The sequence below is a fragment of the Salvelinus namaycush genome, chromosome 15 (assembly GCF_016432855.1).
Source record: "Salvelinus namaycush isolate Seneca chromosome 15, SaNama_1.0, whole genome shotgun sequence".
Classification (NCBI taxonomy): domain Eukaryota; kingdom Metazoa; phylum Chordata; class Actinopteri; order Salmoniformes; family Salmonidae; genus Salvelinus; species Salvelinus namaycush.
Window position 1 is genome coordinate 25,083,656 of NC_052321.1, and position 72,089 is coordinate 25,155,744.

Genomic DNA, 72,089 nt, shown 5'->3' on the forward strand with positions numbered 1-72,089 from the left:
CCTATCACAAACCACCATCCTATATCATCACCACTTAAATACTAGTCTGGTTCAGTAATGCTTGTTTGAAGTCATTAGTCTTCTACAGCAGTCTATCTGTTTTAGTGACATTGTGCTGTTTTCCTCAGGATGAGATCCATGCCCATGAGGAGAACATTGAGCATTTCCACAAGAAGTCCATTGAGATCCAAGAGCTTCTTCAAACCCAAGAGGCCCCACTGGAGCTACAGGTGAGTTAACTAGCATAACTATTTCCAGAATACAGGTAGCCCTATTTCATAGTATTTACTGTAAACATTATACATGTTATTGGAAAGGGTGAAATTTAGCATTGACATCTAGAATGGCAATAATTTTCAACTTAACTGACCCACCCTCCCCAACACACCCCATGTCATGTGACCCCCCCCCCCCCCCCCTCGCCTCAGGTGATGGAGACCCAGCTGAGGAAGAAGATGGATCAGGTGGACGAGCTATTCTCCGACAGCACCGATGTCTTCCAGGAGCTGATCGCTGTAAAGAGACACCTGGCAGAGAAGGTGACAGAGTGCCAATCTGCCCTGCACACCATCCAGTCCTCTCTGGGCACGCTCAGTATGCCAGGAGACCAGTCCCAGATGCAGGTACTGTACATCCTCCTCGTACTGTACAACGTTCATTAAACTAAACTCATCTGGCAACTAAATGACAAAACGCACCTGTCATTGTTTATACTATGTGAAATGTATCATTCATATGAATAGTTCAGATGACTATTTTTAATGACACAAACAAACTCCTATCCAGATAAAACATATCTACCCACATAGACCAGAATATAACCTGACTGGTCCCCGTGTTGATATTGAACATGATTTCTGTCATGGTGTAGGATCTGTGTGAGCAGCTACAGGCCCAGGAGGAGCAGGCAGGGTCAGTGCTGAAGGAGGTGGGTCTCATGTCCAGTGTGGCCAGCCCCCAGGTGCTACAGACCCTGTCTATAGACTGCACCAGGCTCAGAGAGAACATCTCACACACCAAATACATGATCCACCAGAAACAGGAGGAGGGAGAAAAGGGCCTCATCAAGGTCATCAAAAGTAAGGATTTATTGTTAATTGGTTGTTGCTTTCATTTAAACTTAGTTTAAGACCGGGGTTCTCAAACTGTTTTGGGTCCGGGGACCCCTTTTGTGATAACACATTTATCAGGGACCCCCTCATAATCCGAACACAACTTGAGTGTGAAAAAATAGCCTACAAGGAGTTTCACTATGACTTCTGCAGTGCATAGCTGGACAAACTAAGTCTCGAGGTTAGGGAAAGAACATTTAAAAGGCCTGCCTCTTGGCATCTGAGAAGTTTTGCAGTTTTCAAACAAATGTCCTGCCATTCTACACATTGTGTCATGGGGCAGAGAGGTTGTTGTTGTTGTTGCAGATTTAAAGCTAATATCCTCTAATTCTACACATTTTTCCATGAGGCAAAGACAAAATGCTGTGTTTTCAAGCGTAAATTACAGTGCATTTAGGAATAGTATTGAGTTAAAAAAATACTGTGTACTGAGTACTGAGTACTGTGTATACCAATATCCCTGTGAGCCTCCAAGATCCATGTTGCCCAGGGTTAAGAATATCAATTGTAGATTAATAATATTATATTGTATTACACATTAATGGATCCCTTGGCCAAAAGTCCTTTAATCTGTTGTTAGTAATATTTATAAAAAATCTAGTTTCATTCAGTGGTTACTTGGTTTAGTCAGGTATCAGTTCCCCCTAATTTGTTCAATACTTCTCTCATCATTTTCCCTTCTTCAGATGAGAGCCATTTGTTTGAAGAGTGGTTCCAGGACCTGCAGTTGTCTGTGAACGAGTGCTTTGAGAACCCAGTGTGTAAACAGGACGTGGAGGCCTCCATGAAAAGACTGGCTGTGAGTAGCAGGCTGGATATCACATCTTACAGAATCATCTGACAATGTAAATGGACATAAGGGGAGGATGAGTTTTGGTCTTGATCACATCTTTTGATCTGTAATCACATGGGTGAACACAGTGTTGGTCGGGATTGACTGAATTTTCTCTATTGAACCTCTATTTCACTTAGAATATCATAGTACTTTCTTGACATGACTGATACATTGCTTGAAACCCCAGCATCAGCTCTGTCTGAGTTATAATGTCTCTTTGTTTTTCTACCAGTGTTTCCTGGTGTCTAAGGATGGTGAGAAGCGTCTGGGTCAGGTGAGAGAGCACCTGGAGAGAGGCAGAGAGCAGGTTCCGCCAGAGCAGCTGGCCCACCTGAAAAGCTGGCTGGGGGAGCAGGAGAAGGAGCTGGCCACATTCAGAACCCATTGCCAGGGCAGACAGAGCCAGCTGGACACTGTCCTCAGAACCCTCAACAGGTAATCACTATTACCACTAAATACTATACACTCCTATTCCTAACAGTGTTACTATACATCATTACTACTATACACTGCTGTACGCACTGTTACTACTAGATGGCACCACAATGATACTGAAGGGAGGATGTAAGCAATCGGTCATTTGACGATGGGTCATTATCAGTCGCATGTGTCATTTTAGTCAACATGGTGTCTTTCTTGTGTTCTTCAGTCTACAGCAGGAACATGAATGTTTCCATGGCTGGCTTCAGGCCTGGGAACACAAGTCAGTGGAAGGAGAACAAGTCAACAACTTTCTCAAAGATCTCCACAAAGAAAGGTGAATTGAGTTATTGCAGACTTGCTCGAGGGGTAATGTAGAGCAGTGATGTAGTGGTGTGATGTAGTGGTGATACATTGTCTTCTCTGTGATCCAGTGAGAGAGTGGAGGCCCTCAGTGAGCTGTGTTCGTCGGTGCGGAGGCAGGGTCTGAGAGGGGACAGCCTGCTGACTGACACTGACGACCTCATGCAGCGCTACCGGAGCCTGGAGGCCAGACTGCAGCAGCAGGCCGAGACCCAGAGAGTCCTGGAGGAGACCAGTAGGAGGTTTGATACCCAGACTGACAGCACCAGGACCTGGGTTAGAGACCAGCAACAACGACAGCATCACCAGATCCAGAAAGAGGAGAGAATACACACAGCACAGGTATGTCAATAGGAGATGATGGAAAACTTCATAAAAAAATATTAAGAGGATTCCCTTAAGATGTTCATGTGTTTTACTCTCCAGGTCATTCTCAGTTCGAGACCTGAGGGAGACTCTAAGCTGCAGGACTTGAGAAGACGAGGTCAAAGTCTGTGTGAACATCAGGACCTGGAGGAGAGCAGGAGACGAGAGGTTCAGCAGACAGTCAGAGACATGGAGGAGGAGTGGAGGAGAGTCCTGCAGACTGCTGAGGAAACTCTTACCAAAGCTGAGATGCAGAGTGCTATCGAAGGCCAGCTGAGAGTGTTTGACTCCCAGACAGAAAGTACCAGGACCTGGGTCAGAGACCAGCAGCAACAACTCCACTCTCTGGGCAACCAGGCCAAGACTGAGGACCAAAGACACACAGCACAGGTCAGTCTCCAGCTGCTACAGACACGTATGGTACACTGTCTGGGTGACAAACAGTGGCAGTTAGTTTAGGGTCAACGTAAGAGTCATGGCATGGGCCCTGGTTTGGGATACAGTTTTGAATATGCCTTTGGCCAGTAGTCAATTAGACATGCTTAATGTACTTATTAAAAAATATGTGTTTCTTTTCAGACCATCCTGAGCTGCAGACCTGAGGGAGACTCTAAGCTGCAGGACTTGAGGAGACGAAGTCAGAGTCTGTGTGAACATCAGGACCTGGAGGAGAGCAGGAGACGAGAGGTTCAGCAGACAGTCAGAGACATGGAGGAGGAGTGGAGGAGAGTCCTGCAGACTGCTGAGGAAACTCTTACCAAAGCTGAGATGCAGAGTGCTATCGAAGGCCAGCTGAGAGACTTGGAAACCCAGAAGGAGAACTCCAGGGCCTGGATCAAAGGCCAACATCAACGCTTACTTTCTTTGGGCAGCCAGGCCAAGACAGAGAACAGAATACAAACTGCACAGGTCAGTCTACAGTTAATGGTAGACATGGTTAGTGTTTGGGTCTGGGCTACAGCAGGGCAAAGACTAGGACTTGAGCTTAGGCTCGAGTTTTGAACTAAGGTTGTTATAAATATTTATTTTCGTGTCAAATTGCCAATTGGTAACCCATCCCTTCTGGGATTAATTGACACATTAACAAGCATTACAATAATTCAATGATAATTCTTCTTCCGGTGTTCTCTGCATTGCTCATCGAATACAGAGTGAAAAAAATGTTAAAGTAAAAATCAATACAAAATAGTAAATAAGGTTATCCAAACTGTAATTATACATACATATACACATACATACATACACACACTATCGTTCAAAAGTTTGGGGTCACTTAGAAATGTCATTGTTTATGTAAGAAAAGCAATTTTTTTGACTATTAAAATAACATTAAATTGATCAGAAATACAGTGTAGACATTGTTAATGTTGTAAATGATTATTGTAGCTGGAAACGGCAGATTTTTAATGGAACTCTGCCTAGAAGGCCAGCATCCCGGAGTAGCCTCTTCACTGTTGATGTTGAGACTGGTGTTTTGGGGTACTATTTAATGAAGCTGCCAGTTGAGGACGTGAGGCATCTGTTTCTCAAACTAGACACTCTAATGTACTTGTCCTTTTGCACAGTTGTGCACCGGGGCCTCCCCCTCCTTTTTCTATTCTGGTTAGAGCCAGTTTGCGCTGTTCTGTGAAGGGAGTAGTACACAGCATTGTACCAGATCTTCAGTTTCTTGGCAATTTCTCGCATGGAATAGCCTTAATTTCTCAGAACAAGAATAGACTGACGAGTTTCAGAAGAAAGGGCTTTGTTTCTGGCCATTTTGAGCCAGAAACAAAGAGTATATCTGGTGTATCTGTTGTGCTTTCTGGAATAAAAGCAAGCATATATCTTGACAGAAATGGCAATAGAGGATACAATGAGTTTCAGTCTCTATTTCTTCGAGGTCACAATAGTGGAATAGTCTTTCCTCTTTCATTTCACCACAATACCGACCTGTTTCAATACGCAGAGCCAATATCCCTGATCTTATCTGTTTCAATACGCAGAGACAATATCCCTGATCTTACCTGTTTCAATACACAGAGACAATATCCCTGATCTTACCTGTTTCAATACGCAGAGGCAATATCCCTGATCTTCCCTGTGTACATATCGATCTCTTGCTTTTAGGTAGGTTATATATAATATATCTCTCACACAGATTCACCCTTAATCAAACAAAATGTTCTCATTTTGGGTTCATGATTAATCGTCTCCACCCATTTTTTTTCATATTGCTTCAACAGTTGTTTTTTAATCATTTCTATGTCTCCCTTAATTTGGGTTTCATACAGATGTTCACAGTCAGACTGTTGAAAAAGGTCAGACATTTCCATTGCCCAGGCTCCCCCTATGGATAGTATTTTTTTGTGCTAAGTCTCTCACTATGGATAGTATTTTTTTTGTGCTAATTCTCCACCAATGGATAGTATTTTTTGTGCTAAATCTCCCACTATGGATAGTATTTTTTGTGCTAAATCTCCCACTATGGATAGTATTTTTTTGTGCTAAGTCTCCCACTATGGATGAGTATTTTTGTGCTAAGTCTCCCACTATGGATAGTATTTTTGTGCTAAGTCTATCCCTATGGATAGTATTTTTTGTGCTAATTCTCCCCCAATGGATAGTATTTTTTGTGCTAAGTCTGTCACGATCGTTTGAATGATTGGACCAAGGCGCAGCGTGCGTAGAGTTCCACATAATATTTTAATAAATGAAAATCACCAAAACAAAATACAGACAGAAACAAAACGTGAAGCAAATGCAGGACTAACAGGCACTACACAAAAACAAGATCCCACGAACAACAGGTGGGAAAAGGCTGCCTAAATATGATCCCCAATCAGAGACAACGATAGACAGCTGCCTCTGATTGGGAACCATACCAGGCCAACAAAGAAATAGAAAACATAGATTGCCCACCCTAGTCACACCCTGACCTAACCAAATAGAGAATTAAAAGGATCTCGAAGGTCAGAGCGTGAACAAGTCTCCCACTATGGATAGTATTTTTTGTGCTAAGTCTCTCACTATGGATAGTATTTTTTGTGCTAAGTCTCTCACTATGGATAGTATTTTTTGTGCTAAGTCTCTCACTATGGATAGTATTTTTTGTGCTAAGTCTCTCACTATGGATAGTATTTTTTGTGCTAAGTCTCTCACTATGGATAGTATTTTTTGTGCTAAGTCTCACTATGGATAGTATTTTTTGTGCTAAGTCTCTCACTATGGATAGTATTTTTTGTGCTAAGTCTCTCACTATGGATAGTATTTTTTTGTGCTAAGTCTCACTATGGATAGTATTTTTTGTGCTAAGTCTCTCACTATGGATAGTATTTTTTGTGATAAGTCTCTCACTATGGATAGTATTTTTTGTGCTAAATCTCTCACTATGGATAGTATTTTTTGTGCTAAGTCTCCTGCTATGGATAGTATTTTTTGTGCTAAATCTCCCCCTATAGATGAGTATTTTTTGTGCTAAGTCTAAGTCCATAATGCTTACTATACTAACTTAGTCTTTACCTTGTGTTTGTGTCTGTTACCAGGCCGTCCTGAGTTCCAGAACTGAGGGAGACTCTAAGCTACAGGACTTGAGGAGACAAGGTCAAAGTCTGTGTGAACATCAGGACCTGGAGGAGAGCAGGAGACGAGATGTTCAGCAGACAGTCAGAGACATGGAAGAGGAGTGGAGGAGAGTCCTACAGGCTGCAAAAGAGGCGCTGGATCGGGCTGAGGTACTAGAAAAAGAGCTGAGAGCTTTTGAAACCTGGAAGGAAGGCACTCGGGTCTGGGTGAAAGACCAGAAACAACAGCTACACTCTCAGAGCAGCCAGACCAAGACTGAGGAGAGACTACATACCGCACAGGTCTGTGTTCAGCTGGAAGTGCTTATAAATCCTTCGAAGATATGGACTTATTGTTGTTGTCAGCATTCGTTCTGAATTTACAATTCATGGCTCTTCCATCAGAGTCTTACTTGGCATAAAAACATGGATTTGGCTTTTGGTCTTTCTCTAAACTGCCTAATTCAGTTTTGACTTAGTACCTGTGTCTTTGTCTTCAGGCTGTCCTGAGTTCCAGACCTGAGGGAGAATCTAAGCTGCAGGACTTGAGAAGACGATGTCAAAGTCTGTGTGAACATCAGGACCTGGAGGAGAGCAGGAGACGAGAGGTTCAGCAGACAGTCAGAGACATGGAGGAGGAGTGGAGGAGAGTCCTGCAGACTGCTGAGGAAACTCGTACCAAAGCTGAGATGCAGAGTGCTATCGAAGGCCAGCTGAGAGTGTTTGACTCCCAGACAGAAAGTACCAGGACCTGGGTCAGAGACCAGCAGCAGCAACTCCACTCTCTGGGCAACCAGGCCAAGACTGAGGACCAAAGACACACAGCACAGGTCAGTCTCCAGCTGCTACAGACACGTATGGTACACTGTCTGGGTGACAAACAGTGGCAGTTAGTTTAGGGTCAACGTAAGAGTCATGGCATGGGCCCTGGTTTGGGATACAGTTTTGGATATGCCTTTGGCCAGTAGTCAATTAGACATGCTTAATGTACTTATTAAAAAATATGTGTTTCTTTTCAGACCATCCTGAGCTGCAGACCTGAGGGAGACTCTAAGCTGCAGGACTTGAGGAGACGAAGTCAGAGTCTGTGTGAACATCAGGACCTGGAGGAGAGCAGGAGACGAGAGGTTCAGCAGACAGTCAGAGACATGGAGGAGGAGTGGAGGAGAGTCCTGCAGACTGCTGAGGAAACTTTTACCAAAGCTGAGATGCAGAGTGCTATCGAAGGCCAGCTGAGAGACTTGGAAACCCAGAAGGAGAACTCCAGGGCCTGGATCAAAGGCCAACATCAACGCTTACTTTCTTTGGGCAGCCAGGCCAAGACAGAGAACAGAATACAAACTGCACAGGTCAGTCTACAGTTAATGGTAGACATGGTTAGTGTTTGGGTCTGGGCTACAGCAGGGCAAAGACTAGGACTTGAGCTTAGGCTCAGTTTTGAACTAAGGTTGTTATGAATGAATGAATAAATGCCATTTTACTTTCGTGTCAAATCGCCAATTGGCAACCCATCCCTTCTGGGATTAATTGACACATTAACAAGCATTACAATAATTCACTGTGGTAATTCAATGATAATTATTCTTCCGGTGTTCTCTGCATTGCTCATCGAATACAGAGTGGGGGAAAAAATGTAGTAAAAATCAATACAAAATAGTAAATAAGGTTATCCAAACTGTAATTATACATACATACATATACACTGCTCAAAAAAATAAAGGGAACACTTAAACAACACAATGTAACTCCAAGTCAATCACACTTCTGTGAAATCAAACTGTCCACTTAGGAAGCAACACTGATTGACAATAAATTTCACATGCTGTTGTGCAAATGGAATAGACAAAAGGTGGAAATTATAGGCAATTAGCAAGACACCCCCAATAAAGGAGTCGTTCTGCAGGTGGTGACCACAGACCACTTCTCAGTTCCTATGCTTCCTGGCTGTTGTTTTGGTCACTTTTGAATGCTGGCGGTGCTTTCACTCTAGTGGTAGCATGAGACGGAGTCTACAACCCACACAAGTGGCTCAGGTAGTGCAGCTCATCCAGGATGGCACATCAATGCGAGCTGTGGCAAGAAGGTTTGCTGTGTCTGTCAGCGTAGTGCCCAGAGCATGGAGGCGCTACCAGGAGACAGGCCAGTACATCAGGAGACGTGGAGGAGGCCGTAGGAGGGCAACAACCCAGCAGCAGGACCGCTACCTCCGCCTTTGTGCAAGGAGGAGCACTGCCAGAGCCCTGCAAAATGACCTCCAGCAGGCCACAAATGTGCATGTGTCTGCTCAAACGGTCAGAAACAGACTCCATGAGGGTGGTATGAGGGCCCGACGTCCACAGGTGGGGGTTGTGCTTACAGCCCAACACCGTGCAGGACGTTTGGCATTTGCCAGAGAACACCAAGATTGGCAAATTCGCCACTGGCCCCCTGTGCTCTTCACAGATGAAAGCAGGTTCACACTGAGCACATGAGCACATGTGACAGACGTGACAGAGTCTGGAGACGCCGTGGAGAACGTTCTGCTGCCTGCAACATCCTCCAGCATGACAGGTTTGGCGGTGGGTCAGTCATGGTGTGGGGTGGCATTTCTTTGTGGGGCCGCACAGCCCTCCATGTGCTCGCCAGAGGTAGCCTGACTGCCATTAGGTACCGAGATGAGATCCTCAGACCCCCTGTGAGACCATATGCTGACACATGCACATTTGTGGCCTGCTGGAGGTCATTTTGCAGGGCTCTGGCAGTGCTCCTCCTTGCACAAAGGCGGAGGTAGCGGTCCTGCTGCTGGGTTGTTGCCCTCCTACGGCCTCCTCCACGTCTCCTGATGTACTGGCCTGTCTCCTGGTAGCGCCTCCATGCTCTGGACACTACGCTGACAGACACAGCAAACCTTCTTGCCACAGCTCGCATTGATGTGCCATCCTGGATGAGCTGCACTACCTGAGCCACTTGTGTGGGTTGTAGACTCCGTCTCATGCTACCACTAGAGTGAAAGCACCGCCAGCATTCAAAAGTGACCAAAACATCAGCCAGGAAGCATAGGAACTGAGAAGTGGTCTGTGGTCACCACCTGCAGAACCACTCCTTTATTGGGGGTGTTTTGCTAATTGCCTATAATTTCCACCTTTTGTCTATTCCATTTGCACAACAGCATGTGAAATTTATTGTCAATCAGTGTTGCTTCCTAAGTGGACAGTTTGATTTCACAGAAGTGTGATTGACTTGGAGTTACATTGTGTTGTTTAAGTGTTCCCTTTGTTTTTTTGAGCAGTGTATATACATACATACACACTGTATATATACACACATACATACATACATACATAACATATACAGATAAATAAATACAGGAAAATGAAACAGAAGACATTTGAACCCAGTCTGGCACAAAGAGAAGATTCATATGGGAGAGACAAACCTATACAAAATCTATACACACGTACCATTTACCACATAGACACTAAATAATTTTACAATTTAATTATGGGTAGCCCTTTTTCTTTTATTTCAGGCTTTATCTAAATATTCCGCAAATGGAAATACACAATGGACAAAAAAACATTTCAGTTTCTCCTCATCGCTCAGCCACATAATGCCAGGGTGTATCTGGTGTGCTTTCTGGAATAAAAGCAAGCGTATATCTTGGTAGAAAGGGCAATAGAGGATACAATGAGTTTCAGTCTCTATTTCTTCGAGGTCACAATACTTGAATAGTCTTTCCTCTTTCATTTCACCACAATACCGACCTGTTTCAATACACAGAGCCAATATCCCTGATCTTATCTGTTTCAATACGCAGAGACAATATCCCTGATCTTATCTGTTTCAATACGCAGAGACAATATCCCTGATCTGACCTGTTTCAGTACGGAGAGGCAATATCCCTGATCTGACCTGTTTCAATACGCAGAGGCAATATCCCTGATCTGACCTGTTTCAATACGCAGAGGCAATATCGCTGATCTGACCTGTTTCAATACGCAGAGACAATATCCCTGATCTTACCTGTTTCAATACGCAGAGACAATATCCCTGATCTTACCTGTTTCAATATGCAGAGCCAATATCCCTGATCTTACCTGTTTCAATACGCTGAGTCAATATCCCTGATCTGACCTGTTTCAATACGCAGAGACAATATCCCTGATCTGACCTGTTTCAAAACGCAGAGACAATATCCCTGATCTGACCTGTTTCAATACGCAGAGACAATATCCCTGATCTGACCTGTTTCAATACGCAGAGACAATATCCCTGATCTGACCTGTTTCAATACGCAGAGACAATATCCCTGATCTTACCTGTTTCAATACGCAGAGGAAACATCCCTGATTTTACCTGTGCACATAGCGATCTCACGTTTAGGTAGGTTATACATAATACATCTCACACACACAGATTCACCCTTAATCAAACAAAAGGTTCTCAATTTGGGTTCGTGATGAATCTTCTACACCCATTTTTTTTCATATTGCATCAACAGTTGTTTTTTAATCATTTCTATATCTCCCTTAATTTGGGTTTCATACAGATGTTCACAGTCATACTGTTAAAAAGGTCAGACATTTCCATTGCCCAGGCTCCCCCTATGGATAGTATTTTTTTGTGCTAATTCTCTCCCTATGGATAGTATTTTTTTGTGCTAAGTCTCCCCCTATGGATAGTATTTTTTGTGCTAATTCTCCCCAATGGATAGTATTTTTTTGTGCTAAGTCTCCCCCATGATAGTATTTTTTTGTGCTAAGTCTCCCCCTATGGATAGTATTTTTGTGCTTAGTCTCCCCCTATGGATAGTATTTTTTGTGCCAAGTCTCCCCCTTTGGATAGTATTTTTTGTGCTTAGTCTCCCCCTTTGGATAGTATTTTTTGTGCTTAGTCTCCCCCTTTGGATAGTATTTTTTGTGCTTAGTCTCCCCCTTTGGATAGTATTTTTTTGTGCTAAGTCTCCCCCTTTGGATAGTATTTTTTGTGCTTAGTCTCCCCCTATGGATAGTACTTTTTGTGCTAAGTATAGTATTTTTTGCGCGAAGTCTCCCCCTATAGATGAGTATTTTTTGTGCTAAGTCTAAGTCCATAATGCTTACTATACTAACTTAGTCTTTACCTTGTGTTTGTGTCTGTTACCAGGCCGTCCTGAGTTCCAGAACTGAGGGAGACTCTAAGCTACAGGACTTGAGGAGACAAGGTCAAAGTCTGTGTGAACATCAGGACCTGGAGGAGAGCAGGAGACGAGATGTTCAGCAGACAGTCAGAGACATGGAAGAGGAGTGGAGGAGAGTCCTACAGGCTGCAAAAGAGGCGCTGGATCGGGCTGAGGTACTAGAAAAAGAGCTGAGAGCTTTTGAAACCTGGAAGGAAGGCACTCGGGTCTGGGTGAAAGACCAGAAACAACAGCTACACTCTCAGAGCAGCCAGACCAAGACTGAGGAGAGACTACATACCGCACAGGTCTGTGTTCAGCTGGAAGTGCTTATAAATCTTTCGAAGATATGGACTTATTGTTGTTGTCAGCATTCGTTCTGAATTTACAATTCATGGCTCTTCCATCAGAGTCTTACTTGGCATAAAAACATGGATTTGGCTTTTGGTCTTTCTCTAAACTGCCTAATTCAGTTTTGACTTAGTACCTGTGTCTTTGTCTTCAGGCTGTCCTGAGTTCCAGACCTGAGGGAGAATCTAAGCTGCAGGACTTGAGAAGACGATGTCAAAGTCTGTGTGAACATCAGGACCTGGAGGAGAGCAGGAGACGAGAGGTTCAGCAGACAGTCAGAGACACGGAGGAGGAGTGGGGAGAAGTTCTTAAGGCTGCAAAGGAGGTGGTGGATAAGGCCGAGGTTCAGAGTGTCATAGAGAGAGAAATTATTGAATATGTTACCCAGAAGGGAAGCATTCAGGCCTGGGTCAGAGACCACAAACAACGCCTACACTCTCTGGGCAGCCAGAGCCAGACTGATGACAGAATAAACATAGCACAGGTAAGTCTATAGCTACTTGTGCCTAAAAAAACATCAGATGTCAAGTCAGTAACACATAGTCAAGTTAGTAACACTTCCAACAAGGTCCGATCTAGCTGAGCCCTAAGGTACTACTCTTTTTCTGTCTCTCTATCCACAGGCTGTCCTGAGCTGCAGACCTGAGGGAGACTCTAAGCTGCAGGACTTGAGGAGACGAAGTCAGAGTCTGTGTGAACATCAGGACCTGGAGGAGAGCAGGAGACGAGAGGTTCAGCAGACAGTCAGAGACATGGAGGAGGAGTGGAGGAGAGTCCTGCAGACTGCTGAGGAGACTCTGCGTCAGGCGCAGGTGTGGTATTCTCTCTCCAGGCAGCTAGAGGCCTTCCAGGCCCTGGAGGAGAGCAGCAGAGCCTGGTTCAAACTGCAGCAGCAGAACACAGACTCCCTGGGAACAGGCACCCGGGGCAGCAAGGAAGAGATCCAGAACAGGCTGCAGAGAGCAAAGGTGCGCGCTACACTACACCTCAGGATCTTTGTATTGTCACAATTGATTGACTGATTAAAAATATGAAAATGTTTTGTTAAGATTGCAAAGCCAATTTATGGCCAAATCTTCAAGCAGTTTATACGATTTACTGTAGTCAGACTATTCCTTGTATATTCTGTTGCATTAAAGGCCCAGTGCAGTCAACATTCTGTTTTTCCTGTGTTTTGCATCATTTACAACAGCTGATCAAACTATCACTGTAAAAGTGTGAAAACATTTGATCTGTGTTATTTCCTGATAGTTGCTGGTTGAAAATACAATATACACAGGACCTTCTAATCTGCAGGTTTTTCAATGGTGGAGTTTCGGCTTGCTTGTTGGTATCACCAGGTGGTAAATTAGACCAATAACAAAGAGAGTTCCAAACCTCTCTGCAAATAACAGTTAGTTTTCAGTTTTCCCCTCCCGACTCAGACGACTCCCAGACAGTCCTACCAAATGTATTGCTTGAAAAATGTTTGTCTATTTTGGACAATTTTAATGGAAAACTATTACAGTAAGTTACTTAATTGTTACCCAGAAGTTATTTGACATTGATATAAAACAGCTTCATTGGGCCTTTAACTCAAATGTCCTCTTCAGGCTGTCCTGAGTTCCAGACCTGAGGGAGAATCTAAGCTGCAGGACTTGAGAAGACAAGGTCAGAGTCTGTGTGAAAACCAGGACCTGGAGGAGTGCAGGAGACTAGAGGTTCAGCAGACAGTCAGAGACATGGAGGAGGAGTGGGGCGAAGTTGTACACAAGGCTGAGGTGGTGCACAGGTACAGTGACATTTTATTGCATTTAAAGGTGTGTAATGAATAAAAAAACGACCGTGTGAAACAACAGATGTTTCCCTGGTGTGTCAGACTGTTGCAAGGTGTGGTGGAACGCCTGGTGTCCTGTCAGTACCAGAAGTGTCAAGCCCAGTCCCGTCTGGCTGAGCTCCAGCACCAGACAGCAGAGCTGCCCCGTCACTTCCCCTGGCCTGGGCTGGGAGACCGAGGGCAGGCTGTGGAGACGGCCAGGACCCTGCTGGATAAAACCAGGAACCTGGCCCCAGCCCTCTCTGTCCTCCACACCCAGGGCAAGGAAATGTTCCAGCTTACCCAGGACCCCAGCTGGACAGACCTCTTCTGGGCCACCATGGAGGAATGCATCCCTGCCCTTCTCAAAGAACTGACGGTGGGTGTTAGATCTCCCCACTCATACTGATCAGTGATACACTCATCTGTTGTATTCGGTGCATTCGGGAAAGTATTTAGACCCCTTGACTTTTTCCACATTTTTTTTACTATACAAACTTATTCTAAAATGGATTTGATTGTTTTTTCCCTCATCAATCTACACACAATTCCTCATAATGCAAAAGTATAAAAAATGTAAAACTGAAATATCACATTTACATATGTATTCAGACCTTTGACTCAGTACTTTGTGTGAAAGGCCGTACCTATTCACTGACAAAATCCTAGGCGGGACAGCACGAAATGAGACGCAGAGATGTGACTTCAACAAAAAGAAGGAAACTGTATTGGGAGTTCTTCTTTCAACTCTCCCCGGTACCGTACAAACAAAGGCCAGGCTAATGGCTATCCAAACAAATCTCCCCAAAAATAAACTAACAGTTGGTACCCAACGCCACTTCGACAGCTTGAACCTATAACAGGGGATCCTTCTGTCCCGGAATTCGGCATAGTCTCCAGCTCATAATCACTCTGCCCCTTCAGTCAGGTCCTTAAGAGAACACAAACAATCAGTCAATTGGCCTCAGGTGAGCTCGTCAGTAGTGGCTGTACTGTGGCCCACCTCCAGGAGAGGGTGCAGTCGGACCACTTGATCCGGCTGATCCCTCACATTTGTTTAAGAACCTTTGGCAGGGATTACAGCCTTGAGTCTTCTTGAGTATGACGCTACAAGTTTTGGCACATCTGTATTTGGGGAGTTTCTCCCATTCTTCTCTGCAGACCCTCTCAAGCTCTGTCAGGTTGGATTGGGAATGTCGCTGCACAGCTATTTTCAGGTATCTCCAGAGATGTTCGATTGGGTTCAAGTTCGGGCTCTGGCTGGGCAACTCAAGGACATCCAGAGACTTGTCCTGTTGGAAGATGAACCTTCGCCCCAGTCTGAGGTCCTGAGTGCTCTGGAGCAGGTTTTCATCAAGAATCTCGCTGTACTTTTCTCTGTTCATCTTTTGCTCGATCCTGACAAGCCTCCCAGTCCCTGCTGCTGAAAACATCCCCACAGCATGAGGCTGCCACCACCATGCTTCACCTTAGGGATAGTGCCAGGTTTCCTCCAGACGTGACACTTGGCATTCAGGCCAAAGAGTTCACTCTTGGTTTCATCAGACCAGAGAATCTTGTTTCTCATGGTCAGAGTCCTTTAGGTGCCTTTTGGGAAACTCCAAGCATGCTGTCATGTGACTTTTACTGAGGAGTGGTTCCCGTCTGGTCACTCTACCATAAAGACCTGATTGGTAGAGTGCTGCAGAGATGGTTGCCCTTCTTGAAAGTTCTCCCATTTCCACAGAGGAACACTGGAGCTCTGTCAGAGTGACCATCTGGTTCTTGGTCACCTCCCTGACCAAGGCCCTTCTCCCCCGATTGCTCAATTTCGAATCTCATAGCAAAGTGTCTGAATAGTTATGTAAAAATGTTCTATAAACCTGTTTTTGCTTTGTCATTATGGGGTATGGTGTGTAGATTGATGAGGGAAAAAATGTCTTTAATTCATTTTAGAATAAGGCTGTAACGTAACAAAATGTGTAAAAAGGGAAGGGGTCTGATCACTTTCCGAATGCACTGTACATTGTATAGAAATTGTTATAATTGTAATTTTCCTCTTTGAATCAGTGCCCATTGAAAGACGTGTTGGTAATTATAATGTGTGTGTATGTGTGTTCCAGGAGGCCTGTGTGAGGATGGAGGAGGGCATCCACATGGAGAGGCACTGTGCCCAGCTAGTGGAACAGCATGGGGCAGCCCAGGACTGGCTGAGGGAGCATGTGAAGGGTCTGGGCCCCCAGCCCACAGACAGACAGGCTCTACACAGCTACGCCAACACCCTGAAGGTTAGTTACAGGAGCATGGAAAAGAGCATGAAAGAACAGCATTGTATTGCAATGTATTGTATTTGCTATTAGCTTATTTGTGCATCGCAAAATATGTCATACTATTGTTTTACTGTATGTGCTTCAGGACAGCTTGTTAAGACCATATTGTCCCTATTGCTAGTCTGAGGGTTGTAAATAATGTATGTGCCCTCCTCCCTCAGGCCCTGCTCCAGACTGTCGACAGGGAGGAGAGGGAGATGAGGGAGCTGGACGCAATCCGAGACACCCTGCTGAGCCGCTGCACCCCTGCCGGTCGGGACACCCTGACCCTAGAGGTCAGCCACCTCCACGACCTCCTCACTTCTTCTGAGAGGGAGATGAGGGAAAGGCTGGGAGGCTGCGAGGCCCAGCTGAAGGAGCTGGATGCGAAGATGGCCAAGAAGGCCCAGGGCCTGAGGGAGAGGGCCAAAGCCCTGCAGTGGGAGCTCCGTTCTCTGGACCAGGCCCTGAGCTACAGCGAGCCACACCCCAACATAGCCCAGCTCCAGCAGCACTGGCACAGCCTCAAGGTACCTCCGCTGCTCCAAATGACTCTGCTCTGTTTGGCACTGTACTACTGCCCTGGATCAATGCATGATCATTTAGTTCCCATATTACGGTATTTCTTTTTAAACAACTTAAAATAATCAATGTACATAGTCTGTGGGACATTTGCAACAAAGTAAATACAAGTAAATTATAGTTCTATATCGCTCCGAGACTCTAACCTGAGTTTTACACTTGTGCACCCTTTAGAACTGCGAGAGGTCGTTGGAGGGGTTAGGGCTTAAAGTTCATGACCTGCGTCAGGCTGCCAGATCTGCATCCACAGAGGAGGACCTTCCCGCTGAAGTCATCTCCATAATGGAGTTACTGAGCCAGCAGCACGACAGGTACTAGACTTGGCATCCCAAACATTCAGCTCATTATCAAACTGTGCAGTGCACAGATCCTCTTCCTGTTGCTCTCCAAGTTTAAACTCAGCTGGCTCTCTTCCATTTCAATTTCAGTTTTAATTGTTATTACTCCCTTATATCATAGATAACGGAACATGCTGATCTTTCTTTGTAGTTTGAGGGGTAGCAAGTTGCAAAAGATAGAGACATGGAATTCTTATATACATGAGTAGCTGGGATGTTTAGTATAGTAGCTATTAACTAATCTAAGAGATTGTATCAGCTTGAACATATGAATATCCTGTCAGTGTGCTGATGCTATCCTCTCTCTCTCTCTCACTCTCACTCTCACTCTGTGTGTGTGTAGTCTGAAGACCAGGTTAGGTGAGAGGCAGAGCTGCTGCACTGAGAACACAGCTCGCTGCCTCACAGCCTCTGTTCAGCTTCTGCAGCAGTGGAACCACTCCTCACCCACACGGACAGCCCCCTCCATCCAGGTTATAGCACAGGCCTCTCAATCAAACAGAATGAATGTTGATATGATGAAGTTTAAAGTCTTCAATATATCCAAATCGATATGTAATTCGGTTTGTGTCAGCTTTTTGTACTTTCATTGCACAATCTAGTTTTATGAGCATCACATACAATACAATTGAAAGTTTTCCAGTAATGTTGGCTTCCTGGGCATGGGAGCAAATTATTAGAACTGTAGAGGGAACACAATATTACTGTATGCCATGCTGAAGTAATTGCCAGGGTGCGTAAGTGTGTAGATGTTTTGAATTCGGTCATTATTTCCAATTATTACAGGAACATTATCAAGGACTTTGTTTAGTGCCTATGGGTACATCCTGTAATACGTGACGTAAGTCCACTCACTGTGGTCCATTTGCTAGATTGTTGAAACAACATGAATCAGAGCTAGTGAGGTCAGGGATATAAACTATTCCAAGAACTCAGAGTTTTTGAGTAAACATGGAAACACTCATCACTCACTGATGGTAGAGCATGTGACAGTGGTTCTTCCTTCTTCAGGCTGCATTAGAGAAGGGTGTGCAGTTCCAAAAGGCCCTGAAGGAGGTGCTGTCTCACAGACAGTTCCTGGTGGACTGCCTGAAGCCTGACCAAGCAGACAGACTGGAGAAAGACACCACTGCAACACTCAGGGATGCAGACACACACAGCACCTTTCTCACCAAGACTCTGAAAGTGAGAACTTTACAGATCCCCAACCAGCCCATTGTTAAACTGTTTAATGCAACAACATTTTGTACTCATATTTTCTCTCCTTTTCCCTCCCAGGATGTAGCTGAGAAGAGTAAACAGAAAATAGATGTGACTCAGCCCGTTGCTGTCATCTCAGTCCAGACAGAAGACAAACCAGCCGCACCACCTAGGAGGACAGCCAAGACCAAGCAGACTCCCACCCAGGAGAGTCAGCAAGCTACACCACAGTTACTTCTCCATATCACAGAGAAAATCATACCACAGCCACTCCCCCCTGTCACAGAGAAAATCATACCACAGCCACTCCCCCCTGTCACAGAGAAAATCATACCACAGCCACTCCCCCCTGTCACAGAGAAAATCATACCACAGCCACTCCCCCCTGTCACAGAGAAAATCATACCACAGCCACTCCCCCCTGTCACAGAGAAAATCATACCACAACCACTCCCCCCTGTCACAGAGAAAATCATACCACAGCCACTCCCCCCTGTCACAGAGAAAAACATACCACAGCCACTCCCCCCTGTCACGGAGAAAATCATACCACAGCCACTCCCCCCTGTCACAGAGAAAATCATACCACAGCCACTCCCCCCTGTCACAGAGAAAATCATACCACAGCCACTCCCCCTTGACGCCGAGAAAATCATACCACAGCCACTCCCCCCTGTCACAGAGAAAATCATACCACAGCCACTCCCCCCTGTCACAGAGAAAATCATTCCACAGCCACTCCCCCCTGTCACAGAGAAAAACATACCACAGCCACTCCCCCCTGTCACAGAGAAAAACATACCACAGCCACTCCCCCCTGTCACAGAGAAAATCATACCACAGCCACTCCCCCCTGTCACAGAGAAAATCATACCACAGCCACTCCCCCCTGTCACAGAGAAAATCATACCACAGCCACTTCCCCCTGTCACAGAGAAAATCATACCACAGCCACTCCCCCCTGTCACAGAGAAAATCATACCACAGCCACTCCCCCCTGTCACAGAGAAAATCATACCAGTCAAACAGGAGACTTCAGCTGTCACTGCCATGGCGCATACTGAAGCACCAAGTTCAGGGTCTGTCATGACACCAGAACCGGCAAAGGAGAATAAAACTGCTGTCACACAGGTGCCAAAAGCTGCAGTAGAGCCTAAACAGAGCACGATAGTGACCACTCGATCGGTTGAAACCCTGAAGACGGACATAACTTCCTCCACCATCCAAATACAAGATACCAAGAGTCGATCGTCTGAGACCCTGATGACAGAGAGAACTGCAGTCAAGGAGCATGGTGATACTCATGTCACAAGAGTAGAGACTACAACTGTGAAGACGGTTAGTCAGGCAACTGACCAGACAGACCAAGGCCTTGATCAGGAGACATATTTGGCGGATGCCCTACGCTCACAGCATGCTTACATTGACTCTGAAAGACAACGTAGTCATGACGACACACAAGTAAAACAATCTCAGGTAAAACAAGCTCACGTCCCTGACACAAAAAGCCAAGTGTGTTATGATGTCGACACACCGCAGCCACTAGAGAAGAAAGTGTCCTCGGTCATTCTGGACACTGACACTGTGTATTTGCAGACACCAGAGATGTGGCCACTGATGAGCAGTGACACCGCACTTATCATATCCTCCGGAGAAGTAGTGCTTGATACCGACAAAATGGACTCGGACACTCAGTCCACCAGTTCTGGATATCCAGGAACAAAGTCATTCAGTCCATCCAGTCACAGTCCACAGCAGACAGAATCACAGGACTCCACGGTAAGGCCCAGTGAACACCCTGAGAATAGGCTTCCTCAGTCCCAGTCGGACAGAGCTGTGGAGAACAAGGTCAAGTATAACACTGAGGAGTTATGGAAGGACAGCAACACTGAGACTGAACAACGAGACCTTATACTGGACTTGCCTGATGTGGCTCAGCCCACTAAAGTCGCAAGCTTTGTTTTTCTCAGGCAACGATTCGGTTCAGACAGTACAGGGAGGACAGAGGACAGCCTCTGTCCAGCCTCTGTCCAGACAGGAGTCAAAGCACCACCCCCGTCCACACCACCTCGCAACAAGAGAAAAGCCAAGAGCCAGCAGGCCCAGCCCCCTGACACACAGCCTGACAGAGCTGTGGAGAACAGGGTCAAGTATAACACTGAGGAGTTATGGAAGGACAGCAAGGCTGAGACTGAACAACGATACATTGTACTGGACCTGCCCACAGTGAGCGATGTTGCTGTACCTCCTGCTGTCACCTCAACCCAGACAGAGGACAAAGCAAAAGCACCATCCACACCGCCTCGTACTAAGAAGACAGCCAAGAGCCAGCAGGCTACAACCCAGGCCCTTCTACCCCAGGCCTCTGACACACAGCCTGAGAGAGCTGTGGAGGACAGTGTCAAGTATAACACTGAGGAATTATGGAAGGACAGCAAGACTGAGACTGAACAACGATACATTGTACTGGACCTGCCCACGGTGAGTGATGTCCAGAAAGAGCCTGTTGCTACTGCTGTCACTTCAATCCAGACAGAAGACAAAACTAAAGCACCATCCACATCGCCTCGTACCAAGGAGACAGCCAAGAGCCAGCAGGCCCAGCCCTCTAACACACAGCCTGCTGTGGAGAACAAGGACAAGTATAACACTGAGGAGTTATGGAAGGACAGCAAAGATGACACTGAACAACGGTACATTGTACTGGACCTGCCCACAGTGAGTGATGTGGCTGTACCTCCTGCTGTCACCTCAACCCAGACAGAGGACAAAGCAAAAGCACCATCCACACCGCCTCGTACTAAGAAGACAGCCAAGAGCCAGCAGGCTACAACCCAGGCCCTTCTACCCCAGGCCTCTGACACACAGCCTGAGAGAGCTGTGGAGACCAGGGTCAAGTATAACATTGAGGAGTTATGGAAGGACAGCAAGACTGAGACTGAACAGCGGTACATTGTACCGGACCTGCCCACAGTGAGTGATGTCCAGAAAGTTGGGAAAGAGGACCAACCAAAAACACCAACTCCACCAGCACCTTCTGCATCACCCCTGGCCTCTGAGATGAGTAAACAGAAGGCCGATGTGGCTGTACCTCTTGCTGTCACCTCTATCCAGACACAAGTCGAACCAAAAGCACCAGTACCATCCACACTGCCTCGGACCAAGAAGACAGCCAAGAGCCAACAGGCTCCCACCCAGGACAGTCAGCAAGCTAAGCCACTGTCACACACCCCTGTCAAAGAGAAAACCATACCAGTCAAACAAGAAGCTTCAGCTCTGACTAAACCGGAGAGCAAGATAATCGGTTCTGATCAACCCAGTCAAACAAAGATACGCGTCACTAAGACATTGCAGTCAGAGAAAGCAGAGACAGTGTGGACTGAAATTGACATATCTCAGGCAGAGGTTAGCAATGCATGCCTACCACAGACTCAACCAGAACCCTCCAAAGCAACGAGTGACAGAGCTATTGAGGTTCAGTGCAGAGGGACCTGGGAAGAGCATGATAAAGAGTGGAGAAGTGAACATGACCAATGTGAGGTGCAAGAAAGTCTGACCGAACCAAAGGTGAAGTTGGAGGCTACTGCCCAACCAGACAGAAAACAGTCAGCTAAAATCGAAAGTGAGAGTCAGTCAGTGAGTGAAAAACAGCCAAAGAGAGATGCTGCCCAACCAATCAAGCAACATGGAGCTACAGCTGCGACTGAGAACACCCGAAAAGAAGACCGGGAGAGCAGCACTAAAGGCCAGCCAGAGGTAAGTGTGGCCAAATTAGACAAACAACAGACAGATGAAGAGGAGCAAAAGAGGAAGGAGCTCAAGGAGGGCCCAGGGCCCAGATTCATAAAACCTTCTGCCATTTCTTCCTTAACTATAGACTTAAGAAGAAAATTAAGAAAAGGTTCTTGAATATTTTCTTGCGTTATTTCCTATGTTTCTCCTTAAGCAAAAAGTTAAGAAGAAATTAGATTCTTGAAAATAACGTTATTGGAAATGTTGTTAATTCCAAGATGGCTAAACCCTTAAACTCAGGGCAGTGGGAGAAAAAGCTCAGGAAAGCAATTGAACATATTTAATTCACTCACAAACTTCATCTAAAAGTGTCAGTATTGATTATTTTAAACCCAAGAACATGTTTTAGAACAGTCATCTCAGTAAGAAATATGCTAACATGATTGCCATTGCTAGCTAGATAGCTAGCTAAAACGGTTGCCTCATTTTCGTAAACAACCGCTGAATTGCAGAGCGCCAAATTAAAAAAAAATTGCTAAAAATATTTATTTTCATGAAATCACAAGTGAAATATACCAAAACACAGCTTAGCTTGTTGTTAATCCACCTATCGTGTCAGATTTTGAAAATATGCTTTACAGCGAAAGCAATCCAAGCGTTTGTGAGTTTATCAATCACTAGACAAAACATTACGAACAGCTAGCAGCAATGTAGATTGGTCACGAAAGCCAGAAAAGCAATAAAATTAATCGCTTACCTTTGATGATCTTCAGATGTTTGCACTCACGAGACTCCCAGTTACACAATAAATGTTCCTTTTGTTCGATAAATATTATTTTTATATCCAAAAACCTCCATTTGGCTGGTGCGTTATGTTCAGAAATCAACAGGCTCGAGCAGTCATGAACGACAGACGAAAATTCCAAATAGTATCCGTAAAGTTTGTAGAAACATGTCAAACGTTTTTAATAATCAATCCTCAGGTTGTTTTTAACATAAATAATCGTTAATATTTCAACCGGACGGTAAACTATTCAATACAGGAGAGAAAGAAAATGTCGAGCGACCAGCGCATGAACTAATGGAAGGACATCCGTCTATCCACTGACGCGATTTGATAAATCTCGCTAATTTCTCAGAATAAAAGCTTGAAACTATGTCTAAAGACTGTTCACACCCTGAGGAAGCCATAGGAAAAGGAATCTGGTTGATATCCCTTTAAATGGAAGAAAGACAGGCAATGGAACAGTGATTTTTCAAAATAAGAGTCACTTCCAGGTTGGATTTCCTCAGGTTTTCGCCTGCAAAATCAGTTCTGTTATACTCACAGACAATATTTTGACAGTTTTGGAAACTTTAGAGTGTTTTCTATCTTACTCTGTCAATTATATGCATATTCTAGCATCTGGACCTGAGAAATAGGCAGCTTACATTGGGAACGTTATTTTTCCAAACATAAAAATTCTGCCCCCTAGCTTCAAGAGGTTATTAAGAAGATTTGTAAGAAGATATTTGAGAAGTTTGTAAGAATGTCATTCAACCTTAATATATTGTTGAGGAATTGCATTTACAAACTATCTTATGAACTTCTTATTTTTTTTCTTAAGAAGCTTCTAAAGTTTTTGCATAAGAAGTGTTTTGGGAATCTGCGCCCAGGCCCTGTTGCTATGGCAACAGAGAGCATAGAGAGGGCAAAGCCGGATGGCAGTGACTTGCCACAGGTGGGTCCATTGCTCGCTCACTCACTCAAAGCTGTAAAATACCCCCATGTTTGTTTTGAGAAAGTGTGGGGTTCTATCTCCAGGCTCTGTAATATGAGCTGTATAAGCGAGACAGGCTTGATTCTAGTCTGATTTATCTCTGGGGTTCTGTGGCACATTGTTCTAAAGGACAGAACATTTTCAATGCCCCTGTACCTCAGAGCAGCTAGAAGGGTTAGAGGTCTTACCTAGAGAGACAAAGAGATGGCAGAGTGAGAGAAATAGTTGGAGGGATGAGAGTGAATACAGTGAGTGACGTTGCTTCAGGGAAGTAATGCTATAGCCAAAATTGTATTAAAACCACCACATTTGCATGGCTCTAGGTGGAAATGAAAATGAAAAAACACCTGTTCTTTTGTGTGTGTTGTAGCTTGGGTCTACAAAGAATGCTTAGTCTTCTGTTAATGACGTTGATAGCTGTTGATAACTTTTGATAATGTTGATAATGTTAATATTTACTCCCTCACTCATAATGCAGCAAAGGACAACTACCCAAGGTACTTTTAAATGTTTTTTAAAGAATACAATGTAGTCTGAACAAAGAACAAGGGCCTGTGCTGTCTTGACCATAGACTGTATATATATATAAGGTCTTTACCTGTGTTTGCACGGAACACACGGCTCCTGGACAGGAATGTGAGCCGCCCGCCTCTCTCATGATGTCACTCTCTATGATGTCATAGGCAGAAAGACTAAACACTGATCCTGCCCACTCTAGTGTTCACTTCACTGCTGTGAGTGTTGTTGTGGGGAGTATTATTTTTCACCACTTCCAACCGTGGTTTTTGACACCACAGGTTTGACGTAGGCTTTGGAGAATGCCTGGAAGCCCGCTATTCATTCACAGGTTAATTGTTATTTTGGTTTTCATAGCAGCAACAGGTGTGCAGCACAGAGAAGCCAGCAGCTCCTGTTGAGGCAGCAGTCCCTGTTGTAAACAAGGAGACTCTAACCCCAGACCTTTTTGTGAAAAAAGAGACCCCAGCTGTACCAGAAGGACCCACCATGCAGGACATCTTCACTGACATCCAGCGCCTGTCACAAACTGGACCAAAGAGCATTCTCATTGAGGTACGCTCAAAGGTTACTGTACAGAGGTGCACATACACATTTTTGAGTTTGTGATAGTAATGCTTTGTATTAGTGTTTGAAATGTATCTGATATTTGAACGTTTGTGCGAGCAGTTATTCAATGTCATTGTCAGAACACTTAAAAAAAATTGCCCTGGCAAGGAAAAAAACATATTACAATAGCTTGAATTATTAGTATCTCAATCTTTGTCGAAGCGCACCACACTGTCCACATGGTCATACTGTCTCTGTGTGTAACCACAGATTAAACCTTGGGAGGACCCCATGAAGATTTTGAACACGTCTCTGGCTGACCTGCAGGCTCATCTGAGCAGGCTGGTGGTCAGGGTACTGGGCTGCAGAAACCGCCCTGCAGACCTCAGCCCCGCAGCCATGGCTTTGCAGGTGGAGGAGGCCGAGGTGAGAGCCAGGCCAAAATAAACCGCAACCCAATAGCAATGCACAACACACCAGAAAACCACAACAGCAACGCACAATAGAAACCCACAACATAATCCACAGTACAGTTCACAATAGTAACCTATTTAAATGTCAACACAGAGGTTGATATTTAAGTTAGAAGCTATTCAAGTCTGTCCTATTGAGTCAGTTGATCATTATTCCTAGAGTGAACATCCTACTGAGTGTGTGTTTTGTATGTTGTGGTTCCAGGAGTGCAGACAGGCTGCTCAGACCCAGGTGTCTGTGTTCTCCCAGCCCAGAGAGGCTCAGACTGCAGACCGGGAGGCCTTTGAGCATGTGGAGAGCCAGTGGGGCGCAGCAGTGTGGGATGCCTCAGAAGCTGTCCACTGTAAGGAGGCCCAGCTGCAGCTGGTCACTGAGGCGGACAGGCAGACACAGACAGTCAAGGCCACTCTGGAGAAGCTGTCTGCAGAGCTGGAGGCCCTCACAACGTGAGTGTTGTCACTGCAGTCTCTGATGAATAGCTTTACTTTAGTTTTTATCAGTAAGAATATTAGGATATAGAATATATTTTCTAATTTCACAATACAATTTGACGGTCATACTGCCTAGTGAATAGTGGATAATATGTCTATAATGCTCAGTTTAAAAAAATAATGCCCCTCTACCATGCTGTGTGCAGATCTCCAGTGGAGAGCAGCTCAGCAGAAGCTGAGGAGCTACGTTCCTTTCTGCGGGGTATGGAGGAGGACAGGACCGTCATGGGGGAGCTGATCCTCACTCTTACCAAGCTGTACCCCCACCTGAACCAGGCAAAGCGAGCTGCTGCACAGATCCAGCAGATAGACCTGCAGGAAGAGTGGAGGTCACTGGAGAGAGCTTCAGAGAAGACCCTGTACTGTGTCAATGGCTATGCCAGGGAAACCAGCAGCCTTCTCGCAGAGATCTCCTCTCTTCAGGAGCAACTGGAGGTCATAGGAAAGGCTACAGGCTCACCCCATTCCACTACAATCCAGTGGGACAGCAAGAGGGCCCAGGAGCTGATTATGGTGAATGCTGAGCTGACTGCAGCTCAGCAGAAATACCTCTACCTGCAGCAGGGCTCAGAGGCTCTGGCCCACAGCCCCCAATGGGAGAAGGAGACAAAGCAGATAGAACAGGGGCTCCAACAGGTCAAGGAGCAGCTGGATCGTGTTGGAGAGCAGGTGTCCTCTCAGACCCCCAGCAGTGACAACCCTATCATGAATAAGATCCACAAAGTAATGATGGACGCGTTTGCCTGGGCCAAGCAGACGGAGAGCGACATCGAGGGCCGGAGGAGGAAGGTGGCCCTGCTCCCTGAGGAGGTCCATCGGCAGATCAAAGACCTGAAGAAGCTGCAGTGGGAGATGGCGGCCAAGCAGGCCCAGCTGGAGGCCCTGGTGGAGGAGGTGGAGGAGCTGCTCCCAGAGCTGGACCAGGCTGATGATGTCCCCATGGTGCACTCCTCCCTGGTCAGCCTGGAGAGTCTGTCCAGGTCCACCACAGAGAAGCTAGCCAAGGCTGTGAAGGAGATGGAGTCAGGCCTGCAGACTAGAGAGAATATGTCAGAGCAGATAGCAGACCTGGACTCCTGGGTGGTGGGTCACCTCCATAGAGAAGCCTCCAGGAGGGGAGAGGGGGAGGGCCAGAGTACTAAAGACCTGGATCGCCGGGTCAGACAGATTCAGGAGACCCTGGTAGAGGCGGAGAAACAGGCTGCTGTGTCCGAGGCTCTTCTCATGAGGAGCAGAGACATCGCCTCTGAGCTCAGCATCACAGAGAACTGCCTCCTCAATGAGAAACTCACAAACCTCCAGGAGGACATCAAGAGCATAATCAGCTATGAGAAAGCTAATAAGCAGGAGCTGGAGGAACTCCTTCAGACCCAAGACGCATCTAGGCACAAGGTGACCACAGTGGAGAAGAGCCTGAGACAGATGCTGGTGGACCTAAACAGACACAGGTTCCCGGTCACCAGGGAGACTCTAAGCACCATTGAGCCGTTTAAACACATGATCGTGGAGCGCAAGTGCCAGGTGGACAAGCTGCAGCCCTTCATCCCTGAGGAGAAGAAACAAGAGCTGCTGTGTGTCATTTCCCAGTTGCACTGCAAAATGAGCACGCTGAATATGAAGGCCAAAGAACACGAGAGGTACCTAACCTTCAGGAAGTGTGTGGAGGAACTGCGGGAAAATGTGGAGGAGCAGGTCCTCCAGACCAAGGAGGAGAACAGAGGGAAGGAGGAGAGGTACACGACCGGTCAGGTCATCCTCACTCAGCTCCCTCTGATAAAGAGACTGTGTGAGGAGGCTGCCGATGAGCTGCAGAGCATCTCCCAGGACCTCTATCCCTCACAGCTGACTGCAGAGCGTGGGAGGCTTAAGCAGAACCTGGAGAGCTTCCAAACCTGGGAGATGACTGTGATCAACAACATCCAGATCCTGGAGTGGGGCCTGCTGAAGGAGGTGCACCTCCAGTCAGAGCAGAGAGCTGTGCTGGCCTTCCTAAGGGACATCCAGCGGGAGCTGCAGCAACCATGCCAAGTGGATCCCACAGAGGAAGCCGTCGACAAGGAGCACTGGAGGATTGTGACCCTGCGGATGACCGTGGAGTGCAGACTGAGGGTGTTGAAGATTCTAGAGCGCAAGAAAGGAACTAGGCAGCAGGATGGATCCCCGGAGTATAGTGACCTGATGGACCTGAAGAATGCAATCCTGAATGAATGTGACTTACGGATGGCAAGTTGTTTTGTTTTTGGTTGATAGTGTTTCAAAACCATATTAAATGCATGTTAATTGACTATTCATGTAAAAAATTGTGATGATTTTTCAGGAGAGCGTTTCCCAGGCACGGGATTCTTTGAGAGACTACACTGGAGCTGTGAGTGGTGCTGTCCGGTTCCTCCAGGAGGCTGAGGCCCTGCTCCATCCCTCATTAGCCCCAGTCGGAGATTGCCTTGAGAGGCTGAGGGACATCCAGCAGGCCCTGGCCTCCATGGAGGAGCAGCTCCATTCCCATATAAGCCAGCTCCAGACCCTGGCCCTCCAGCATGACTACCTGAGCCCCCAGATGGTGGAGCGTCTACAGAGGGAGGTGCTGAGCCAGCTCCTGGTGCGGATGTCCACCCTCCAGGCCCAGGCCCAGCTCAAACTGGAGGTCCTGCAGAGGTAGACACTGTCTCTAAGAGTCAAGGGACCTTAGATACAGTCATGATAGTGAAATGATTGTAATACTCAACTGCCAAGTCAAGCCTACCTTCTAATGCTTAATGCCATTTGTAGTAGTCTTATTGATGTGACGCCTGATTGATATGTGGCTTGTGTTTTGTAGGTGTGCTGAGTATCACAGAAGGTATAGGAAGTGCCATGAGGAGATCTGCCAGTGTGTAGAAAGCGCAGAGACCCATCTCTCCTACTGTCACTCTCACAAAGTCAGCTCTCTCACAGACTGCACCGACCAGCAAGCTAAGCTAAAGGTATGGGGAAAGAATGCTAAACACATTTTTCATAGCGTTAACATTTATAAAAAATATATGTATTTTTTACCAACCACTCTCTCTATCCTTTACAGGCTCTGTCTGAGGAGGTGGACTCTGTAACGGGGCTTCTAAAGTGTTTGGGGGAGTGGTGCCCGGAGCAGGGTTGCCGTTGCAGCAGGGAGGGGGCGGTGAGCGCGCTCTGGAGGCAGGTGGCAAGACTGCAGCGTTGCACCCGCAATCTGAAGACTCACTCAAATCAGAGGGCAGACGAATGGAGTGATATTACAAAGAGCGTGAGTTACATGATAGATACTGGACACCTCTACCTCAATCTTAAAAATAGCTATACATTTCCTAAAATGACTGAGTTGAAATTAAATTGTTTTCAACCCTGCGATATAAAATCTACCAAACTCTTTCAGCCAATGATTGACACAATATAGAGACCCCACTCTTCCTTACACACCCAGCACAGAAAGTCAGGTTGGAAGCAGACATTTTACAGACTGACTCATTAACTCCAATTCTTGTTATCCTTTCAGGTGGAGCGAGCGTCCATCATGCTGGAGCAGGTGGAGGCTGAGCTGCCAGATGACTCCAGGGAGAAGGTGTGTGGGGAAGAGCTGCAGGTGCTGCTGTTGTACTGGGACCAGTACCAGGACAGGCTAGACTGTGAGCACCGAGCTCTCTCAGCTCTCGAGCTCCGCATCGCCAGACTGCTGGGCGTCCCCGCCCACCTGGAGAAGGCCCCGCCCACCCCACTGTGTCAACTGTTGCAGGTCATGCAGGACCGCTATGGCAGGTGAGAGGTCAACCACCATACAACAGACAGGACAGGAAACACATTGTTTGGTATTGTTGTTTCAGGAGCTGAGTGTGTGGTGCCACAAATATTACACTTAATTCCCACTTCTCAGACACAAATCCCCATATGCCAGCATATGTCCATATGGCATGAATGAACAACTATAGGCTTTAAAACAAGTGTTAAAAGCCAAACGTGTTGCATTGATGGTCATACCAATCAGTGTTTCTGTGGTAGTGCAGGGCATAGGTACTCAATCTCCCAGCGGCTCCACATTCACACTTGGATGAGCATTCTGGGAAAAGTGGGTCGGCAAAGGGTTGCTGTGCCTCTCCACTCAGGACAACAAGCGCAGAAAGATTCACACTCATACCCACTCAGTCATCCACAGCATACACACACATGCTTACCGTGTAAATTACCGCAGATGCAGAGGTTGTGAAATACTTAAATACCTGAATTGAGATGATGCTCTGCATCCTGATTTTGGTGTCAGCTTTAGTTCCCAAAGGAAACTCTTTGCCTTATGAAGTCAAGGTAAGAGACTAGAGTTTTTTAAATCTCCTTTTTAAATGGACTATGTGTTATATTGGTTATGTACCATGCTAGCTGTTTTTGATTCACAGTGATATACAGAGCCTTCGAAAAGTTTTCAGATCCCTTGACTTTTTCGAAAATTTGTTACGTTACAGCCTTATTCTAAAATTGATTAAATTGTTTTTTTTCCTCATCAATCTACACACAATAACCCATAATGACAAAGCAAAAACAGGTTTTTGAAATGTTTGCTAATTTATAAATAATAAGAAAAATGAAATATGACATTTACATTACATTTACTCAGTACTTTGTTGAAGCACCTTTGGCAGCGATTACAGCACTGAGTCTTCTTGGCACACCTCTACTTGGGGAGTTTCTCCCATTCTTCTCTGCAGATCCTCTCAAGCTCTGTCAGGCTGGATGGGGAGTGTTGCTGCACAGCTATTTTCAGGTCTCTCCAGAGATGTTTGATCTGGTTCAAGTTCAGGCTCTGGCTGGGCCACTCAAGGACATTCAGAGACTTGTCCCGAAGCCACTCCTGCGTCATCTTGGCTGTGTGCTTAGGGTCGTTTTCCTGTTGGAAGGTGAACGTTCGCCCAAGCCTGAGGTCCTGAGCACTCTGGAGCAGGTTTTCATCAAGGATCTCTCTGTACTTTGCTCCGTTCATCTTTGCCTCGATCCTGACTAGTCTCCCAGTCCCTGCCGCTGAAAAACATCCCCACAGCATGATGCTGCCACCACCACCATGCTTCACCGTAGGGATGGTGCCAGGTTTCCTCCAGACGTGATGCTTGGCATTCAGGCCAAAGAGTTCAATCTTTATCATTCCAGAGAATCTTGTTTTAGATACCTTTTGGGAAACTCCAAGCAGGCTGTCATGTGCCTTTTACTGAGGAGTGGCTTCCGTCTGGCCACTCTACCGTAAAGGCCTGATTGGTGGAGTGCTGCAGAGATGGTTGTGCTTCTGGAAGGTTCTCCCATCTCCACAGAGGAACTCTAGATCTCTGTCAGAGTGACCATCAGGTTCTTTGTCACCTTCCTGACCAAGGCCCTTCTCCCCCGATTGCTCAGTTTGGCCGGGCGGCCAGCTCTAGGAAGAGTCTTGGTGGTTCCAAACTTCTTCCATTTAAGAATGATGGAGGCCACTGTGTTCTTGGGGACCTTCAAAGCTGCAGACATTTGTTGGTACCCTTCCCCAGATCTGTGCCTCGACACAATCCTGTCTCGGAGCTCTAAGGACAATTCCTTCGACCTCATGGCTTGGCTTTTGCTCTGACATGCACTGTCAACTGTGGGACCTCATATAGACAGGTGTGTGCCTTTTCAAATCATGTCCAATCAATTGAATTTACCACAGGTGGACTCCAATCAAGTTGTAGAAACATCTCAAGGATGATCAATGGAAACAGGATGCACCTGAGCTCAATTTCGAGTCTCCTAGCAAAGGGTTTGAATACTTATGTAAATAAGGTATTTCAGTTTTTTATTTTTAATACATTTTCAAAAATGTTTAAAAACCTGTTTTCGCTTTGTCATTATGGGGTACTGTGTGTAGACTGCTGAGGATTTTTTTAAATCAATTTAAGAATAAGGCTGTACCATAACAAAATGTCGAGAAAGTCAAGGGGTCTGAATACTTTCCGAAGGCACTGTAACTAAGACTTTAGCCAGCTGTTTGGTGCACTACAGACCTGCTTGTGTGTTTGTGTCTACAGTCTGAAGGAGAAGAGCATGCTGGGGCGGTGTGTGGTGCGGACGGAGGTGGAGGAGAGGGACAAGGTGAGGGAGGAGCTGAGTGGGGTGAAGGCATGGCTGGTGGCTGCAGAAGACCGCCTGTCACAGCTGGAGCAGTGTCCCAGCACACATAAGCTACAGGTGGGTAACCCTCTGTCTCACAACCCCTTAACATCACACAGTGTGGACAACACAATGTACCTATACACCCAGAGTGTAGTAATTTAGCAAATATTCTCAGCAGCATGCAGGAGTTGAGACTGCCAGATTGAAAGGTTCCACAGTTGAAGCATGGCATTTGGAGTCTTTGCTTTTATCATTCTCCTATGGAAGTATATGGTAGACTACAATTAGTAGAATTAATGACAAAATACTGTTTACTTGTCATTTTCAGTAATTTACTGTATTTTATGGAATTGTCCATATATGTTTTCATATTTAGTGTGTTGCTTATTGAGGTGGTTTTGGTTGTTTCAGTGTTCTTGACAAATTATAGCATAGCCTACTATGAATGCTAATATATTTCATAGTGATAAGTGCATAGTTGAGATTTGAAAAACCCCCTCCCCTCTGTACAGTGATGCATGCGTAATGGGCTTCTAATGAGTAGGTATTTCCCATCCCTGTACCCACAACACAATGCTGTGTCTGTGCTCTGCAAACAAACATGATCAACTCAGAGGAAACGTTTACAAAGACAATATCTCTTCCAAATTGCACTGTTCACATTTTTATCTAATTTGAAATTCATAGAATGAATGATTTGAAGCTCAAGTTGAATTAAGTGGAAAGTCTCGTTGTGACTGTACTATATATTTCCATACTCTATCATTCCACCATGAACTGTATGTGGCGGTTGGTTTTGAGTTTCACTGCTGAAAGGTTGTTGTAATGAAGGTCTTCAGTGAGACTGTTAGCTCAGTGAAAGAGTTCCCCAACAAAGTGCCACATTTGAATTTAACCGTTGGCTGGGCCCTCATCCCTTTAGCTAGCTTGGTTTTATCAACTTTCCCCGGAGCTTTGTCTTGGTACTCAGTGGATGAGAGGGGACCAGTGTTAGTGTTGTCTAAAGACCTGAGTCTTGTCCAACATTTTCTCTATGTCTCCCCACCCCCCTTTACTCAGAGAGGGTCTATGAAAGGGCTCTAAAGCCCCCCCATACCTGCCTCTTTTTGTTCCACCTTGTAAGTGGATCCTCTTGGTGCATCTGTCCCAGTCTCAGACCAGCACTGATGTCACCTCCCTGACACACACACACACACACACACACACACACACACACACACACACACACACACACACACACACACACACACACACACACACACACACACACACACACGCACACACACACACATGCACCTTCCTATGTGGCGTTGCCCTGGTCCCTGTCTCAGAGCCAGGTTGTGCTGTATTTCATCTGCATCACTGGTCGTGTTTTTCCTATCGTCGTTTGATTTTCATGTTCAGTCTGTGGACTAGGACTGTGAATAGCCTCTCATTAGCTGTGTGCTGCTAGGTGGGAGGTGAAGAGGGTTCATGCTGAGTAGCTTCAGGAATGAAAGACTTAATAAGGAAGCCTTTCTGAGCTAGTTAAACCAGCCCAGGAGAGAGAGAGAGGTGCGACATACTCGGCTGTACATTCTGTCTGGTAAGAGCTGGACCCTATGGAGGATGTGAATTAATCTATGAATGTGTATTAGCGTGTTTGTGACCTTGGAGACATAATGATGGCAGAGAGAGGGTATATGCTGTAGAACAGTGGAGACTGAGGGGAGGACGGCTCATAATAATGGCTGGAACGCAGTGAATGGAATGGCATCAAACACATGGAAAGCCATGTGTTTGGTGTATTTGATTCCATTCCACCTATTCTACTCCAGCCATTACCATGAGCCGGTTCCTCCCCAATTAAAGTGCCACCAACCTCCTGTGCTGTAGAATGAGGCTTGCTGAACTTTTTTCTCATCTCTCTTTCAATCTCTTGCTTTCTCTCTCTCTTATTCTCTCTCCATCTTTCTCTCTCTTTCCCTCCCTCTCTGTCTCTCCTCAGGAGGTTCACACCCAGCTGTGTACCCAGAAGGCAGTGCTGCAGCGCATCATGGAGGGTCTGAGGATGAAGTACTCGGACATGTACACCCTGGTTCCCGTGGAGATAGAGGGACCGCTACAGGAAGTTACACACTCACTGCAGGAAGTAGAGGAGAAGGTACAGTAGCTGAAACCTTGAGGAAACCTTTACCTGTGCTTGTAGCATTGTAATGTGTCTATTTGTAAGGACCTCATTTGTATATTGGTATATTGCATTTTCTATGAATGTCAAGAACGAGCTACATGTATTTCCACGACTTGTGTCTGACTGTCTTATTGCCCCCCAGGTAGGGGATGTAATGGAGAAGAGCGGTCCCCTGCACAGACTGGGAGCCAAGGTGTCTGAGATCAAGGCTGGTCTGGGATCAGTGCAGGATAAACTGCAGCAGAGAAGCCCCTCTCTGTCGGAGGCAGAAAGCACACAGAAGGTGAGTGCTAAGGTAGCAGATATGAGAACTGATCTAGGATCAGAGTTTACCAGGCTGATGTACATAGCAGAAAGAGACTGTGTTATCACATTTGATTGTGTGTGTGTGTGTGTGTGTGTGTGTGTGTGTGTGTGTGTGTGTGTGTGTGTGTGTGTGTGTGTGTGTGTGTGTGTGTGTGTGTGTAGCGTGTGTGGGACGAGCTGGACATGTGGCACTCCCGTGTGGCAGCGTTGGAGGTGGAGGTGCAGGATCTGGAGCAGGCTGAGGAAGCCCAGGTCCTCACAGAGAGCCTGACGGAGGCCCAGCTGCTCCACTCACACATGGCCAAGCAGGCAGAGCAGAGGACCGCCTTCCTCAGCAAGGTGAGGAACTACAACTCCCAGAACCCCCCTGGTTACTATGACACATGTTCAGTTAACCCCTTGGGTAGTGTTAGCCCCTGTGTTGAATAGTGTGTGATAGATAGATCATATTTTTATTTGATGACGTCAGGGTTGACTTTTATTTGTGGATGATGATATCATAGCATGTCTGATGTTCAGATTTTTCTATATGATTTTATAGCTGATTTAATACTGACTATGTGTTTGTGTTGTTTGCAGATCAGCACATGGTTACAGGAGCATGATGAGATGATCAACAGCTCCAACAGTTGGCTAACTGAGGCTCAGTCCTGGCTCACTGCTCCCTGTACCTACACTACAGCCAAAGATTTGGCCAGCTACGTCCACACACTACAGGTCAGTACAGCGCAACTCTTACCCAAAACTTTTCCTATACTCACCCAAGTCAAATGTACTACAATGAAGTGCACAACACAATTTGATTCATCACCGCATAACAAATGTTAAGGTTAGTCTATATTATCAGAATAATCATATGGTCTCCTGTCGATGTTACTGATCTCTATCCTTCTGTGTTGTAGATGGTGCTGGATGACTCGCAGCAGATCCGCATCACTCTGCAGGGCTTTGTGTCCGTGCTGAACGAGATCTCCTTGGTGTGTGACATCACAGCGCAGCAGGAGCAGCTGGCCGAGGCTGACCGCCATGTGGCCGCTGTGCAGCAGGGCTTTGTGGCTCCGCTCTCCCAGCTAGACCATGCCGCCGCCGTGAGTCCACCTCTCTGTCTCCACCTCTCCTAATTTCTCCTCATTTCTCTTTCTCTCTCTCTCTCGCTCTCTCTCACTCTCTCAATTCAATTTCAATTCAATTTAAAGGCTTTATTGGCATGGAAAACATATGTTAACATTGCCAAAGCAAGTGAAGTAGATAATCAACAAAAGTTAAATAAACAATAAAAATGAACAGTGAACATTACACTCACAAAAGTTCCAAAAGAATAAAGACATTTCAAATGTCATATTATGTGCAAATAGTTAAAGTACAAAAGGGAAAATAAATTAACATAAATACGGGTTGTATTTACAATGGTGTTTGTTCTTCACTGGTTGCCATTTTCTTGTGGCAACAGGTCACACATCTTGCTGCTGTGACGCACACTGTGGTATTTCACCCAGTAGATATGGGAGTTTATCAAAATTGGGTTTGTTTTCAAATTCTTTGTGGGTCTGTATAATCTGAGGGAAATATGTGTCTCTAATATGGTCATACATTTGGCATGAGGTTAAAAGTGCAGCTCAGTTTCCACCACATTTTGTGGGCAGTGTGCACATAGCCTGTCTTCTCTTGAGAGCCAGGTCTGTCTACGGCGGCCTTACTCAATAGCAGGGCTATGCTCACTGAGTCTGTACACAGTCAAAGCTTTCCTTAAGTTTGGGTCAGTCACAGTGGTCAGGTATTCTGCCACTGTGTACTCTCTGTTTAGGGCCAAATAACATTCTAGTTTGCTGTTTTTTTGTTAATTCTTTCCAATGTGTCAAGTAATGATTTGGTCTAATTGTGTTGCTGTCATGGGTCTCTGTGAGGTCTGTTTGTGTTTGTGAACAGAGCCCCAGGACCAGCTTGCTTAGGGGACTCTTCTCCAAGTTTATCTCTCTCTGTAGGTGATGGGTTTGTTATGGAAGGTTTGGGAATCGCTTCCATTTAGGTGGTTGTAGAATTTAACAGCTCTTTTCTGGATTTAGATAATTAGCGGGTATTGGCCTAATTCTGCTCTGCATGCATTATTCTGTGTTTTACGTTGTACACAGAGGATATTTTTGCATTCTTGGTTGGTGAGCGGACCCCAGACCTCACAACCATAAAGGGCAATTAGTTCTCTAACTGATTGAAGTATTTTTAGCCAGATCATAATTGGTATGTCGAATTTTATGTTCCTTTTGATGGCATAGAAGGCCCTTCTTGCCTTGTCTCTCAGATCGTTCACAGCTTTGTGGAAGTTGTGGCGCTGATGTTTAGGCTGAGGGATGTATCGTTTTTTGTGTGCTCTAGGGTAACGGTGTCTAGATGGAATTTGTATTTGTGGTCCTGGCAACTGGACCTTTTTTGGAACACTGTTATTTTTGTCTTACTGAGATTTACTGTCAGGGCCCAGGTCTGTCAGGGCCCAGGTCTGTCAGGGCCCAGGTCTGGCAGAATCTGTGCAGAAGATCTAGGTGCTGCTGTAGGCCCTCCTTGGTTGGGGACAGAACCGCCAGATCATCAGCAAACAGTAGACAGTTTGGCTTCAGATTCTAGTAGGGTGAGGCCGGGTGCTGCAGACTGATCTAGTGCCCTCACCAATTTGTTGATATATATGTTGAAGAGGGTGGGGCTTAAGCTGCATCCCTGTCTCAACCCACTGCCCTGTGGAAAGAAATGTGTGTGTTTTTATGCCAATTATAACCTCACACTTAGGTCTGGCATCTTCTACATGGATTTTAGAATGTTGTATGTTTTTCCCCCAACCCCACTTTCCTTCAATTTGTATAGCAGACTCTCATGCCAAATTGAGTCAAAAGCCTTTTTGAAATCAACAAGGCATGAGAAGACTTTGCCTGCAGGGTAAATACGTGGTCTGTCGTATGGTAATTTGGTAAAAAGCCAATTTGGCATTTGCTCAGTACATTGTTTTTATTGAGGAAATGTACGAGTCTGCTGTTAATGATAATGCACAGGATTTTCCAAAGGTTGCTGTTGATGCATATCCCAAGGTAGTTATTGGGGTCAAATGTGTCTCCACTTTTGTGGATTATGGTGATCAGTCCTTGGTACCAAATATTGGGGAAGATGCCAGAGCTAAAGATGATGTTAAATAGTTTAAGTATAGCCAATTGGAATTTGTGGCCTTTATATATTAACATTTCATTGAGGATACCATCAACACCACAGGCCTTTTTGGGTTGGAGGGTTTGTATTTTGTCCTGTAGTTCATTCAATGTAATTGGAGAATCCAGTGGGTTCTGGTAGTCTTTAATAGTTGATTCTAAGATTTGTATTTGATCATGTATATGTTTTTGCTGTTTGTTCTTTGTTATAGGGCCAAAAAGATTGAACAAGTGGTTTACCCATAAATCTCAGTTTTGGATAGATAACTCTTCATGTTGTTTGTTTAGTGTTTTCCAATTTTCCCAGAAGTGGTTAGAGTCTATGGATTCTTCAATTACATTGATCTGATTTCTGACGTGCTGTTCTTTCTTTTTCCATAGTGTATTTCTGTATTGTTTTAGTGATTCACCATAGTGAATAGGCTCAGGTTTTCTGGGTCTCTATGTTTTTGGTTGGCCAGGTTTCTTAATTTCTTTCTTAGGTTTTTACATTCTTCATCAAACCATTTGTCATTGTTGTTAATTTTCTTTGGTTTTCTGTTTTACATTTTTTGATTTGATAGGGAAGCTGAGAGGTCAAATATACTGTTTAGGTTTTCTACTGCCAAGTTTACACCTTCACTATTACGTTTTGTCCAGGAAGTTGTCTAAAAGGGATTGAATTTGTTGTTGCCTCATTTTTTGGGGTAGGTTTCCACACTATTTCCTTCCATCTATAGCATTTCTTAATATTATTCAGTTCCTTTGGCTTTGATGCCTCATGATTGAGTATTGCTCTGTTCAAGTAAACTGTGATTTTGCTGTGATCTGATAGGGGTGTGGGCTGACTGTGAATGCTCTGACTCTCTCTGTCTCGCTTTCTCTCTCTGCATTGCTCAATGTTCTTTTCTGATTGTGTAGGAGGTGGAAGCTATAGAGACAGAGGTGAAGATGATGGAGAAGGACGTCACTGAGATCAGGACGTTGTTATCGTCCCCTGACACTCTTCCCAGCCCCAGAGAGGAGAGCCTGAAGGTGAGCTGGGTGAAAGGAGTATCTGGCACGTTTAGCCCAGGGACAGAGAATGAGTGCTGATCTAGGATTAGTTTTGCCTTTCAGATCATAATGAATAACAAATGGGAAACCTGATTCTAGATCGGCAATCCTACTCTGAGACGCTTTGTGAATACAGGCCCTGGTCTCCCTCCTGTAACCCAGAGTGAGTCACTGTGTGTATATCCTTATACAGGTGTGTGTGGACAGGATCCAGTCTTTGCGGACGACCATAGCAGAGATCCAGAGCTGTAAGCCAGGCCTGTGTCTGCCAGAGAAGGCTGAGGAGACCCTCACTGTCTTTCAGAGAGTGGACCAGCTCCAACATCAGCTAGAAGAGCTGGAGAAGGTGGCTGGGCAAATAAATGACTCCTCACGACACACAAACACACTTTCTCAAATGTATACTCAGGATTAATATTTTCCTTTATTTTCCTTTATTTTCAGATGGTTCCAGGGGAGTTCATAGTGAAGAAACAGACACTCACTTTACCGCCAGTGAAGGTCCCTGCACCTAGCCCAACTGTACCCACCTCTTCCACAGAGAATGTTTCTGTGCCCAGCTCAACATTACCAGCCACTGAGGAAGCAGACGTGAGATCATTCCCTACAGCCACACCACTGCATGGGTCACCTCCTCACTATAATGATCCTCAGGTTTTAGGCTGGGTTTCTGTATAAGCACTTTGTGATATGTAAAAAGGGTTTTATAAATACATGTGATTGATTGAACCTGACCAGGATATTCTGTTTTTGTAGGAGAATGGAATGGAGCAGGGCCAGATCCAGATAGTCCATGTAGAGGAAGACGCGCTGAATAGTTCTGGAGCTTCACTGATGACCGTGGAGGAGTCTTCTCCTGAACAGAGACTCAGCTGGGGAACGGAGAAGAGTCGGGTAAAAACCAAGTCACCCATATGTAGACAGTCTGACATGTTGTTAGCATGTGTCTACCTGATGGTATCTTGTACCTGTCTGACTACACACATCCATAGACTGTGCTGTCTATTATAGTTTAGAAGCCTTTGAAGTCTTACTCCAACTCAGCTGTCTCACCCTCACTCAGCTGTCTCCCCCTCACTCAGCTGTCTCTCACTCAGCTGTCTCACCCTCACTCAGCTGTCTCACCCTCACTCAGCTGTCTCACCCTCACTCAGCTGTCTCCCCCTCACTCAGCTGTCTCACCCTCACTCAGCTGTCTCCCACTCAGCTGTTTCTCACCCTCACTCAGCTGTCCCACCCTCACTCAGCTGTCCCACCCTCACTCAGCTGTCCCACCCTCACTCAGCTGTCTCACCCTTACTCAGCTGTCTCCCACTCAGCTGTCTCCCACTCAGCTGTCTCCCACTCAGCTGTCTCCAACTCAGCTGTCTCACCCTCACTCAGCTGTCTCTCACTCAGCTGTCTCTCACACACTCAGCTGTCTCTCACTCACTCAGCTGTCTCTCACTCACTCAGCTGTCTCACCCTCACTCAGCTGTCTCCCACTCACTCAGATGTCTCCCACTCACTCAGCTGTCTCCCCCTCACTCAGCTGTCTCCCCCCCCACTCAGCTGTCTCCCCCCCACTCAGCTGTCTCCCCCCCACTCAGCTGTCTCCCCCCCACTCAGCTGTCTCACCCTTACTCAGCTGTCTCCCCCTCACTCAGCTGTCTCCCCCTCACTCAGCTGTCTCCCCCTCACTCAGCTGTCTCCCCCTCACTCAGCTGTCTCCCCCTCACTCAGCTGTCTCACCCTCACTCAGCTGTCTCACCCTTACTCAGCTGTCTCACCCTCACTCAGCTGTCTCCCACTCAGCTGTTTCTCACCCTCACTCAGCTGTCCCACCCTCACTCAGCTGTCCCACCCTCACTCAGCTGTCTCCCCCTCACTCAGCTGTCTCTCACTCAGCTGTCTCACCCTCACTCAGCTGTCTCACCCTCACTCAGCTGTCTCCCCCTCACTCAGCTGTCTCTCACTCAGCTGTCTCACCCTCACTCAGCTGTTTCTCACCCTCACTCAGCTGTCCCACCCTCACTCAGCTGTCATGTGGCTTTTAATGGTACATTTGTAATGCCTTAGTGCTTAGTTAGTTTGTAGTGCTTAATAAAGCAGGACATCAGTCTTCTAATAGCATTGCATGCTTTTCATAACTCTTTGTTTTTCTACTATTCTTTCTTTTTAGAAGATGACCTCACTATTACATAGGGCGAGGGACATACCATATTCGAAGACAAAACGAACACCTAAGAAATTATGAATAATGTATTATAATATATAATGTATATAACATTAGTAGGGGATAGGGGTTGGGGGATATATGTTTATAACATAGGGGATATAGGTTTATCAAAAGGAGAAAAGGTTTCAAAATAGGAGACAGACTTAAAGCATCAAACAACCCATCATTAAAGGGCCTATTGTCAACATACAGTATATACAGTTGAAGTCGGAAGTTTACACACACTTAGGGTGGAGTCAATAAAACTCGTTTTTCAACCACTCCACAAATTGCTTGCTAACAAACTATAGTTTTGGCAAGTCGGTTAGGACATATACTTTGTGCATGACAAGTAATTTTTCCAACAATTGTTTACAGACAGATTATTTCACTTATAATTCACTGTATCACAATTCCAGTAGGTTAGAAGTTTACATACTAAGTTGACTGTGCCTTTAAACAGCTTAGAAAATTCCAGAAAATTATGTCATGGCTTTAGAAGCTTCGAATAGGCTAATTGACATAATTTGAATCAATTGGAGGTGTACCTGTGGTTGTATTTTAAGGCCTACCTTCAAACTCAGTGCCTCTTTGCTTGACATCATGGGAAAATCAAAAGAAATCAGCCAAGACCACAGAAAAAAAATTGTGGACCTCCACAAGTTTGGTTCATCCTTGGAAGCAATTTCCAAACGCCTGAAGGTACCAAGTTAATCTGTACAAACAATAGTACGCAAGTATAAACACCATGGGACCACGCAGCCGTCATACCGCTCAGGAAGGAGATTCCTAGAGATGAATGTACCCTGATGCGAAAGTGCAAATCAATCCCAGAACAACAGCAAAGGACCTTGTGAAGATGCTGGAGGAAACAGGTACAAAAGTATCTATATCCACAGTAAAACGAGTCCTAAAACGACATAACCTGAAAGGCCGCTCAGCAAGGAAGAAGCCACTGCTCCAAACCCGTCATAAAAAAGCCAGACTACGGTTTGCAACTGCACATGGGGACAAAGATCATACTTTTTGGAAAAATGTCCTCTGGTCTGATGAAACAAAAATAGAACTGTTTGGCCATAACGACCATCATTATGTTTGGAGGAAAAAAGGGTCTTGCAAGCCGAAGAACACCATCCCAACCGTGAAGCTCGGGGGTGGCAGCATCATGTTGTGGGGGTGCTTTGCTGCAGGAGAGACTGGTGCACTTCACAAAATAGATGGCATTATGAAGGACAATTGTGGATATATTGAAGCAACATCTCAAGACATCAGTCAGGAAGTTAAAGCTTGGTCGCAAATGGGTCTTCCAAATGGACAATGACCCCAAGCATACTTCTTAAGGACAACAAAGTAAAGGTTGGAGTGGCCATCACAATGCCCTGACCTCAATCCATAGAAAATTTGTAGGCAGAACTGAAAAAGCGTGTGCAAACAAGGAGTCCTGCAACCTGACTCAGTTACACCAGCTCTGTCAGGAGGAATGGGCCAAAATTCACCCAACTTATTGAGGGAAGCTTGTGGAAGGCAAACTGAAATGTTTGACCCAAGTTAAACAATTTAAAGGCAATGCTACCAAATACTAATTGAGTGTATGTAAACTTCTGACCCACTGGGAATGTGATGAAAGAAATAGAAGCTGAAATAAATCATTCTCTCTACTATTATTCTGACATTTCACATTTTTAAAATAAAGTGGTGATCCTAACTGACCTAAGACAGGGAATTCTTACAAGGATTAAATGTCAGGAATTGTGAAAAACTGAGTTTAAATGTATTTGGCTAAGGTGGTTGTAAACTTCCTTCTTCAACTGTATGTATATATTGCCATGCATTCAGTTTACTGACATTAGCTAAATATTATAAAAGTGGGTGAACCTATAACCTGTGAAAGCAGTGGGACATCAATTTAAAGTGATCTGAGATTTAGTCATATAACACAAAGATACAGTAAACTCCAAAAAGTTATAGAGATGAGGATATCCTAGATTCCAGGGAAGTTACTTAATATTCGGAGAGGGTGGATAGGAGTTTCTGAATAGATTGTGTATAAGAGCGAGACATAGAGACCCCCCCCCGCCTATGACACATGAGCCCCGTCCAGCCCACCACACATGACCCCTGACCTGCAATAAGGCGACCGATGTGAGTACAGTGAGTAAGTCTCAAAGACAGTGTCCATTCCTGCAGTTTCTAATATGGGTTTACGGATCTGTAAAACTCAGCAGCCAACGATTCATGACAATGTTCCATGTGCCTAATGCAACACACAACACTGAAGCATGACTAACCCCAATATATTTAAATGTATACCAAATAAGAGCATTGCTCTTTCTAATTCTCAATCTATCTTTGTCATGCCCTCTTTTAGACTGTGCTTCTATTCCGGGACGTGCATGTGTTCCCATTACTCAGCTTGTTTGTCTGTGTGTGCATGTGTCCTTGACTTGGCGTGGCAGGAGTCCAGGGGTGTGTCATGTCCTGTGGAGGAGGAAGAGGGAGGGTAGGAGAAAGAGGAGAAGGGGAGAGGAGGCTCTCTGTGGTGGCTGTCTGGGGCAGAGGTAAAGAGAAGGCCTGCTGCCAAATCACCCGTGTCCTGCCCCCCCCCCCCCCCCCCTTGTCCTACTGGACCCTCTGACATCACTGCCCCTGGCCTTCCTGTGACATGCCCGTGGGTCACTCTGCCCCCTGTTTCACTGCAGCACTGGGAGGCACTATATCCAACCCTGCTTCCCTATAATCCTGTTCCCATGTTTCCTCTTCCTCCTCCTCCTTGCTGGTCTCACACACTCTGGAAATTTGCTTGTCTGTGTTCAGTTTCTTTCCACGTATTTTTTCTTTGACAATAAAATCAGTATCTTCTCTATTTACATTTTTTCAATTCTCTATGTTGCCATTTTGTTTTCAGGTGGGTCATTGTTATTTAATGCTGTCCCCTCAAGTCTTCCTCTTTACTTTTGAGAATGTTGAGGGTACTGCTGCCGATGTGTTTGATTACCTCTAGGGGGCAATGTGGTGCAATCTTTGCCAATGACTTTTACCAAAACATCTATGAGAAGTTTGTTAAACTTTTGTTTTTACTCATATATCTGCACCTTATTTTAGAACCAGGGTGTTTCATAGTATATGATGTTTTTTGTTGTTGCCTATTATTTAATTAAAATGTTTGTGATTGTTATTGACTGTCTCCACTGTGTTGCTGTTCTGGTCAGGACCCTGAGGTTGCAGCAGAAGAGAGCCATGCTGCAGCTGAGGAAGAAGGTGGAACCACAGCCATGGAACAGAGTCAGGACACAACTGAACAGGTACCAGACACCTCCATCTATGGGAGTCAGACAATGGCACCTAACAGCACTGTATGATGTAACATGTATAACAACCCTCATATGAAAGAACATGTAGACCATAACATTACATATAACAGGATTGTTTTAGTGCCTTACTGAATGACTGTGTATGGTTTTCTCATGGATGATAACATAATAATGACTGATGCTGTATCTGAGTAGTGTGTCCATATTGTAACACTGCTCATGTCTCTTCAGGACCTCTCTGTAGTGGGTCTCTCGGTCGCCTCAGGAACAAGTGTGTCCGAAGCTTTATCAAAACCTGTGGGCACAGTCAGAACACAGTCTCTGTCTGAAAGCATGGTAAACACACCCCCCTCCATTAAACTCTCAAAATCCTCCAAGTCCCAATGTATTGTGTCCTAGACCTAGTCTGGAGTAGAACCCATTGTTTAGACTCCCTCTCTATCTCTATCTACGTTCGGTGCATTTACATGGCGGAAGAATCCCAGATATTCTATCATACTGCAGTTTGATTCTCACAGGTTGCAGTATGAGTCTGAACATTCTGTTAACACATTGTCAGGAATTCGAATTCCGATTTTTATAGTTTTATATGTTTACGTGATAAATGAAAACTAAGCATGCTATCCAGTGAACTGTCAGGGAGTAGGCTCATGTGAATCTGGTTCATCCCTGGTTACTGATAGCTGGCAGACCACCTCTTTTACAACAAAGACAATTCCTCTAACTGGAAGGGAAAGAAAGGATTTGATGATGTGGGGTGCGTTTTTAAAAAGGATACTATATTGTACTGCATGGGTCCTTTTTTGTTGTTTGATGATCAAAAAACGTACTTGACATTGATACGGTGATAATTATTTGGACTTGCCATAAAATCGTATATTGGTAACCACATTTGTGAATCCTGTTTTATAATGTATAATATACATTTATTAGACATGGTTGACCCTTTAGACTCGAAGCAATATGCATATCTGTTTAGTTTATTACTCTATGTGCTTGCTTACACACATATGCATTGTATTTCAATGAGTTATGATCGTTTTGCATAATATGCTGTTTACACACTATTCCACCACTGCCTGGAAGCAGGATGGCGTGGAAAATTATATTCTTGGAATTAGGATTTTAACCATTTATACTTTAGATACCCAAGCAAGTACGTTTATAGTAAAGTATACACTATACTTATATAGTATATATATATATGTATACACTACCACGATGACTGTTGGCCATGAAAATGCACTGATTGAACTTAATTGATATTAATATAGTACTTAGTCTTAATACTTCTGCATGTACTGTACTGTAGGATGTTCTTTTTCATTTTTCCTTTGTGAACAAATACAGCTGCTTCTTGTTATGTGGCAAAACTAAAGAAAAGAGAAATAAATCCAGCCAAATGATCTACTCCCCCCGTCTCTCTCTTTCTGTGTCAGGAGCTCATGGGACAGAGGGGGCTTGCATGGAGGGGGGATGACAGCCACCCAGAGGGGCTGAAGACACACATCAGAGACACACACACACACCCAGGGGGCTCACCTGCTGCACATACACTCACAGAGGATGTACAGACACTCACTGAGGTCGCAGTGGACACAAGTGTCCCCAAAGACATCCAGACAGTAACTCCAGTCCTTTTACCAACGAGGAGGCTGTCAAAGGTGGATAGTAGGCTGGTGTCATCTGAGGCAGGGCAGGCCTGTCTGGTTCAGCCATCCTCTGAGAAGGCTCTGGTTGCTCCAGAGCAGAGGCCCACAGTGCCCCAGCCAATGCCCAGAAAGAGAAGAAGCGCACCTCAGACAGCGTTGCTCACAGAACCATCCCAGCCTATAGAGATGACACTCAATGTATCCACTGGACAGACACACACAGCCTCTAATCTCACACACCAGACACCTGTGCAAGTTGAGGCATCTACCCCTCTAGCAGCACCTGAGGAGACCCCCCCCACCACCACCACCACCCTGGGCGTGGTCAGCACACACACTGTCCCCCAGACCACACTCAAACCCACCGAAGAGGACACGGAGGGTGTGCATCCAGCAGCAACCCTGGTAAGCACTGAAACGTCCCAGTACAAAACAGGCCCAACAGTCCTAACCCCTGCTAACCATGCAACCACAGTGGTCTACGAGTGCACACACGGGTGGGTCTGGTTAAACGATGTTTCACAAAGACCTGGGTTCAAATACTTTTTGAAATCATTTCAAGCACTTTACCTGTGCTTGATTGAGCTTGTCTACTTAATGGAACCAATAGAATGGTCCGAAAACTGCAAAACCACACCCATCTGTCACTATAGGCAGAATAAAGCAAACCTTCAAAGTATTTGAAATACTTAAAAGAGTATTTGAACCCAGGTCTGTTCACAACTGTAGTGTCACATTAATGGAATGGGTTTACACAGTAATGATGCTGATACTTATCATAATGATGCACATTTGTGAATGATTTCAATAATCCCTGTTGAGTGATCCGTTTGATGTAAAGTAAAGACTGTAATGTACAGCAGTGTGGAGGGCTTGAGTGACTCATGGTGCTAACCATGGTGTTACATCTTATTCTCACACTATCACACTGTCTGTGCCTCAAACATCTATATGTGCATATGTGCTGACAGGAGAGAAACGGTAGAACAAATTTAAAAGAACTGGCATAACAGAAGAAAGAGGAAACAGAACAGCAGATAGTACATCCGTGAGAAAGATAAAGATTGAAGGAGCGAATAAGGAGGTTTGCCGATTCAGCTGACTGATCTGCCAGTAGATCCACCTCCTCGGTCTCAGCCCCGCCCCCGTGGCCTGGGGCCTCTAACTGGGTGTGTGATAATGAGTCCCTGTCACCGGAGCTCCCTCTGAGCCTACCTGCCACTACTTTCAGGAAGTGGCTTTGGCCACAGATGGGTGGGGCACCATGGGTGAAAGAAAGAGAGAACTAGAGGCAGAGGCAGTCTGGGAGAGAGAAAGAGACAGAGAAAGAGACAGACAGATAGAAAAAAGAAAGAGAGAGAGACCCGACAGACAGAGAAAAATAAAGAGAGAGGGAGAAATAGAGAGCGAGCGAGAGAGAGAGGAAAAAGAGAGACCAAAAGAGAGAAAAAGAAAGAGAATGGGATGGTGTGAGAAGTAGATTTTTAAGTGCCGACATCCCCAGGACAGTCAGCTGTAGCCTGAGTACTCACCGGCCAGTGCCTGTCAGTTACTGTCAGTGTATACTAGTATTAGTTAAGAATGTCATCCACTCCCTCTCCTCCTATCTGCTGTCCCTACTAGCCGATTGTGAGGGGGAGGTGATTGGTACAGGAGGAATCTCAGTGGCTGTGTGTCTGTGTCCCAGGCCCCAGGGGTGTTCCCAGCCCCAGCCTTGACTGGGCCCTGCCCCACTCTGGGGGTGCTTAATGCCTACAGTGAGCGGGCCATCCAGCTAGAGGTTTGGCTGGAGAGAGCCCAGCACAGCCTTGGAGTGCTGGAGCGGGCCGCCACTGCCAGCATGCAGGACAATGTGGAGCAGCAGCTCCTCACGTGCCAGGTAAGAACTGCAGACGGGTGTCAAAGTTCAGCTCTGGGGAGGGCCTGCCGAGTGGGGCTTTTTCCAGGAACTTCCCCAGGCATGGTAGTTAATAGCAAGGATATAAGAGACGCCTCAGTATCATAAACTTGTGTGTATTCGTCTTATCGGTTTGCTCCTGCTTTTCTTTAGCACCTGAGAGTGATTCGGTATCTACTTACAACCACAAATAGCGGCGTCATATTAATGATGTACATCACAGTCAGTCGTTCTGATGTCATGCCAATCATCTGCTTTGACTATTAGGTTTATTTCCTTAACAACCTCTCTTATTTATTGACCTGCCTTGTCCATAGTTCAAAGTCTTTCTAAATCACCAATGATCAGGGTTCATCAACAGTCATTTTCCTGCTTTGTAGTTACTTTGCCTACTGCTGCAGGTGGGAGTTATATTTTTTCATTCAATCTTAGTTAACACCGCCAGTTGTTGGATAGAAAGTGCTGCTGTCTCACAGGCAGATAGGTTACTGTTTGAAATGAGGCAAGGTTGAACAAACAGTGAAGGCCAGCTAATGTGTTGCTGGTATTTGTCTTCAGGGTGCAGTGTATTCTCTAAAGGTGCTGGCCACATGGAAAAGATCAGTTGTACTAGATAGGCTTTTGTCAAGTGCACTAACTGTCCTGATTAGCAGGGAATTACTCCAAATGGCTATTTGGAAATGGAATTAGCTAATAGTTTTACCTTCTCATTTCCTTGCATGACCTTAGACATGCTAAACAAAAGACATGCAGCAATGAACCATTTGTTATGATTTCTGTGGTGATGTGGGCAAATAATTGGAAAATCACTTGTAGGACCAGCCAGTTCTGGAATATAGACTATTATGTTCTTACTTTTTTACATCAACAGTGTTCACAATATATTCTTAGCTATCACCATTTCAATCTAGAATAAACCTGGTACTATCCAGCCTGGATTCTCTGGGCGTGTAATCTGATCCCAGCATTAAAGTTTCAGCGGGTAAACACATTCCTATAGCACGACAGATTTGAATGAAGGCTTTGTAGGAAAACAAAAACACAGCATCTGATAGGATCTAGCCTCATATTTAAATTGATCAACATCTTTAGAGAACCCTGTACACCTTTTTCCAGGAACCGCCCTTTTCACGACCTCAATCCCAAATGGACTCTAACCCTAGCAGGTCGCCTTTCACATGGAGCCTTATGACTCCTAGCACCTGCCTCAGGTGCTGTAGGTCAGTCAAACCTAGTATACTCTGGCAGGTGATGTGGGTCAGTCAAACCTAGTACACTCTGGCAGGTGATGTGGGTCAGTCAAACCTAGTACACTCTGGCAGGTGATGTGGGTCAGTCAAACCTAGTACACTCTGGCAGGTGATGTGGGTCAGTCAAACCTAGTACACTCTGGCAGGTGATGTGGGTCAGTCAAACCTAGTACACTCTGACAGGTGATGTGGGTCAGTCAAACCTGGTACACTCTGGCAGGTGATGTGGGTCAGTCAAACCTAGTACACTCTGGCAGGTGATGTGGGTCAGTCAAACCTAGTACACTCTGGCAGGTGATGTGGGTCAGTCAAACCTAGTACACTCTGGCAGGTGATGTGGGTCAGTCAAACCTAGTACACTCTGGCAGGTGATGTGGGTCAGTCAAACCTAGTACACTCTGACAGGTGATGTGGGTCAGTCAAACCTGGTACACTCTGGCAGGTGATGTGGGTCAGTCAAACCTAGTACACTCTGGCAGGTGATGTGGGTCAGTCAAACCTGGTACACTCTGGCAGGTGATGTGGGTCAGTCAAACCTAGTACACTCTGGCAGGTGATGTGGGTCAGTCAAACCTAGTACACTCTGGCAGGTGATGTGGGTCAGTCAAACCTGGTACACTCTGGCAGGTGATGTGGGTCAGTCAAACCTAGTACACTCTGGCAGGTGATGTGGGTCAGTCAAACCTAGTACACTCTGGCAGGTGATGTGGGTCAGTCAAACCTGGTACACTCTGGCAGGTGATGTGGGTCAGTCAAACCTAGTACACTCTGGCAGGTGATGTGGGTCAGTCAAAACTGGTACACTCTGGCAGGTGATGTGGGTCAGTCAAACCTAGTACACTCTGGCAGGTGATGTGGGTCAGTCAAACCTGGTACACTCTGGCAGGTGATGTGGGTCAGTCAAACCTAGTACACTCTGGCAGGTGATGTGGGTCAGTCAAAACTGGTACACTCTGGCAGGTGATGTGGGTCAGTCAAACCTAGTACACTCTGGCAGGTGATGTGGGTCAGTCAAACCTAGTACACTCTGGCAGGTGATGTGGGTCAGTCAAACCTGGTACACTCTGGCAGGTGATGTGGGTCAGTCAAACCTAGTACACTCTGGCAGGTGATGTGGGTCAGTCAAACCTAGTACACTCTGGCAGGTGATGTGGGTCAGTCAAACCTAGTACACTCTGGCAGGTGATGTGGGTCAGTCAAACCTAGTACACTCTGGCAGGTGATGTGGGTCAGTCAAACCTAGTACACTCTGGCAGGTGATGTGGGTCAGTCAAACCTAGTACACTCTGGCAGGTGATGTGAGTCAGTCAAACCTAGTACACTCTGGCAGGTGATGTGGGTCAGTCAAACCTAGTACACTCTGGCAGATGATGTGGGTCAGTCAAACCTAGTACACTCTGGCAGATGATGTGGGTCAGTCAAACCTAGTACACTCTGACAGGTGATGTGAGTCAGTCAAACCTGGTACACTCTGGCAGGTGATGTGGGTCAGTCAAACCTAGTACACTCTGACAGGTGATGTGAGTCAGTCAAACCTGGTACACTCTGGCAGATGATGTGGGTCAGTCAAACCTAGTACACTCTGACAGGTGATGTGAGTCAGTCAAACCTAGTACACTCTGGCAGGTGATGTGGGTCAGTCAAACCTAGTACACTCTGGTAGGTGATGTGGGTCAGTCAAACCTAGTACACTCTGGCAGGTGATGTGGGTCAGTCAAACCTAGTACACTCTGGCAGGTGATGTGGGTCAGTCAAACCTGGTACACTCTGGCAGATGATGTGGGTCAGTCAAACCTAGTACACTCTGGCAGATGATGTGGGTCAGTCAAACCTAGTACACTCTAACAGGTGATGTGGGTCATTCAAACCTAGTACACTCTGGCAGGTGATGTGGGTCAGTCAAACCTAGTACACTCTGACAGGTGATGTGGGTCAGTCAAACCTAGTACACTCTGGCAGGTGATGTGGGTCAGTCAAACTTAGTACACTCTGGCAGGTGATGTGGGTCAGTCAAACCTAGTACACTCTGGCAGGTGATGTGGGTCAGTCAAACCTAGTACACTCTGGCAGGTGATGTGGGTCAGTCAAACCTAGTACACTCTGGCAGGTGATGTGGGTCAGTCAAACCTAGTACACTCTGGCAGGTGATGTGGGTCAGTCAAACCTAGTACACTCTGACAGGTGATGTGGGTCAGTCAAACCTAGTATACTCTGGCAGGTGATGTGGGTCAGTCAAACCTAGTACACTCTGGCAGATGATGTGGGTCAGTCAAACCTAGTACACTCTAACAGGTGATGTGGGTCATTCAAACCTTGTACACTCTGGCAGGTGATGTGGGTCAGTCAAACCTAGTACACTCTGACAGGTGATGTGGGTCAGTCAAACCTAGTACACTCTGGCAGGTGATGTGGGTCAGTCAAACTTAGTACACTCTGGCAGGTGATGTGGGTCAGTCAAACCTAGTACACTCTGGCAGGTGATGTGGGTCAGTCAAACCTAGTACACTCTGGCAGGTGATGTGGGTCAGTCAAACCTAGTACACTCTGACAGGTGATGTGGGTCAGTCAAACCTAGTACACTGGCAGGTGATGTGAGTCAGGTGATGTGGGTCAGTCAAACCTAGTATACTCTGGCAGGTGATGTGGGTCAGTCAAACCTAGTACACTCTGGCAGGTGATGTGGGTCAGTCAAACCTAGTACACTCTGACAGGTGATGTGGGTCAGTCAAACCTAGTATACTCTGGCAGGTGATGTGGGTCAGTCAAACCTAGTACAGTCTGGCAGGTGATGTGGGTCAGTCAAACCTAGTACACTCTGGCAGGTGATGTGAGTCAGTCAAACCTAGTACACTCTGGCAGGTGATGTGGGTCAGTCAAACCTAGTACACTCTGACAGGTGATGTGGGTCAGTCAAACCTAGTACACTCTGGCAGGTGATGTGGGTCAGTCAAACCTAGTAGACTCTGACAGGTGATGTGGGTCAGTCAAACCTAGTACAGTCTGGCAGGTGATATGGGTCAGTCAAACTTAGTACACTCTGGCAGGTGATGTGGGTCAGTCAAACTTAGTACACTCTGGCAGGTGATGTGGGTCAGTCAAACCTGGTACACTCTGGCAGGTGATGTGGGTCAGTCAAACTTAGTACACTCTGGCAGGTGATGTGGGTCAGTCAAACTTAGTACACTCTGGCAGGTGATGTGGGTCAGTCAAACTAGGGTACACTCTGGCAGGTGATGTGGGTCAGTCAAACTTAGTACACTCTGGCAGGTGATGTGGGTCGGTCAAACTTAGTACACTCTGGCAGGTGATGTGGGTCAGTCAAACTTAGTACACTCTGGCAGGTGATGTGGGTCGGTCAAACTTAGTACACTCTGGCAGGTGATGTGGGTCAGTCAAACCTGGTACACTCTGGCAGGTGATGTGGGTCAACCTATTAAAAGTGACACATTAAAGGAGCATCAGCAATTCTTGGAGGACAGTGGGAGTTGATAAAACCAACACGTTTAGTTCCTTAGCCTTCATCAGGGTTTTGCATGCACCCTGGTTGGAGAGCGAGGTAGCAGCAGGAAAATATACTGTATTCATAGTATGAGTCTGTACTGTACAGTGTATAGTGTATACCCTATTCCCTAGATATAGTTGATCCATGGAGAGAGTCTGTGTGCTCAGGTTCACACCCTTAGGGGATTAACCAGTGTGAATGGGATTGTGCTCTACTTACTCTCCCAGGACACTGTGTTCTGATGACATTAGCTCTCACGCTGCTGCAGGTGTCTCGGTCCACTTCCCTTTGTTGTTCTTCGTGAGAATTAGGTACTAAAATGAGGCAATGTTTTGTGTGTGTGTGTGTGTGTGTGTGTGTGTGTGTGTGTGTGTGTGTGTGTGTGTGTGTGTGTGTGTGTGTGTGTGTGTGTGTGTGTGTGTGTGTGTGTGTGTGTGTGTGTGTGTGTGTAGGAGATGTTCCTGGAGATAGAGCAGAAGGTAGCCAGTCTGTCTGTCCTGGAGCAGCAGGAGGGCTCAGCAGGGTCCCACCAGGAGGCTGAGGCCCTCTCCTCCAAACTGGAGCTGCTCAAGACCAGCCTGGTCACCTTCCAGCTGTTGTTGCAGGAGAGACAGAGCCATGAGCAGATGCACACCAGCACACATACAGAGGAGCAGGTACATCCAAACAGAGAGCCACGTGCACACACGCGGATGTGCGCACATTAACACACATGCGTGCACACACACATACACGCACACACACTCATTGAACGTCTGCAAAAGAGCTGTCTGCTGATGACAGTGGAGTAGGTGTTTTGTCTATTTGGTATTCTCTCCATGACAATGTTACCAAGCTTCCAGATAAACAAACAGCTGTTGTTAAAGTGAAATGTCAAAGAGAGATCATTAGCACTTCCTAATGCTTTAGTTCCTGTGCCACTTTCTCAAGTTTTTCTTTCAACAAGGGGTGTAAAACCCGCCGGTTGACGAAAACCCACAAACAAGCCTTGTAATGTTGATGAGTAATACATCCTGAGACTGCGCATTATGTTCCAAGTCACGACTGTGAATATTTTATAATAAACAACAGACCTTTCTCTCTCTCTCTTGCCGTCATCCTTGTTCTTTCCATCCTCTGAAGGTGCCGTCACCGTCACCGTCATCACCCAGAAACCCCCCTCTAGAGGGCAGACTGCAGCGTAGCGGCAGTGTCCAGGAGATTCTCTCTTCCTCCAAGAGCAAACTCTTTAGACAGACCAGCTTTCAACAGCAGAAGGTAAACTGTCCAAAACATGTCTGAACGGCGAGTGTGGTTGGCTATTTATTGGACTTTAATTGTATTGACAAATTCACATATGATAGCCCAGTGAAGAATTATAAGTACAGTGTATGCTAGTCGTGGCTGTTATTATTGTCCCCATGCAGGAATTGGAGCAGGAGCTGAGTGAGCAGAGAGGCCTGACCAAGGCTATCGCCCAGCAGGGTAGTAGAGGTCGTCTCCACAGCCAGGCCCAAAAGGATCAACCTCAGCCATCCACACGGTACTGATCCCCTTAGTGCTCCAGTCTGTAGGCTTTGGAGCTAGAATAAATCTATAACAATGCAATACACCATTTTTAGACAATCATCTTTTGATGGTATTTTTCCTTCACACGGTAGAAGGGGTTGAGTAGTTGTGGTTGTCCACATTCTCTACAAATGTAGTTTAGTTTAGTTTATTAATTCGACCATTTAAAAAAAACAAGCACACATAAAACTTAAAAGCCATACATGCACATGAATAAAATCATTGAGGATAACACACAATAAAGTCTGGGACTTATTTCCATTGTGGTCCTCTTGAGACAAGATGGCTATACAAGATCGAACACAGTATGGCAGTGAAATAATACAACAAAAACATAAAAGAAGAACATCTATCTCATCATTCAAGTTACATCATAGGGGTTATTCATATGGGCACAGAGGACATCAAACATATTTTTACTTTATTTTTAAAGCTGTCCAGAGAGGACGTTGTTTTTATAGGCAGAGGCAACTCATTCCATTCTGAGGCTCCAGTATACAAGAAAGTACCTTTCCCAGCATTACTCCTGAACCTGTATAAGCACACATCAGCAACACCTGATCTGGTGCTGTGATTGTGTGCATCCCTAACACGAGGAAAGTAATCACTTAAATATCTGGGCGCAGACCATAAATACTCCTGTAAACCAAACCTAGTCTAATCTGGGACACCCTAGCCTCAACAGGCACCCAGTTTAGTTCCTGAAAGCAGCTCCTGCCTATGTGAGTACGTGGACTCACCTTCAATACTACCCTGATCAACTTATTCTGGGCTATCTGGAGCTTCCCCTTCATAAGTTTAGATAAGCCCCTAAACCAGGAAGTACTAGCATAGTCAAAATGACATTGAATGAGGGCAGTAGCTAGCACTTTCATGGAGTCCTTATCAAGCAGCTTGGACTTTCTAGCCAAAAACTTAGTCCTGGCATTAACCTTCCCTAGCACCTTATTGGCCATGCTCACACCTCCCAAGCTTCCATCAAGGATACATCCCAAGTAGCTAACAGAGGTTTTAGTAGTCAGCACCTCATTACCTAAATCCACTCTGATTTCAGACAACCTACACAATTTAGGTCTGGATCCAAAAATAATTGCTTCAGTTTTCCCTAAGTGCAGAGATAGCTTATTATCTCCAGGCCATTTGCTAATGTTAGTAAGCTCTGTGCTAAGTATGCTCTCCAACATTGTTTTACTTTTGTGAGACACCAGAAATGTAGAGTCATCCGCATAAAGAAAAAGACGGCAAGAACAAGCATCTTTCATATCAATAATATACAATAAAAACAGCAGAGGCCCAAGCACGCTCCCCTGCGGAACGCCACAACTCATTGGTTTTGCCTGAGACAGTGAACCATTAACCTCTACTACTTGCTCCCTTCCTGATAAATAGGACTTTACCCAGCCTAGAGGGATACTGCTTAACCCCAGTGCCTTCAGTTTGAAGATTAGGAGACAGTGGTTAACTGTATCAAAGGCCTTCTGTAGGTCAAACAGTACCATTCCACACAGATTTCCCTCATCAATCTCTTTCCTGATGAAGTCAGTCAAGTAAAGTAGACATGAATCAGTGGAGTATGTTTTTCTAAAACCCGACTGAAAATCATACATTAGACCCTGTTTGTTAACATATTCATACATTTGCTCATGTACAATTCTCTCCAGGATCTTTGATGTTACACAGAGGATAGATACAGGCCTATAATTCCCAGGGTCAGACTTTATCCCCTTCTTATACAGAGGTATAACCTTAGCTTGTTTCATGTCCCTGGGAAAGGTGCCTTGTTCAAGAGAGAGATTAACAATATGCATAATACAAGGGCCAGTTTGCTCAGCAGAATCTATTAGAAACCTTGCAGGAATATTATCCAGGCCTGTGGCTTTGGAGCATTTAAGCTCTGCCAGCATACTGACTATTTTGGCTGTTGCTACCTTTGCAAAATAAAAAGAGTTTGGCTGAACCCCTAACTCTACATAATACTTATTGACTTGGTTGCTTCCATACAAACCAGAACTGGTGGGCAGCTTGCTAACCAGCTTGCTGGCAACAGAAGTAAAAAAAGAGTTGAATTCATTGGCAACCTCTACTTTTTCATATACCATCTCCCCTTTGATGTTCAGTCCAATACTGTTTAGTTTGTTTTTGGTAGTACTACTACAGCCTAGTTCCTTAAATGATTTCCAAAGCTTTTTAGGGTCATTTTTGTTTTCAATTATTTTCTCAGCAAAGTAACCCCTCTTAGCTTCATCCATCCTGCTCTGTGCTTCATTTCTGTGACTTTTATATAGGACAAAATCATGCTGCTCTTGAGAGTTCTTAAATTTCTTAAAGGCCTTATTCCTTGCTTGGATAGATTCTAGAATCTCATGATTAAACCAAGGGCTAGATCTCTGCTTTACCCTGACCCGTCTAATGGGAGCCATCACATTCACCACATCAAGGAATCTACATTTAAAGGCTTCCCAGGCACTGTCTACCCCTACACTATCTAGCACAGGTGACCAGTCAATTTTACCCACTTCCTCCCTAAACTTTTCTACACAGTATTTTTTGAGTCCTCTGATTCTAATGGTTTTGTGACACTTAAATATATCTTTAAAAATCCTCCTTGTGCAAAATGTAATAAAATGTTCACTGATTCCATAGACTATTACTCCACTCTGCGATATTTTAGATTTATCAGACACCAATATTAAGTCGATTGTACTTTGCACTGTTTCACATATCCTGGTGGGATCTTTTATAATTTGGGTCAGAGCAAGTGATCTACAAAAGTGCATAAATACATTGTGGGTTGGGCTATTCTTTTTGCAGACATCAGTATTGAAATCTCCTAACAAAATGATTTCCTTCAACAGCGAATCATTACAGTTTGACAACAACATTTCAAGACCTTCATAGAATGCATTCTGCTTGGGCGGCCTATAACACACCCCCAACAAAATCGGCTTGGTTTTGGGAAGGCAGATATCCAGCCAGACAATCTCCAGATCGCGTTTAAATCTGATCTGACGTTAAAAGCAATGTCTGATCTTACAAACGCACATATTCCCCCACCGTTCCGATTCCGATCCTTCCTGACAACAGAGTAATTACCTATCTCAATGTCTGAGTCACAAACAGATGAATCCAACCATGTCTCAGTAAAACATAAGACACCCACCTCTGATTTGCAAACCAGCAGGCGTATCTCATCGATCTTCGGTAGTAGGCTTCGGACGTTTAAGTGCACAAAATGTAAGCCCTTCTTCCCAAAGGCCTCATTGAATTCCCGATCCACTTGTAACTCGCCTCGCACTGCGCTGCCATCTTCCCACTGCCCTGCCTCCGGTGACCTCTCTGTCGCCATGGAGCACCCCTCCCCAGGTGCCACTCCATCATCCTCACCACCATGTCCCCCGTCACTCGCCTCTGGTTGCCTCCGCTCCGCTGTGGACCCCCCCTCCTCCGGTGCACTCTCCACCCTCGATAAGTCCTCTGGTCCCACTCCACCTTCAGTGCTCATACACCCCGTGGGTACAGCACACCGACAGCAACAGTAAGCTTCATTAAACCCATGTCCAAAACTAGAGTCGCTGCATTTTAAATGAATCCACCGAGCGCATTCCAGACATTCCAAAGCTTTGTTGTTACTCTTTATCCACCGTTTGCAAGAGGAGCATGGGTGCATAGGCCGTTTGATGGGTTTGGTGATAAAGTGAGGTCCAGGGCATTGATGGATATCACCCGATAAGAGAAGGCATAGAGTTATTTAAAGATCTCCACCATTAATTTGCGATTTCAGACTGGATTTCGATGATCGTTTTGGTTTGTGCCAAGGTGCTATGAAAGTTTGGTATATAACATTCCTTCCTTCCTGCAAAGTGTTTGCATGACTGAGAAGCTGCTGAGAATTTATTTTTCTTTCATCTAAATAGCAGATGCAATTATTTCCAGTAACATTTAAAACAAACACATAAAGTAAAAGTGCTGCCACCATGCCGAACTTGCCGGTCGCCATCTTGTTTCTTGTATTGGCCTCCCTCTATCTGAGCTTCAACCTTCAACCTCCAAGCTTCAATGTTCCATAATCATAATCATGTTCTTGAAATAGAATCAGCCCTTTCCCCAAATAATCCTTTTACAATGTGATCTTTGCTATTGTCAGAGGAAAAAAACACATTATGGCACAGAGTTAGAAGTAATTACTTTGTTTGTCTGTTACATTTTCATTTCTCTGTGCTTCTCTTCAGTGAGAGTGGGAGAGATTCATTTAGATGGACCTTCATTTCTTCTCAGAGACTAAAAATGTCAGCTATATAGAAATTATTATGATTGTGTTCTCAGTGGAGTTCTCCAAGGCTGTGTGTGGTTCTGACAACCATCTAACTGCACAATTTGGTGTCAAAGCATTTCGTATTATTATGTACGCCAATCTCAAACACTCCATTTAGCATGATATGTTACGTTTTGTATGGTATGTATTAATTTGTGGATGTCCATCATCCATTTCGTATGATATGTTATGAATTACAATTCGTATGATATGTTACAAATTTTAAAAACGTATAATATGTTACAAATTTGCAAAATGTACAATATGTTATGAATTTTAAAAACGTATGATATGTTACGTATTCCAATTCAATTCCAATTCTACGTAGAATAAAGGCTTAGGGTTAGGGTAAGGGTTAGCTAAAAGGATTAGGGTTAGGGGAAGGGTTAGCTAAAAGGATTAAGGTTAGGGTTAGGGGAAGAGTTAGCTAAAAGGATTAAGGTTAGGGGAAGGGATAGCTAACATGATAAGTAGTTGCAAAGTAGCTAAAAAGTAGTAAGTAGTTGAAAAGTTGATAATTAGCTCAAATTGTCCCTGATGAGATTCAAACACGCAACCTTTGGGTTGCTGTTCGCGGCATACGCCCATCCATCCACCCCAACCAACCAACCACCCGCCTTGCTTTTTTTTGGAACCATACCAAATGTAACATATCATAGTCATGAGTGTCTCGGATTTCAGTCTATGAGACCAGGCTGAACTGCAACTCATTCCTTAGAGTTCCTGTTGAACCTGAAGGAGGGGGGGAGGCAGGGGTCCAAAGGAAGTGGACACACCTTCACAACCAGCTTCTGGCCTTGGAGGAGACTGCACAGCAAGGTCCTTCTGATGTAAGCAGCTCCCACTCTTAAATGACACACATTTCCAAGTGTGTAGTGTTCCATAGTGGGTATGTGTGTTTGTGTAAATGTGGAGTTCAAATGGGGTCATACTGTACGTGAGTTCTTTCTTTCACTTTAAAGGGGACAGACTCATCTGTGAGTCAGAGCAATGGATCAGCCAGTAGTCTCATTGACTCCCACAGCTTTCAGAACATGCAGACACACATATGTCGGCTGCGGGAGCTGGGCCAGACTGCCAGTGAGGTGGTGACTCAGGTGAGGGAACTGATCTGTGGGTGTAGAATTCAAGTCAGTCTCAAGACATCATGGCTCATTAACATATCACTGTTTTCATGGAATTGGGAAAAGGGTGTCACCGGAGAAGAGATTAAATTCCATGTGAGAAAAATAGTCAGACAAAGTATTCTTTAAAATCAGTTTTCTTTTAGGGTTGTCACTTTCTCCATGTTGGTTTTAATGATCACTCTCTATATTTGATGTTTCTATGGCTTGTTTTTCCAGTCTGTGCCGGACGAGGAGGTTCATCAGAGGCTGGATGAGGGTCTGTTTGAGGTGCTATGTGGGGTGGGCCTATCTCTGTCCTCACTGACCCGCCTCCTGCAGTCCCCCTCAGGGAAATCACATGAGGACACACAGCTCCAGCTGATGCAGCTCGAGGTAGGGTCAACACTAAAGTACACTCAATCCCCACCAAAGTACTTTAAACCATATGGTTTGGTTTTCATAACTTTTATTTGATTCCAAGTTTGACGCGTGTTCAGTGCAGAGTTCAGTCAGTTGAATGAGACTATTGACTATATGTGTGTCTATGTGTTTGATCTTTGTTCGCAGACTCTGGCAGCAGAGCTGGTGACCCTGGGTGGTGAGCTGACCTCCCAGGGGTCAGAGGTAATTGGTGTTCTGGGGTCAGGTGGAGGTAATCTGTGTGTGGATCACCTGGGTAAACTCCTGCCTGTGGTCCAGAGCAGCCTGGCTGCCAGAGAGAAGCAGCTGCAGGCCCAACTGGAGAAGACAGGCCATCACCAGGTCAGAACCACCACTGCACTCCCTGTAGTTTATTTAAGGAATTAAGGGGTTGTGGTATATGGCCAATATACCACGGCTAAGGGCTGTTCTTATGCACAATGTAATGTGTGTGGATACAGCCCTTAGCCGTGGTATATTGGCCATATGCCACAAACCCCCGAGGTGCCTTATTGTTATGATAAACTGGTTACCAATGTAATTAGAAGAGTAGAAATAAATGTATTGTCATACCCGTGGTATACCATCTGATATACCACAGCTTTCAGCCAATGAGCATTCAAGGCTCGAACCACCCAGTTTATAATATAACATGTATAACAACAACTGGCCTTCTGCATTACAGTTTCGGTACAGTGCACATCAGTATGTTGTATTACCATATGGTGGATTTTAGTCTGTCTTGTTAGATGTTTAGATTGTGTTTACTTGGTGGATAGGGTTTTGAAATGATCTCTTAACTTAACATCGCCTTGTCTCACTTAAAACTGTACAGTTTATAATGTTTTGACTTACTGTAAGGATATGATATGTAACACAGCATAAAATATGTATTTGTTGCACTGTGCAGTAATTGTTTTGGTATACTGTACTTTGTGTTGGTCTAACTCAACAGACACTCTTAAAAGAGTTGCATGCAGCCCTTCTTGCTAATAAGTTGGCCGTACAACAAATGACTAACGAAGCTGTCCCTCAAGACACTTGCAAGCAGCTACAGGTACTGTAAACTCATTCATATGTAGCCATTAATAGTCATTAGTAAATCTATCCATGTTAAATAGTTACAGTTGGGTCTACTATAAATCCTTATATGTGGATAGCTTACAGCTAAGCCATTAATTCATGTCCGACTTAAAGATGTTCTCATCTGGATGAACCATCCACAAACTGTCATTAAATGACCATTATATTTAGTGATCACCTTTGAAGGGGCAATATCCATTTAAAAAAACAACAAAGCGGTCACCCCTCCACTGATTTGGTAAACATCTGATGGATGGGTCTGAGGGATCAGCTGTGGGCTGTTTAACCTGTGTATTTGCATTGTGTGTGTTTAGGCTGTGGTGCAGGTCCAGGGAGAGCTGCAGCTTCAGTCCAGCCAGGTGTCCTCCCTGCAGGAGAGGGCAGAGAGACAGGGTCTGCCCTCCACACTCATAGAGGAGGCCTACAAGCTGGAGGTGCAGTATAGTCCTGTATACACCTACACCTGAACACATTTATGAACACATTTATATGTACTGTACTACATGGACCATGCTGAGACTCCATGATATGACATTAGTCTATTATATTACCCAATGAAATAAGTCACCTCAGTTAAATTATTTGGAATAGAGCTGACCTTACTTTCAACCTCTCCCTGTTTTATTTATTTTTATTTGACTCAGAATGACTGCTGTCCGACTTATCTTTGGAACTACATTCCATTAAAACAAAGCCTTGCTCAATGGAATCCGAGTAATGAACACATTCAGTGGGAGTGATTGGTACCATAAATTTGAATGCTGAAACCGTGACCCCATACATAATGATGAAGATATCAGTTCTGAGCTTGTGGTTACGTATGACCATGTGTGTTATCATGTAAACTTACTGCATGTGGATATAATGTTTATAATGTGTGTTTAGGTTGTGCTGGAAAATGTGTTGGGCTCTGTGGGGGCCAGACGTGAGGAGCTGAGGGCCAGTGTGGATCTCCAGCAGCAGTTTGAGAGGCTGCTACATGGCCTGGAAGTGCTGGTCACCCTGGGCTCAGAGCGTCTCTCACAGAGGCCTGGTCTGGAGCTCCACACCAGGACTGAGCTACAGGACTGCCTTAGCACACATTCGGTGAGCGCACACCATTCAGGTCCTCCATTGTTTACTGATCCTATGAAGTGCAATTAGATAGCTACCTTGGATTCAGTTTTCATTCAGCCACCATAGAAACCAAGAGATTACTTCTTGTGTAATCGTTGGTATTGAAACAGCCTGCAGTGATGCTATTGTTCCTTCTTCCTGCTATGGTTCTTATGGATTTGACAGAAGTTCTTCCAGTTCCTGGGGATCCACCTGGGGACCCTGCAGCACCTATCCACGAGAATCTCAGAGAGCAACCTCCAGAGGTGGGAGGGAGTGATGAGGGGCCTCCAGGAGAGGGTGACCCAACTGCAGCAGCAGGCCCTGGAGAGAGGCACCACGATGCAGCGGATATTACAGGTAGGCACCATAGAATTAGGAATTAGAATACTAGAATGGACATGAGCCTTCTTATGATTGTAAAGGGGTGCGTAACTGGTGGCAGGGAAGTCAGACGCAGGAGAGAAAAACTAGGTAGTAGCCGGAGCAGTTTAATCCAAAAACCAACGGCATAAAAATACAACAGAATATGGGTACAAAACCCGACGCGCACCAGTAACATGTGCACAAGACTTACAACAAACAATTCCACACAAAGAGATGGGGGGAACAGAGGGTTAAATACACAACAAATAATGAGGGAAATGGAAACCAGGTGTGTAGGAAAACAAGACAAAACAAATGGAAATGAAAAGTGGATCGACGATGGCTAGAAGATGATGACCGGTGACGCCGAACGCCGCCCGAACAAGGATGGGATAAATGATGGGATAAAGGTCAGCCATTTTGGTCAGGGAGTGGGTCAACCAGGGTTTGCCTGTGCTATGATAAGATATTGTGTAAAATAATGAATTTGAAGAATTTATCTGTACTGTATTTTTCGCTAGCTAGCCAGACAGTTTTAGAGGAATGATTCCATAAATGTTTCAAATGAACTGCCATTCAAACCATTCAAACAATGCAGTCAATTCACAGCCATACACTGGCTGAAATCAGTTGATTTTATGACTTAGAAAAGTTGTAAAAAAAAAATGTAGACATGACATTTTATGGTCTGTTTACATATATTTCAGAGGCTATTTATAGAGACAATTGCTATAAAACCCATATAAACTGTATTGATAATGATATGACAATATTTTACATTGATAATAATTCTATAACACTATTTGTTATATAACACATGCCTTACTTTTATTTTCCTGCACAAGTAAAATCAGGACTATGCTTCTACTGCCATTCATTCCAATTAGACTGGTTTGGATTTCTCCCTGACCGATATGGCTGCCATTTTCACCCCATTCTGGAACTTTGAAGGTTTATGACATAGCCCCTCTAGTAATTGAATAGGATTTCTATGGTAGACACAGCACAGGAAACATTGGCTTTGTTAAAGCTAGATATGGACTCATATTGAGGTGTGCTGGTGTGACTGTTTGAGGTGGTGTATTGAAAAATGTGTGTTGTGTTATGTGCAGTTGTGTTAAATTGTTGTTGTTGGTTTGGTTGTAGATATGGACACAGTGGGAGGAGGAAAGTACCAGTCTGGACACCCTGCTTAGGGATATGGAAGCTGACCTGTCCAAGATGCACCTGGAGAAGGACTCAGTGGCACAGATTTGCGAGACACTCTCTGTCTATCAGGTAGCACTCCATGTGCTTTAAAGTCTTATTAATAGAAAATAAAACATAAAAAATGTGTTATTTATCAAAAGAATGAACGCTGATCACAGTTCGGTACATTCTCTGTTCACTCTTTGAATTTGTTTTTGCTGTTTGGAACCTTTAAGGGTTTTTCGTCTGTCCCCATTGGAGAACCCTTTGATTAACCCGTTTTGGTTCCAGGTAGAACCCTTTTGGGTTCCATGTAGAACCCTTTCTACAGAGGGTTCTACATGGAACCCAAAAGGGTTATATCTGGAACCAAAAAGAGTTCTACATGGAACCAAAAGGGTCTCTCCTATGGGGACAGCTGAAGAACCCTTTTTGTACATACTCTGTGATGGTGGTGCACAAGTTTTTTTTCACTCATTTGGAACCCATTGGACATTCTATGTACTCGTGCCCGCTGCGCTCTACCCCCAATTATGTTTCTTAAATACAGAGCAGGCATTAATGGAAGCACTGGATGTTCTCTACCTTTGATGTGTTATCAGTCTATGTTCTTTTATTTTATTTGTTCTTTTATTTTTATGTGCTTTGTCTCCATATAACCCCCTCACCCCCATGTTTTCCACCCCGCCTAGCAACACAGGTTGGTTGTCAGTCCCCACCCCCCCATATCTCTATCTTAGATCTATGGACCATACTTTTTACTGGCTAGCTCGGAATATAAGCTTTCCAAAAGTTGTTTATATATATATTTTTTATTTATTTTACCTTTATTTAACTAGGCAAGTCAGTTAAGAACAAATTCTTATTTTCAATGACGGCCTACACCGGCCAAACCCGGACGACACTGGGCCAATTGTGCACCACCCTATGGGACTCCCAATCACAGCCAGTTATGATACAGCCTGGAATCGAACTAGGGTGTCTGTAGTGACGCCTCAAGTACTGAGATGCAGTGCCTTAGACCGCTGCGCCACTCGGGAGCCCGAGATACTGTATTTATTAGTGCTGAGTAATTAGTGCTTTTTGAGGTCGGTTCAGTTTCGGTTCGATTATTTAAAAATAATTTTGATTATTTCGGTTGAAATCTGTAACAACACAGAATAAAACAATTAATACAAGTCTGATGATGGTAGAGACTGCCCATTACTGCTTATCACTTATTAACCATTATTTATTCACATTACTTTACTTTACTTGTTGTGCATATTACATTTGTTTTATATGATGACTTTATTATTTCATTCCAAGTCATCATCTCATCTCTATAGAGCTGCTGCCAATGCTGTCTGACAAAATCACTATTTTGTATTTCTTCAAAGTAAATAAGGCATACTTTTATGACTGAATACCAACTACTATATCAATCATTTTGATCATGTATTTTCAGGTAAAGATACCTCGCGAAGCAACAGCTGCTCTCTATATCCCTTCACAATCTATATCCCCTCATGATATCCCCTCACGCACATTGAGCTCACAGAAAAGAAACGGAACAAAATGGAATTCAAATAATTGCACCGACGTCTGTGAATTAGTTGTTTAAATACCCCAAAATAACAGAGATTTCGGTTAAGAGCTCAGCACTATTATTTATAAATCCTATCATTGGATGGTTCGGTAGTTGGGTTTCCCCAGGGAGTTGCCTGGAATGTGTATGTGTCTTTTAAATCTTGGAATGTTCTCAAACCATTACTGTCCATGATATCGGCAAGGATAGGGATTCCCCATTTGGACCATTGGGGGGATGCAAAATGCTGCCCTCAAGATCACAAGGCATTATTGTGAAATATTGGAGTATTGGCATGCCATTTTGATTCCCACTTACATTGTTTTTCAGTTTTGCGCCAAATAGAAATTGTGTGAGCAATAATAGGACCAAAGTGTAGTTTGCATTGTTTAAGGGATCTATCAGTAAAGGCCACCTCTTCCAGTCCAGTAGGAGACACCATATTTCTCTCTATACTCAGCCAGCGGACGGAAGAATCATGTCTAAACCAATTTAGGATGGGATGAATGCTAGTGCTTGGAAATCAAATCAAATCAAATTTATTTATATAGCCCTTCGTACATCAGCTGATATCTCAAAGTGCTGTACAGAAACCCAGCCTAAAACCCCAAACAGCAAGCAATGCAGGTGTAGAAGCACGGTGGCTAGGAAAAACTCCCATGAAAGGCCAAAACCTAGGAAGAAACCTAGAGAGGAACCAGGCTATGAGGGGTGGCCAGTCCTCTTCTGGCTGTGCCGGGTGGAGATTATAACAGAACATGGCCAAGATGTTCAAATGTTCATAAATGACCAGCATGGTCAAATAATAATAATCACAGTAGTTATCGAGAAATAAAATTAAAAGTTTGGTACGGATAGTCCACCTACTTCTTCCCTCTTTGCAAGTTTGTTAATTTTATCCGGGCTCGCTTACCTTGCCATATACATTTTGAAACCGAACTATGAATTTTATCCCAATAGTCAGAAGGGGGAGACAAGGGAAGAATTGAACTACAGAAATTCAGCCATGGCGAAATATTCATTTTGACAATAGATATTCTGCCGGTTAAACTGGGATAATAGTCCATCTACTTAGGTTAGATTTAATTCATTTGAGCGTTCTGTTAAAGTTCCGGGCAATAGTTTTATCTAAGGAAGGAAATATATCTATTCCCAAATATTTAAAATGGGAAATGATTGGGATTCCATTAGTAGAGATGGAGTCCTCCATCAGGGTCTTGAGAGGCAGTAGGGAAGATTTGGTTCGATTTATTTTATAACTTGAGATGGAGCTGAATTTGTCTATGATCTTCCAAGCTATTGGGAGGGATTGAGATACATTGTCTAGATAAAGTATGATATCATCGGCGTATAATGAAATTACGTGATCCATTCCAAACACGGAATTGGTCAGGAAACACACCTCCAAGACTGATTGAAATTTCGTTTTTATAATGAGAAACAGAAAAACACATGTGCCATTTACCCACCCTTAACACATGTAAGGGTGGGTAATGAAGAAAAAAGAACGTCAATGAAAAACAGAAAAACAGAAATAAGGTATGACAGATATGGAAGCCTAATGCCCAAACAGTCAAAAATAGGATAGCTGTAGGATCCATTTATTGTCCATTGATCATTAATTGGCATGGTGTCATCATTGTGTAAATGTCCTGGACTATAGGCAATATAATTATAACAAGTTCAATGCTCAGAAATAATAGTAATATTGTTCCTTGTACCCAAACATGAGGGGTGTTCTTATCATTGACTTATGCTGAGGGCAGCATCATAGCGATAGGCTGCAGATTGTGCATGGATAGCATACCTGAATAATGAGCCAGTCATGGGATTCCATCTGTCGGCTTGTCCCCTTCTGTGTTGGGTTTGATGTGCTTCTCCAAGAAGTCTTGAGCCTCCCTGGCCGTGGAAAACGTGTGTATTGTGTTGTGGAAGATCAAAATACATTTTTGTGAGGTGGATGAAGCTACATCTCAGGTTTAGCCTGCGTAGCTGGGATCTCAACTCGTTGTAGGTTTCACTCTGTTTAAGCAGTTCGGCTCTCCGGTCCAATGAATGTCCCACACCTTAACATGATGTTTAGTATTGACAAGTTTTAGGAAATAAGTCTGTTAATTCATAGTAATTTGCAAAAGAAATAGAATAATTTTCTACAATAAATGTCCCCTTGTGTGTTGGGTTTTATTTCAGCTCAGAGTACAGTTTACATACACTTTAGCCAAATACATTTAAACTCAGTTTTCCACAATTCCAGACATTTAATCCCAGTACAAATTCCCTGTTTTAGGTCAGTTAGGATCACCACTTTATTTTAAGAATGTGAAATGTCAGAATAATAGTAGAGAAAATTATTTATTTCAGCTTTTATTTCTTTCATCACATTCCCAGTGGGTCAGAAGTTTACATACACTCAATTAGTATTTGGTAGCATTGCCTTTAAATTGTTTCACTTGGGTCAAACGTTTCAGGTAGCCTTCCACAAGCTTCCCACAATAAGTTGGGTGATTTTTGGCCCATTCCTCCTGATAGAGCTGGTGTAATTGAGTCAGGTTTGTATGCCTCCTTGCTCGCACACACTTTTTCAGTTCTGCCCACAAATTTTCTATAGGATTGAGGTCAGGGCTTTGTGATGGCCACTCCAATACCTTGACTTTGTTGTCCTTAAGCCATTTTGCCACAACTTTGGAAGTATGCTTGGGGTCATTGCACATTTGGAAGACCCATTTGCGACCAAGTTTTAACTTCCTGACTGATGTCTTGAGATGTTGCTTCAATATATCCACATAATTTTCCTTCCTCATGAGGCGATCTATTTTGTGAAGTGCACCAGTCCCTCCTGCAGCAAAGCACCCCCACAACATGATGCTGCCACCCCCGTGCTTCACAGTTGGGATGATGTTCTTCGGCTTGCAAGCCCCCCCCCCCCCCCTTTTTCCTCCAAACATAACGATGGTCATAATGGTCAAACAGTTCTATTTTTGTTTCATCAGACCAGAGGACATTTCTCCAAAAAGTACGATCTTTGTCCCCATGTGCAGTTCCAACCGTAGTCTGGCTTTTTTATGGCGGTTTTGGAGCAGTGGCTTCTTCCTTGCTGAGCGGCCTTTCAGGTTATGTTGATATAGGCCTCGTTTTACTGTGCATCTTCACAAGGTCCTTTGCTGTTGTTCTGGGATTGATTTGCACTTTTCGCACCAAAGTACGTTCATCTCTAGGAGACAGAACACGTCTACTTCCTGAGCGGTATGACTGCTGCGTGGTCCCATGGTGTTTATACTTCTGTACTATTGTTTGACCAGATGAACGTGGTATCTTCAGGCGTTTGGAAATTGCTCCCAAGGATGAACCAGACTTGTGGAGGTCTACAATTTATTTTCTGAGGTCTTGGCTGATTTCTTTTGATTTTCCCATGATGTCAAGCAAAGAGGCACTGAGTTTGAAGGCAGGCCTTGAAATATATCCACAGGTACACCTCCAATTGACTCAAATGATGTCATTTAGCCTATCAGAAGCTTCTTAAGCCATGACATAATTTTCTGGAATTTTCCAAGCTGTTTAAAGGCACAGTCAACTTTGTGTATGTAAACTTCTGAACCACTGGAATTGTGATACAGTGAATTATAAGTGAAATAATCTGTCTGTAAACAATTGTTGGGAAAATTACTTGTGTCATGCACAAAGTAGATGTCCTAACCGACTTGCCAAAACTATAGTTTCTTTACAAGAAATTTGTGGAATGGTTGAAAAACGAGTTTTAATGACTCCAACCTTAATTTATGTAAACTTCCAACTTCAACTGTATATTCTCAGCCCAGCAGTCATTTTCCCTTATATATCCCCCAGCCAGCTCCATGGCTATATCTGGTTCTGCTACTTTTTCTTCTCAATCATCCAAAATGGCCAGAGTGGTGCACCTCGTCCAGAAGCCCTTCTTGTGATGTTCTATTAGAACTATAAGTGTTTTCCTCATTCACAGCCTGGTTCTGAGTACCTGGGGCTGGGGCCATGTGTGAGAGATGGGGTTTTATCGTGTGTTACAGTAGAGATGGGATGTGGGATATGATGGGGTGTATAGGCTTATGTTGAAGAGACTGATGATTAGGTTCTCTCTCTTGGGCAGAAAATGAGAGCAGTCCTGAATGAGAGTGGGGCAAAGTTCAGCCGGATGCAGGAGCAGCGGAGGTGGCTGAAGGAGGCGGGTTGCCAAGGGGTGGGTGTGTTTGGGTGTGGCCTGGAGGCTCGCTGGACCACCTTTCACTTGAGGCTGGAGCAACAACGAGTCAGCACAGATAGGAACAGGAAACTGTGGAGCAGGTGAGGACTTTGATACAGTGCTTAGAGATGAGATTTGAAACTTCATAATTGCATTTGGCAAGTTTTCAGCTTTGACATTTTGAAACCACTTGGGATAGTGGTGTTGCATTTACTTATTAAATGCCAATGCAATCAAAAATGTGATTTTCCTGTATTTCATACTGTATTTCCACACTATGAGGTTGGAATAATACGTGAATTTGTGAAAATTATGATAATGCCCTTTTAGTGTAAGAGCAGTTTTCACCTCTCCACTCAGACCACTCCCAGGCAGTCCTAGCAAAATTATTGCTTGAGAAATTGCTCTTGGCTAAGAAGCTATATATACTGTATACATAAATGTTTTACCATTTTAATTGAAAACAATCACAGTAAGGTACTTAATTGTTACCCAGAAATGTTATATTGAGATGAAAACGTCTGGATTGGACCTTTAAACCAAAGTCAGAAGTTGAGAAGAATGACCCTAATCTCACCACTGCAGGTTTTCCCGTGACTTTGTGGCACTGAGCAAGTGGATCTGTGGGGCCAGAGAACAAATCAACAGTTGGATCATTTTCACTCTCACAGCCAATCAGGAGCGAGAGCTGAAACCCATTCACTCCCACCTTAACCAGTATATGGTAAACCCAGAATCTTATATGGACAGTTTTTTTTCCAGTCAAGTCAACGCCTGTGAGAACATGTTGGGGTGAATGACCCTCTGGTGAATATGACCATGTCTGTTGTCATGTTTGTAGGACTTCACCAAAGAGCTGGAGGTTAGGTCGGCTCTGAAGGCCTCAGTGATCACCACTGGAACACAGCTACTGCAGCTGAGAGAGGCAAAGGCAGAGACAGCGCCAGAGCCCCAGTCTGCTGCGCCAGAGCCTTGCTCTGTACAGACCCAGCTCAGACAGATAGAGCAGGACTGGGCTGGCATTCTGTCTGATATACCTGCTGTCCAGCAGACTCTGCATCAGGTGAGTGGGTCATACATTGAGTGTACAAAACATTAGGAACACCTGCTCTTTCCATGACATAGACTGACCAGGTGAATCCAGGTGAAAGCAATTATCCCTTATTGATGTCACTTGTTAAATTCATTTCAATCAATGTAGATAAAGGGGAGGAGACAGGTTAAAGAATGATTTTTAAGCCTTGAGACAATTGAGACATGGATTGTGTATGTGTGCCAATCAGAGGGTGAATGGGCAAGACAAAATATTTAAGTGCCTTTGAACAGTGTATGGTAGTAGGTGCCATACACACCGGTTTGAGTCTGTCAAGAACTACAATGCTGCTGACTGTCTCTTCTCCCTTCTCTTCTTCCGTCTGTCAGTTGTTGATGGAGAGGCTGTCCCCACAGTGGGCCTTGACAGAGCTGCTAGCCTGGGTTGGAGAGACTGAGGCCAGGCTAGAAGAGCAGCGGGATAGGGTCCACCAAACCACCTCCACCAACGCGGACCTCAACCTAGTCCTTCAGAGCTTCAAGGTAGCAACTGACAGATTCAGTTTGTCCTCTCTTATTCAATACCTGGTAATGTAAAAGTATTTATATTTGCATAAACAAATTGTTTGATTCCCGACATCTCTCTCTCTCCTACAGGTGTGTAAGACTGAGATAGCAGTCCGCCAGCTCACAGTGGACTATGTCAACCAGTCGGAGTTACAGACGAGCAGAGGGAGATACGAACACCCAGATTATGCTGATGAGCTGGGCGGTCTTAACCACCGCTGGCTCAGTCTACAGGGCACCCTCAACAACCAGGTGAGAACTCAATTGGGAAAAGAGAAAATAGCTTACAGAACCTCAACCTATGGATAGTCTTTAATATAAAATATCAACGTGATGCTCAACCCCTTCGATTTTTAAAGCCGTTTCGGTAATAAGTCCTAGGCTATTTTAAGAGCATCAATCCGTCCTATTGATGATTTGATCCCATAGCTATCGGTCAGTTTTAGTGACACCTCCTGTTTTATAGCACCAATCATTCCGACTGATTATGATTTGATCCCATATCTATTGAATATATTTGATCCCATATCTATTGACTTTCCCTCTGCAGATCCAGGATGTTGAACAGGAGCTGAGGATGTGCACAGAGAGAGAGGTCAGACTGCAGCACCACCACACCTGGCTCACCAGTCAGAGAGAGTGGATAGGCTCAGCCCAGAGGCCCGTCAGTCACTCTGAGGTGGAGAAGAGCTTAAAAACCTGTGAGGTGTGTTGAAAAACAGAACCTGGTGTACAGTACCACAGGTGTCAAGTCATTTGCCCTCTAGCTATTTCTATGATGACAGGGCTATGTGCAATATTCTGTTTTTACCAGGTGTTTATGTTTTTTAGAAACCCAATATTATCAGATCCAACAGCAATTTATTTGAAATGATGTTCAATGATTTTGATGTGTAATGTCTTGACTTCTGTTTTTAGATGTATGATGTCTGCTAGGATATAATGTGTATATGTTTATATGTTCACCTGCCCAGGGACTGCAGATGGAAATGAGATATTAGCTAAATCTTACTTCTGAGACATATATTTTGTTGTACATTGTCCCTGTTTCAAATAAACTTAATAAATAAATCAAATACATTGGGGATTGAACCTACAGTTGAACATGTATGTGTTACTGTGATTTCT